Source organism: Procambarus clarkii, chromosome 25 (genome assembly GCF_040958095.1).
Source record: "Procambarus clarkii isolate CNS0578487 chromosome 25, FALCON_Pclarkii_2.0, whole genome shotgun sequence".
Classification (NCBI taxonomy): domain Eukaryota; kingdom Metazoa; phylum Arthropoda; class Malacostraca; order Decapoda; family Cambaridae; genus Procambarus; species Procambarus clarkii.
Window position 1 is genome coordinate 43540247 of NC_091174.1, and position 71834 is coordinate 43612080.

A 71834-nucleotide genomic window follows, 5' to 3' on the forward strand; every position below is an offset into this window, starting at 1 on the left:
GGGAGACCCACCCCTGGAAACACAAACCGAAACTGTCTCAATTTTCCGCTTGTTATAACTTGTAATAAAGTTGTTACATCTTGGCTTAACGTGTTTATGACGTATTAAAACGTTGTTACAACTTGTTATATTGGTTATCATAACTGGTTAGGAAGTGTTAAACCTTGTTCGAACGTTGTACCAACGTCGAAGTTTCGGTGTGTGTTTGGCGGGACTTGCCCCTTTTCCTTTTCTGCATGGCAGCTAAAGAGGTCACAAGCAGGTTGACCAGCGAACTCAACATCTGGTTCCTAGACGATGGCACCCTGGCAGGGACTCACAAGTCCCTGCGCTAGGGGATCTATAGCTAGTGAAATCTAAGGGAGAGGAGTTAGGACTCACCCTAACTCCATCAAAGTGCGAAATCATCTCATCTGGCCAACCAATCATAGATGCAGTACGAACCGTGTTGCGAGGAGCCCCAATGATCGCTCTCACCAACAGTGTGCTGCTCGGGGCACCTCTGGGCTCGAGTGCCATTGAAGTAATCCAGGACGAAAAGCTGAACGACCTGAGGAGGATGGAGGGAAGAATAGGAGCTTTGGATGCTCACGATGCTTTGTACCTCTTCACAGGGTGACTGGCTTTGTCCAGGTTTACCTATTTTCTAAGGTGTGCTCCTTCCTGCAGTCCAAAATTACTGAATTTGATGCACTCCTAAAATCAATAACCATGAAAGTGTTAAACTTCTTCCTGCAAGATGACCAATGGGACCAAGGAACACTCCCAGTTAGACTCTGAGGTATAGGTATTCGCATGGCGACACAGTTAACATTGCCGGCATTCTTATTGTCGTCCAGTGCTACCGGTGAATTAGTGAATGAGATACTACCAGAATACCTAAGAGACTACTGGGATTTATGATCCCAAATTCTTGGATGGAGCCGGTCAGTGGGACAATCTTGCCAACTCTCAACCTCGACCAACTTTTCCAAACGATTGCAAACAGGCCAATTGGGATAACTTTAAAATGGAGAAAATTGCCACAGTATTGCTGGAGACCCACTCTGGGACCTGACTGGAAGGCTGGCTGGCCGAGACCTGGCTTCTGGGAAGGACAAAGCCTGCCTCCTAGCTGTGCCAGCTACCCACCTGGACCATCGGGATCCAAGTATTGGTGCGTACCTCGCCATACCTAACCTATCTGCACTGAACACCGGTGTATCTGCGGCTATGCGTGGGCAGACCAATACAGCAGCCACGGTCTCATCTGTCATAAGTCCCAGGGAAAGATTGCCAGACATGAAGCAGTCAATGACATCACCAGGAGAAGTTTGGCTACAGCTGGGTGTCCCATAAGTGTACCTTCAGCAACGTCTTGACTAAACCTGGAGAGAAAGACGCCGGTGACCAAGTGCTATATACACTTCCTCACTGACTAACAAAATTACGTCAGTGAGGGACTGACGTAATTGTGTGAGACGTAATTTACGTTAAAGACTGACGTAAAGTCTAGAAAACTCTGGAACATGTAACGTTTGGAGAATTTTACCAACACTCTGTAATCTTGTATGACCCGAAGACCATCCAGATTGTCCGATTTTCAACCAGATCACCTTCGAGATCCACACTCACAGGGAACAGTCAGCCCAGCCGACACCTTCCTCGTCAGCGGCGGCACCAAAGTACCAACACTGAGACCAACGTCACCCCGACAGTGGCCAACAACCACTAGGCAAGACAACCAGCAATCTTCCAATGTAAACACCGTCCAGCAAATGTAGCAGCGGAGAGACCCCATAACCGTCCGACTCCGCTGCTGGTCGCCGCACTCCCTAAATACTGGCACTGAATTTTGTGTCTCAATTGCTACAACATTTTCATTAACCAAACCCAACTGAACAGTTTACGAATAGTGGTGACATATTTGACTAATTTGTGAAACGCTGAGGGAACGAATAAATATTAACTACCATAAAAATATAATTTGACGTTCGAACAGGCGTTAGAGAATTCCAGTAATCCACCTCGAGTGTTTACATGAGAGTGAGGTGACCAGCAGGGCGGAGCCAGGCGGCCCGGGACAGTCTCTCTGTGAGTACCTGCCATCAGTTGTTCCTCCCAACTGTTTTGTGTCTGATGAGCACATATTTAGGCACATGTGTTGTTGAAGATGTGTAGTCTCAGGTGTGTTAATTAGTGGGCGTGTGATAGTACGCGTGTTGCCTCAAGTATTCACCTAGTTGAGCTTGTTGTTTCGGCGCGCCTCTCGACTGTCAATCAATCATCTGTTACTAACTACTAAAAAAATTTTACACACACACTTCAGCACGGGTGGAACACGGGGACACAGGTGGAAACTTAATACCCAGATGAGCCACAGAGACGTTAGAAATATTTTTTTCAGTGTCAGTAGTTAATAAATGGAACGCACTAGGAAGTGATGTGGTGGAGGCTGACTGCATACACAGTTTCAAATATAGGTATGATAAGAGCCCAGTAGGCTCAGGAATTTATACACCAGTTGATTGATGGTTGAGAGGCGGGACCAAAGAGACAAAGCTCAATCCCTGCAAGCACAACTAGGTGAGTACACACACCCAGGAAGGAGCCCGTAGCAGATGTCTAACTCCCAGGTACATATTTACTGCTAGGTAACATGGACATCAGGGTGAAAGAAACTGCCCCATTTTGTTTCTCCCCGGCGCCGGGAATCGAACCCGGGTCCACAGGATTATTTGTCTAGCGTGCAGTCCATTTAGCCACCAGCGCCCATATGTGTAGGCTTCACCATTGTGATTCATCTAGAGTGTGTGTGTGTTGCCTCGGGTGCGTGGTCGGTGGTGAGTGAACGAGGCCCTTCAGTCTCCCATCACTGGACGAGGACCTCCTCCCTGTATACAAGTACCACACAAGACCCCTATCACCTCACTGTGTAAACCTCGCCCCCAACAGGTGGCCTGTATGTGTAAATATAAGCTGCCTGTATATTTATGTATTGTGTATGAAGATTAGACTACCATTTTAAAAACACTACAATCACCTTCTGTGGTTGACCAATAAATCCCTGAACTATGTCTTTAACAGATCTTTAACACACATGAAGGACACAAGATGATGTATATTTGTGGGTTAGGGTCGTAAATGTGTGGCCACGTCTGTGGTAGAATATAATAATAATAATACACAATTGAACACAATTTGTTCAACCACACACTGCTCTTTACACCACAATGCTCCTGCTCCACATTGTTCTTACCACACTGTTCCTTCCCTGCACGCTGTTCACGCCTCCACGCCCTCCCCCCCCACACACACTCACTCGACTGTTCCTTCTACCACAGTGTGAACATGGATGGAGACCGGAAGAGGACTTCAGTTGTTTAGCAGAAGATGGGGGGGGGGGCTGAAGGGAGGACAGTGTAATTTAAGAGAAAAATGAAAGATGACAATGAGAAGGAAAGGGAGAAATGTGTGGATATAGCATGGGAGGAAGTGAGGGGGGGGGGGAGAAGCAGATGGTTGATTAGGCAGTGTTGCCATAGTGATAATACTGGCATGGAGGGGGGGGGGGGTGACCTCGCGGCACATTAGAGGTGCCGCGCTCGCAAGAACAACAAATAAACTGGACTGTGTCACCCAAGCACTGTGTCGCCGCCATAGTCAGGGGAAGGCTGCAGGATAAGCAGCTCCTCGTGTAAGGATTGACTGGGCAAGTCCTCGAGCACCGAGGCTGTGAACACTGTGTAACACTCACGACTTTAACTCCAACTGTTACAAATTGTTTCATGTTGCACAAGGAGGAAGTGGTTGTGGGAGGCGGCAGTGAGGCTGAGGGACAGGTCGCTGCCTACATCTTCCCGCCCAACATGCTGCACTGGCGTTTTGGAGAGTAATTAGTCTCATTATAAAACATACTCATCATACTCTTCTGCTCCTAGTACTCCCTAACCTCTGTAATAGGTTCCTCCTGCATTTTATTCATATAAATTCATATAGTTATTCATATTAATAATCTTCTTATGCTTGGCAGTTAAGAGGATTAAGGTAGTGTGTAGCGATATACACCAATATAACACCACATAATTAGCAATATAACACCACGTAACACAATATAACACCAACCACATAATCTATATAAATAAAAATGGAAATGGTCGTTTGTTCAAAATCGCTAATCTCCGAAAGTTCTTCACCGATTGCTTTGAAATTTTCACACAACGTTCCATTCGCATCCTAACAAGTTTATATATACGTGTTGTACAGATGTCACGTCAGTGACGGGGAAAAACATGCTTTTTTGAAAAAACTGTTTTTTTTTCATGTGAAGGAAATCTTCGAAACCTCTTTACCGATTGCTTTGAAATTTTGTTACAACGTTGCATTCGAATAGGCGCGTCTTTTTATATATCTTCCTCTTGAGAATAGGTGCAGTTTGCATGAAGGGGTAACCCTCCCGATGACTGCACCAGGACAGATGTAAGGAGATGCGTTGATGGTAAAGAGGAGAAGAAAGTCAAAAGCGGTAGACGTGATGGGCCGTAGAGAGAGGAGTGGCGACGAAAACAGAGGCGAACGTCAGAGGGAGACTCCCCGCACTGGGGGGCGGGGCGTCATGGTCACGGTGGCAGCTGATCCAGGCACGGCGTAGCGGTGCGCGCAAGATGGGAACTAATATTTCTCTGGAAACTTACGGTACGGAAAGCGCAAGCGGTACGCTTCCCAAACCACCCACAGGTCGGCGGGCAGCCGGCCATCAGGCTGTACCCTCGGCTGAGACATCCTATCCGGCACCCTATAAACAAACTCCTTCTTTGACGACACCCAGATAGTTGACGAGCACCACGGGATCGGAAGCACCCGGGCATCCCGATAAGGGCCCAACTCCGGGCCCTCACAGGGCACGACCCCAGCAGACGGGACTAGGCAACCCCCAGACCGGGGCAAGGAAGGAGGGGGAACTGCAGGCGCGGCAGCGACCCCACCACAGGGCACAGGAGCCGAGGCTCCCTGGCGCACATCTTTCCGCAACTTCACGACGAGTTCCCGACCATCAGGGACAACCCCCCACTGCGGGGACCCAACAGCAGGAGACGCAGGAGGGGGGGGGGCACAGGGAGCAACGTCGGAGCCCCTCACAGCACCATCATCCTCGGCGGGGGACGCCAGCTGAGCACCATACTCCCCCACCTCCTCCCAAGGCACACCACAAAGGGGGGAGACACTCCGAGCCCGCCGCGAACGCTTCGAGACAGGCCGCACCACACCACTCCCAGCAGGCCCCGCCGCAGGCACAGCCTCCACCGTCATATCCACACAGGCCACACCCGCACCGTCCGAAGAGTCCACAGAGGCCACATCACCCACACTGTCTACATCATCCACGGAAACAGCCTCAGAACACCGACGCGCACGCTTCTGCAAAGGAACGGGAAGAGCAGAACTACAGGAGGCAACACACTCAGGCACGGCAGGCACCTCAAAACGCCGAAGCACCCCCTCCAAAACGGCAGAACCCGCGTCCCCGGGAGCCGGTACCACATCCACAGGCGGGGGCGGAACATGAACCTCCACCGGGACACCTTTCACAACACACAGCTCAGGCGACAGCCCGACACCCTCACACACCGGCGGAACAACCCCAGGAGCCACAGCTGGCACTAGACGTGTCGCACAGGCCGGAGAGCTCTCCTCAACAGGCGGAGCAGCAGACAGGCAGTCAGGCGCCTCAGGCACAGCACCCACACCGCCCGAACGCAACAGGGGCGGAAAATCCTCCGCACGAAGAACATGCACACGACCAGTCTCTCCCACGTCGCACGCTGCAGCCAGATGACCCTCGTGACCACACCGATAACAGGTGCGCGGTTGACCCCGGTACTGGCAGCGGAGCGTGTAACCCAACACGGACAACGACGACGGTACACTACCCTTCAGCGACATCGTCAAGGTGCGGGAGCCGTCAAGCATACCAACACAGTGCCCGGCAACGACCTTAATCCAACGAACACTCAACACTGTCCCAAACCGTTCGAAACAGGAGGTTAAAAAGTCGTCCTGAAATTCGAAGGGGGCACCATGCACCGTCACAGACGTCAAGGTGACACTAAGATTCACGACCTTAACGGAGCCAGCAGTATCAGGGAGAGGGTAAACACGCCCCTCACACCGCTCGAGAAACGCCTGAAAGGCAGCCTGGAGGCGGAACTTTACCACAGCACGGTGGCCCTGAAGCAGCTGGATGCCCACCAGGTCAGACAGCTGCACATGCAGCACGTCCACTAGGGCGACACCAACCAATGGATGGTCCACTGGCACCGTAAACGCCAGACCAGCTGACAGCGTCCTCTGCAATGGAGGGCGAAACGTCCCCATGGCGAAGCAAACGTCACCCCGTCAGTGGCAAACCACCACCAGCAGGGCAAACAAGCGATCACCCAACGTAAACACTAGCCAGTGCGGAGAGACCTCAGGAACGTCCGACCCCGGCGGTCACCACGCAACCTTTATATATCTACTATATACATGCCTCCCCTGTGACAGGAAAAAACATGCTTTTTTTTTTTTTTAACAGCGCCATCTGTTGCACATAATAGCAACATGCACGTTATTACTAAATATGTCACGAATTCCATTTCAATGTTTCCTATTGTATTGATCAATGTTATTTCCATACATTTCAATTTTTTATTTTTTATTGAACTATTTTGTGTGACATTGTGTTAATAAATCACTATCGGTAACTTTGGACAGGACTCGCGCCCATTATTTTTCTCCTGAGTCTTAACTTTGGACCGGACTTGTGTCCACTACAAAAAATATTTGTATAAAATTTATTTTTTATCCAATCGACCTCGGGATAATATCAAAATAAGCGCCTTTAGAATTCGCACAATTTGATACCAAAATGAAAGATGTAACATGAAACTTGATGTCCGAACACTAATATGATTATAAATAGGCTTTTGGGGCCAGATTCACGAAAGCACTTAGGCAAGTAATTACGAAAGTGTACATCTTTCCTCAATCTTTGACGGCTTTGGTTACATTTATTAAGCAGTTTACAAGCATGAAAACTTCCCAATCAACTGTTGTTATTGTTATAAACAGCCTCCTGGTGCTTCGGAGCTCATTAACTGTTTAATAATTGGATACTAAGTCGACAAAGACTGAGAAAAGATGTACAAGGTTCGTAAGTGTTTGCGTAAGTGCTTTCATGAATCTGGCTCTTGGTCAAAATTTTAAAATATTTGTTAAAATTCTATTTATTATGCTATTATGTTGGGAATAGTTTTAAAATGTGCGCCTTTACGTCGCGCGAACAATTTGATACTAAAATGAAAGATGTAACACAAAAATTTGTCAGAACACTGGAAAGATATAATTTTGTGATGCTGAGCGTCCAGAATTAAAATGTTAAAATTCCAGTTATTGCTCTATTATTATGGGACTAGTTTTAAAATACGCACCTTTTTTCATTGCGAACAATTTGATACCAAAATGAAAGACTTAACACGAAATTTGATGTTATGAAATTGAACGAGTATACACATTAGGTTGCAGTGTACAAATTGGTGCTCGTTCGCGGGTAACTTTAGGCTTTTCTGCGGGGAGGCACTCCAGGCTTTTGTACATTATATTCATACACATCTGTAGGGAATTTAATTGCGAACACAATGATACCAAAACGAGCGACGTAGCACGAGAATTAAGGTGAGAAAGCTGAAACGAGTATACACATTTAGGTGTCACCGCGCGCTTACCCGCACGCTGGGTGCATGACCCCTAAGTTGACCGCGCGCCTGTCCGGCGAGCGTTAGTGTTTATTGATTAAAAATGAGCTGTGTTTTTACCATACTGTCCATTTCGTTAGAATACGCATAGATGCCACATTTGTGACAGGTAAAACTATGTTTTTCTTGGAAAAACAGCGCATCTGTTGCATGTAAGAGCCTCACACATGCTATACTAAATGTGACAATTCCATTTCAATGTTTCTGATTGCATTGATAAATTGAATTTTCATAGATTTTGATTTATTTTAATTTTGATTTAATTATTTTGTGTGAATTGCGTTGGAATTGAGCTGTGTTGTTTACCAGACCGTTCATTTCATGAGTATAGTTTATTTTGTTATTTTTTCACATTTTCATTTCATTTTTTAGCTGCTTTTCTTATATTTCAGTGATGGGAACATCAGATCACTTGATGTTCTCAAATTTCTGATGGGAACATCAAACCATTTGGGAAGGCAGCGGACGAGGGAGTGGGGGATCGTGGGGATGACGAGGGGACGGAAGTGAGAGATAGTGGGGAGGACAAGGGGACGGGGGAGTTTGGGATGGTGGGGGATGAGGGGATGGGGGAATGGAAAATGCTGGAGAGGACAAAGGGACAGGAGTGCATGATGGGAAGGAAGACGGGATAGTGGAGTAGGGATTGGTTGGGAGGCAAAGGAGATGGGTGATTGGGGAATGGTGGGGAGGACTGGGAGACAGGGAAGGTTGCTGTGGCTCAACCAAAATTTTCTGCTGTTGCTGAGCCACAGCAACGCGTGGCCGGGTACTGCTAGTTAGCAATAATCTTGAGAATCAGTAACCCAGGACCGCGGGTGCTTCACAACACAACAATAATCATACAGACAAACACCAAGAGAGTGGACCAGACAACACCACCTCACCTGAGTACACTCCACCAGCTACAACACACACAGGCCTCCCCGAGACGTCTTACTGGCGTGGCAAGAATGCACAAATACCAATCTTATGTAACATCACAAATTACTATACCTTCTTGTGAATGAATTATAATAATAATAAAAATAATAATTATTATTGTTGTAGTTGGTAAACTACAACACAACACAACAGTTGGTTTTGTGCTTCCATCTCCTAAAACATTTTTTTTTTTTTTTTTTTTTTTTTTTTTTTTTTTTTTTTTTTTACTTAAAGAGTATCTTATTTTTTGTTTGTGATTTAAGTGCTAGTAAAGGCGGGCAAACTGAGGAAAACTGAGGTGAAGAGCAGTGTAACACCAGGGGGGGGGGGAGACTGAGAGCCGCTGAGGGTAATATTTCTACATATAGACCCGACAAAGCTAATTACATGGAGACTCTAACACGCGGAGAAACACTTGGAACCTTAATTCACACCAATTGTTAAGTTAGGTTTAGGTCTAACATCACTCGCACAGGCGGAAGGCATTTATAAAACTCCTACAGTCCAACCACTTGGGATGGACGGTAGAACGACGGTCTCGCGTCATGCAGGTCGGAGTTCAATCCCCGACCGTTTGCTCGTATCTTCCCCCCCTCCGTACACTTGTCTGCTAGTGTCCACCCCCCCCCTCCGTACACTTGTCTGCTCGTGTCCCCCCCTCTGTACACTTGTCTGCTAGTGTCCCCCCCTCCAGTACACTTGTCTGCTCGTGTCCCCCCCTCCGTACACTTGTCTGCTCGTGTCCCCCCCTCTGTACACTTGTCTGCTAGTGTCCCCCCCCTCTGTAAACTTGTCTGCTCGTGTCCCCCCCCCTCCGTACACTTGTCTGCTCGTGTCCCCCCCCCCTCCGTACACTTGTCTGCTCGTGTCCCCCCCCTCCGTACACTTGTCTGCTCGTGTCCCCCCCCCTCTGTACACTTGTCTGCTCGTGTCCCCCCCCCTCGGTACACTTGTCTGCTCGTGTCCCCCCCCCTCCGTACACTTGTCTGCTAGTGTCCCCCCCCCTCCGTACACTTGTCTGCTAGTGTCCCCCCCTCCGTACACTTGTCTGCTAGTGTCCCCCCCCTCCGTACACTTGTCTGCTCGTTTCCCCTCTCCGTACACTTGTCTGCTCGTGTCCCCCCCCCTCCGTACACTTGTCTGCTCGTGTCCCCCCCCCTCCGTACACTTGTCTGCTAGTGTCCCCCCCCCTCCGTACACTTGTCTGCTAAGTGTCCCCCCCCCCTCCGTACACTTGTCTGCTCGTGTCCCCCCCTCCGTACACTTATCTGCTCGTGTCCCCCCCTCCGTACACTTGTCTGCTAGTGTCCCCCCCCCCCTCCGTACACTTGTCTGCTAGTGTCCCCGTGAGTATCTCGCACACAGGGAGCCCCTCATTACTCAGCAGCGCCATCTTCAGAGGGATTTACCCTATCATCTGAGGTGTGGAAGCTCCCGACTATCGTGAACTTTGTGTTGCAGTTGTGGTTAATGTGGTGCGCGTGGCTGCTGTGGCGGGGAGCGCGAAGTTGGCCAGCTCTGTGGCTCACGGGAGAACCATCATTATGAACGGCTCGGCAAGGAACTTGTCCGTTTTGAGAATGGCGTTCCTTATTGTTGGGATGGTGGCGCGAACTGAAGCAGGGAGCGTCTTGCAAGGTGAGGCTCTCTCCTTGTTCAGGAAAGAAAGGTGAGTACAGGGAGGAGAATGTGAGGTGAGGTAGCAAATGTGAGATAAGTTAGTCGTCTTGATACCAACTCGAAAATATTTTTTGTAGTTAATATCTGAGCTTGGTTGGCTGTGGACTGTAGCACCTGCTACATGCACGAGATTAGTGAGCTGAATTATATGTGGCGGAAGTGTAGCCCTCAGACCTCGTGCCTGGTCTGGGGGGCGTGTCCCCCCCCCCCCACCTCGTGCCTGGTCTGGGGGGGTGCGTGTGTCCCCCCCCCCCCCGTGCCTGGTCTGGGGGGGCGTGTGTCCCCCCTCGTGCCCGGGTCTGGGGCTCTGCTCTGCACACATACTTTTAGAGAGATATATCGCGCACGAGTGAGAATCTGTTATTAGTTAATCACCCAGACATTGAACACCAGAAGTTTTGTTGTCTAACATTCATTAATCACTCGAACATTGCCCAAAATGTCATGGTTTATTGTAAGAAAATTCAACTTCAGTGATGTCTACCTAATCCTCAATTAAATACATGATAGAGGTCAACAGAGAAAATATGCATGTACATGGTTGGGACACTTGACATTATTAAGGAAGTATCACTAAGAGATGCTTTGTTGATAAACACTTTAAATCCTGTTGAAAGCTGATTCCTATTACACTGTGTGTGTGTGTGTGTGTGTGTGTGTGTGTGTGTGTGTGTGTGTGTGTGTGTGTGTGTGTGTGCGAGAGAGAGAGAGACTGGTGAGTGTGTGAGACAGGATTTGACCCAAGCACGCCACCCAGAATATTGATATAAACTGCAAACGCTGAACAGATTTCCACTTCACATTTGATTTAACTTGTTAGTTACCATAAAGTTTTATTCTTAACTAGCTGAACCCAGCCACAACAACCTTCCCCTGTCTCCCAGTCCTCCCCACCATTCCCCCTGTCTCGTCCCCTCATCCTCCGAACCATTCCTCACTCACCCGTCCCTTCTTCCTCCCAACAATTCCCCACTCCTCCTTCCACTCCTCCTTCCACTCGTCCTCCTCACTATTCCTCCCCCTCCCACGTCCCTTTGTCCTCCCCAACATCCCCCACTCCACCGTCCGCTCGTCTTCCTAACCATTCCCCACTCCACCTTCCTCTCCTCCTCCCCGCCATATCCCACTTCCCCATCCCCTCGTCCTCCCTCCCATTCCAACTGGCCCCGTCCCCTCGTTAGTAAGAAATGGTTGGAAGGACGAGGGGATGGGGGAGTGAGGAATTGTTGGGAGGACGAGGGAACGGAGGGGGAGGGGAGGGAATGGTGGGAAGGAATAGGAGACAGGGGGAAGGTGTCTGTGGCTGAGAAACAGCAACGCGTGGGCCGGGTACAGCTAGTTTTTAATAATGGTGATCAGCATTAAACTATTAATACTAAATTGTTCATTTGTAAACTAATATTGTATTTGAATTTTGTATAGTTTAAATCGATAATAAATGTTCACTGATTTTATGAATTATATTAATTTGAATAAAAGGCATGAATGACTTCAGATTTCCAATTTCAATTAAGGTTTAGTATGGGGAGAAATGCTGGTTAAATTTTGTCATAGATATATATTACTTTAGTTAACAAGTAACTGAAGTTCTCTTGCTGTGGTTACTGGCTTGATGACCGGCGCTGTCCCACCAGCAGGACCCCACACTCCCAGCGCTGTCCCACCAGCAGGACCAGACACTCCCAGCGCTGTCCCACCAGCAGGACCAGACTCTCCCAGCGCTGTCCCACCAGCAGGACCAGACTCTCCCAGCGCTGTCCCACCAGCAGGACCAGACTCTCCCAGCGCTGTCCCACCAGCAGGACCAGACTCTCCCAGCGCTGTCCCACCAGCAGGACCAGACTCTCCCAGCGCTGTCCCACCAGCAGGACCAGACTCTCCCAGCGCTGTCCCACCAGCAGGACCAGACTCTCCCAGCGCTGTCCCACCAGCAGGACCAGACTCTCCCAGCGCTGTCCCACCAGCAGGACCAGACTCTCCCAGCGCTGTCCCACCAGCAGGACCAGACTCTCCCAGCGCTGTCCCACCAGCAGGACCAGACTCTCCCAGCGCTGTCCCACCAGCAGGACCAGACTCTCCCAGCGCTGTCCCACCAGCAGGACCAGACTCTCCCAGCGCTGTCCCACCAGCAGGACCAGACTCTCCCAGCGCTGTCCCACCAGCAGGACCAGACTCTCCCAGCGCTGTCCCACCAGCAGGACCAGACTCTCCCAGCGCTGTCCCACCAGCAGGACCAGACTCTCCCAGCGCTGTCCCACCATCAGGACCAGACTCTCCCAGCGCTGTCCCACCAGCAGGACCAGACTCTATCAGCGCTGTCCCACCAGCAGGACCAGACTCTCCCAGCGCTGTCCCACCAGCAGGACCCCACACTCCCAGCGCTGTCCCACCAGCAGGACCCCACACTCCCGGCGCTGTCCCACCAGCAGGACCCCACACTCCCGGCGCTGTCCCACCAGCAGGACCAGACTCTCCCAGCGCTGTCCCACCAGCAGAAACCAGACTCTCCCAGCGCTGTCCCACCAGCAGGACCAGACTCTCCAGCGCTGTCCCACCAGCAGGACCAGACTCACCCAGCGCTGTCCCACCAGCAGGACCCAACTCTCCCAGCGCTGTCCCACCAGCAGGACCAGACTCACCAGCGCTGTCCCACCAGCAGGACCAGACTCTCCCAGCGCTGTTCCCACCAGCAGGACCCACACTCTCCCAGCGCTGTCCCACCAGCAGGACCAGACTCACCCAGCGCTGTCCCACCAGCAGGACCAGACTCACCCAGCGCTGTCCCACCAGCAGGACCCAACTCTCCAGCGGTTTCCCACCAGCAGGACCAGACTCTCCCAGCGTGTTCCCACCAGCAGGACCCAGACTCTCCCAGCGCTGTCCCACCAGCAGGACCAGACTCTCCCAGCGCTGTCCCACCAGCAGGACCAGACTCTCCCAGCGCTGTACCACCAGCAGGACCAGACTCTCCCAGCGCTATCCCACCAGCAGGACCCAGACTCTCCCAGCGCTGTACCACCAGCAGGACCAGACTCTCCCAGCGCTGTCCCACCAGCAGGACCAGACTCTCCCAGCGCTGTCCCACCAGCAGGACCAGACTCTCCCAGCGCTGTCCCACCAGCAGGACCAGACTCTCCCAGCGCTGTACCACCAGCAGGACCAGACTCTCCCAGCGCTATCCCACCAGCAGGACCAGACTCTCCCAGCGCTGTCCCACCAGCAGGACCCCACACTCCCAGCGCTGTCCCACCAGCAGGACCAGACTCTCCCAGCGCTGTCCCACCAGCAGGACCAGACTCTCCCAGCGCTGTCCCACCAGCAGGACCAGACTCTCCCAGCGCTGTCCCACCAGCAGGACCAGACTCTCCCAGCGCTGTCCCACCAGCAGGACCAGACTCTCCCAGCGCTATCCCACCAGCAGGACCCCACACTCCCAGCGCTGTCCCACCAGCAGGACCCCACACTCCCAGCGGTGTCCCACCAGCAGGACCCCACACTCCCAGCGCTGTCCCACCAGCAGGACCCCACACTCCTAGCGCTGTCCCACCAGCAGGACCCCACACTCCTAGCGCTGTCCCACCAGCAGGACCCCACACTCCCAGCGCTGTCCCACCAGCAGGACCAGACTCTCCCAGCGCTGTCCCACCAGCAGGACCCCACACTCCCAGCGCTGTCCCACCAGCAGGACCCCACACTCCCAGCGCTGTCCCACCAGCAGGACCCCACACTCCCAGCGCTGTCCCACCAGCAGGACCCCACACTCCCAGCGCTGTCCCACCAGCAGGACCAGACTCTCCCAGCGCTGTCCCACCAGCAGGACCAAACTCTCCCAGCGCTGTCCCACCAGCAGGACCCCACACTCCCAGCGCTGTCCCACCAGCAGGACCAGACTCTCCCAGCGCTGTACCACCAGCAGGACCAGACTCTCCCAGCGCTATCCCACCAGCAGGACCAGACTCTCCCAGCGCTGTCCCACCAGCAGGACCACACACTCCCAGCGCTGTCCCACCAGCAGGACCAGACTCTCCCAGCGCTGTCCCACCAGCAGGACCAGACTCTCCCAGCGCTGTCCCACCAGCAGGACCAGACTCTCCCAGCGCTGACCCACCAGCAGGACCAGACTCTCCCAGCGCTGTCCCACCAGCAGGACCCCACACTCCCAGCGCTGTCCCACCAGCAGGACCAGACTCTCCCAGCGCTGTCCCACCAGCAGGACCAGACTCTCCCAGCGCTGTCCCACCAGCAGGACCAGACTCTCCCAGCGCTGTCCCACCAGCAGGACCAGACTCTCCCAGCGCTGTCCCACCAGCAGGACCAGACTCTCCCAGCGCTGTCCCACCAGCAGGACCCCACACTCCCAGCGCTGTCCCACCAGCAGGACCCCACACTCCCAGCGCTGTCCCACCAGCAGGACCACTCTCTCCCAGCGCTGTCCCACCAGCAGGACCCCACACTCCCAGCGCTGTCCCTCCAGCAGGACCCGACTCTCCCAGCGCTGTCCCACCAGCAGGACCCCACTCTCCCAGCGCTGTCCCACCAGCAGGACCAGACTCTCCCAGCGCTGTCCCACCAGCAGGACCAGACTCTCCCAGCGCTGTCCCACCAGCAGGACCAGACTCTCCCAGCGCTGTCCCACCAGCAGGACCACACTCTCCCAGCGCTGTCCCACCAGCAGGACCACACACTCCCAGCGCTGTCCCACCAGCAGGACCAGACTCTCCCAGCGCTGTCCCACCAGCAGGACCCCACACTCCCAGCGCTGTCCCACCAGCAGGACCCCACACTCCCAGCGCTGTCCCACCAGCAGGACCAGACTCTCCCAGCGCTGTCCCACCAGCAGGACCAGACTCTCCCAGCGCTGTCCCACCAGCAGGACCCCACACTCCCAGCGCTGTCCCACCAGCAGGACCAGACTCTCCCAGCGCTGTCCCACCAGCAGGACCCCACACTCCCAGCGCTGTCCCACCAGCAGGACCCCACACTCCCAGCGCTGTCCCACCAGCAGGACCCCACACTCCCAGCGCTGCCCCACCAGCAGGACCACTCTCTCCCAGCGCTGTCCCACCAGCAGGACCACTCTCTCCCAGCGCTGTCCCACCAGCAGGACCCCACACTCCCAGCGCTGTCCCTCCAGCAGGACCCGACTCTCCCAGCGCTGTCCCACCAGCAGGACCCCACTCTCCCAGCGCTGTCCCACCAGCAGGACCAGACTCTCCCAGCGCTGTCCCACCAGCAGGACCAGACTCTCCCAGCGCTGTCCCACCAGCAGGACCAGACTCTCCCAGCGCTGTCCCACCAGCAGGACCAGACTCTCCAGCGCTGTCCCACCAGCAGGACCAGACTCCTCCCAGCGCTGTCCCACCAGCAGGACCAGACTCTCCCAGCGCTGTCCCACCAGCAGGACCAGAACTCTCCCACCGCTGTCCCACCAGCAGGACCAGACTCTCCCAGCGCTGTCCCACCAGCAGGACCAGACTCTCCCAGCGCTGTCCCACCAGCAGGACCAGACTCTCCCAGCGCTGTTCCCACCAGCATGACCAGACTCTCCCAGCGCTGTCCCACCAGCAGGACCAGACTCCTCCAGCGCTGTCCCACCAGCAGGACCAGACTCTCCCAGCGCTGTCCCACCAGCAGGACCAGACTCTCCCAGCGCTGTCCCACCAGCAGGACCAGACTCTCCCAGCGCTGTCCCACCAGCAGGACCAACTCTCCCAGCGCTGTCCCACCAGCAGGACCAGACTCTCCCAGCGCTGTCCCACCAGCAGGACCAGACTCTCCCAGCGCTGTCCCACCAGCAGGACCAGACTCTCCCAGCGCTGTCCCACTAGCAGGACCAGACTCTCCCAGCGCTGTCCCACCAGCAGGACCCCACCTCCCAGCGCTGTCCCACCAGCAGGACCAGACTCTCCAGCGCTGTCCCACCAGCAGGACCCAGACTCTCCCAGCGCTGTCCCACCAGCAGGACCAGACTCTCCCAGCGCTGTCCCCAGCAGGACCAGACTCTCCCAGCGCTGTCCCACCAGCAGGACCCCACACTCCCAGCGCTGTCCCACCAGCAGGACCAGACTCTCCCAGCGCTGTCCCACCAGCAGGACCCCACACTCCCAGCGCTGTCCCACCAGCAGGACCAGACTCTCCCAGCGCTGTCCCACCAGCAGGACCCCACACTCCCAGCGCTGTCCCACCAGCAGGACCAGACTCTCCCAGCGCTGTCCCACCAGCAGGACCAGACTCTCCCAGCGCTGTCCCACCAGCAGGACCAGACTCTCCCAGCGCTGTCCCACCAGCAGGACCAGACTCACCCAGCGCTGTCCCACCAGCAGGGACCAGACCTCACCCAGCGCTGTCCCACCAGCATGACCAGACTCTCCCAGCGTTGTCCCACCAGCAGGACCAGACTCTCCCAGCGGTTTCCCACCAGCAGGACCAGACTCTCCCAGCGCTCTCCCACCAGCAGGACCAGACTCTCCAGCGGTGTCCCACCAGCAGGACGCAGACTCTCCAGCGCTGTCCCACCAGCAGGACCAGACTCTCCCAGCGCTGTCCCACCAGCAGGACCAGACTCTCCCAGCGCTGTACACCAGCAGGACCAACTCTCCCAGCGCTATCCCACCAGCAGGACCCCACACTCCCAGCGCTGTACCACCAGCAGGACCAGACTCTCCCAGCGCTGTCCCACCAGCAGGACCAGACTCTCCCAGCGCTGTCCCACCAGCAGGACCAGACTCTCCCAGCGCTGTCCCACCAGCAGGACCAGACTCTCCCAGCGCTGTACCACCAGCAGGACCATACTCTCCCAGCGCTATCCCACCAGCAGGACCAGACTCTCCAGCGCTGTCCCACCAGCAGGACCACACACTCCCAGCGCTGTCCCACCAGCAGGACCAGACTCTCCCAGCGCTGTCCCACCAGCAGGACCAGACTCTCCCAGCGCTGTCCCACCAGCAGGACCAGACTCTCCCAGCGCTGTCCCACCAGCAGGACCAGACTCTCCCAGCGCTGTCCCACCAGCAGGACCAGACTCTCCCAGCGCTATCCCACCAGCAGGACCCCACACTCCCAGCGCTGTCCCACCAGCAGGACCCCACACTCCCAGCGGTGTCCCACCAGCAGGACCCCACACTCCCAGCGCTGTCCCACCAGCAGGACCCCACACTCCTCAGCGCTGTCCCACCAGCAGGACCCCACACTCCTAGCGCTGTCCCACCAGCAGGACCCCACACTCCCAGCGCTGTCCCACCAGCAGGACCAGACTCTCCCAGCGCTGTCCCACCAGCAGGACCCCACACTCCCAGCGCTGTCCCACCAGCAGGACCCACACTCCCAGCGCTGTCCCACCAGCAGGACCCCACACTCCCAGCGCTGTCCCACCAGCAGGACCCACACTCCCAGCGCTGTCCCACCAGCAGGACCAGACTCTCCCAGCGCTGTCCCACCAGCAGGACCAAACTCCCAGCGCTGTCCCACCAGCAGGACCCCACACTCCCAGCGCTGTCCCACCAGCAGGACCAGACTCTCCCAGCGCTGTACCACCAGCAGGACCAGACTCTCCCAGCGCTATCCCCACCAGCAGACCAGACTCTCCCAGCGCTGTCCCACCAGCAGGACCACACACTCCCAGCGCTGTCCCACCAGCAGGACCAGACTCTCCCAGCGCTGTCCCACCAGCAGGACCAGACTCTCCCAGCGCTGTCCCACCAGCAGGACCAGACTCTCCCAGCGCTGACCCACCAGCAGGACCAGACTCTCCCAGCGCTGTCCCACCAGCAGGACCCCACACTCCAGCGCTGTCCCACCAGCAGGACCAGACTCTCCCAGCGCTGTCCCACCAGCAGGACCAGACTCTCCCAGCGCTGTCCCACCAGCAGGACCAGACTCTCCCAGCGCTGTCCCACCAGCAGGACCAGACTCTCCCAGCGCTGTCCCACCAGCAGGACCAGACTCTCCCAGCGCTGTCCCACCAGCAGGACCCCACACTCCCAGCGCTGTCCCCAGCAGGACCCCACACTCCCAGCGCTGTCCACCAGCAGGACCACTCTCTCCCAGCGCTGTCCCACCAGCAGGACCCCACACTCCCAGCGCTGTCCCTCCAGCAGGACCCGACTCTCCCAGCGCTGTCCCACCAGCAGGACCCCACTCTCCCAGCGCTGTCCCACCAGCAGGACCAGACTCTCCCAGCGCTGTCCCACCAGCAGGACCAGACTCTCCCAGCGCTGTCCCACCAGCAGGACCAGACTCTCCCAGCGCTGTCCCACCAGCAGGACCAGACTCTCCCAGCGCTGTCCCACCAGCAGGACCACACACTCCCAGCGCTGTCCCACCAGCAGGACCAGACTCTCCCAGCGCTGTCCCACCAGCAGGACCCCACACTCCCAGCGCTATCCCACCAGCAGGACCCCACACTCCCAGCGCTGTCCCACCAGCAGGACCAGACTCTCCCAGCGCTGTCCCACCAGCAGGACCAGACTCTCCCAGCGCTGTCCCACCAGCAGGACCCCACTCCCAGCGCTGTCCCACCAGCAGGACCAGACTCTCCCAGCGCTGTCCCACCAGCAGGACCCCACACTCCCAGCGCTGTCCCACCAGCAGGACCCCACACTCCCAGCGCTGTCCCACCAGCAGGACCCCACTCCCAGCGCTGTCCCACCAGCAGGACCACCTCTCCCAGCGCTGTCCCACCAGCAGGACCACTCTCTCCCAGCGCTGTCCCACCAGCAGGACCACACTCCCAGCGCTGTCCCCCCAGCAGGACCCCGACTCTCCCAGCGCTGTCCCACCAGCAGGACCAGACTCTCCCAGCGCTGTCCCACAGCAGGACCAGACTCTCCCAGCGCTGTCCCCACCAGCAGGACCAGACTCTCCCAGCGCTGTCCCACCAGCAGGACCAGACTCTCCCAGCGCTGTCCCACCAGCAGGACCAGACTCTCCCAGCGCTGTCCCACCAGCAGGACCAGACTCTCCCAGCGCTGTCCCCACCAGCAGGACCAGACTCTCCCAGCGCTGTCCCACCAGCAGGACCAGACTCTCCCAGCGCTGTCCCACCAGCAGGACCAGACTCTCCCAGCGCTGTCCCACCAGCAGGACCAGACTCTCCCAGCGCTGTCCCACCAGCAGGACCAGACTCTCCCAGCGCTGTCCCACCAGCAGGACCAGACTCTCCCAGCGCTGTCCCACCAGCAGGACCAGACTCTCCCAGCGCTGTCCCACCAGCAGGACCAGACTCTCCCAGCGCTGTCCCACCAGCAGGACCAGCACTCTCCCAGCGCTGTCCCACCAGCAGGACCACGACTCTCCCAGCGCTGTCCCACCAGCAGGACCAGACTCTCCCAGCGCTGTCCCACCAGCAGGACCAGACTCTCCCAGCGCTGTCCCACCTAGCAGGATCTAGACTCCACCAGAACACCCTCCCACAGCGCTGTCCCACCAGCAGGACCCCACATCTCCCAGCGCTGTCCCACCAGCAGGACCAGACTCTCCCAGCGCTGTCCCACCAGCAGGACCAGACTCTCCCAGCGCTGTCCCACCAGCAGGACCAGACTCTCCCAGCGCTGTCCCCCAGCAGGACCAGACTCTCCCAGCGCTGTCCCACCCATCAGGACCCACACTCCCAGCGCTGTCCCACCAGCAGGACCAGACTCTCCCAGCGCTGTCCCACCAGCAGGACCAGACTCTCCCAGCGCTGTCCCACCAGCAGGACCAGACTCTCCCAGCGCTGTCCCACCAGCAGGACCCAGACACTCCCAGCGCTGTCCCACCAGCAGGACCAGACTCTCCCAGCGCTGTCCCACCAGCAGGACCCCACACTCCCAGCGCTGTCCCACCAGCAGGACCAGACTCTCCCAGCGCTGTCCCACCAGCAGGACCCCAGCACTCTCCCAGCGCTGTCCACCAGCAGGACCCCACACTCCCAGCGCTGTCCCACCAGCAGGACCAGACCTCTCCCAGCGCTGTCCCACCAGCAGGACCCCACACTCCCAGCGCTGTCCCACCAGCAGGACCCAGACTCTCCCAGCGCTGTCCCACCAGCAGGACCCCACTCTCCCAGCGCTGTCCCACCAGCAGGACCAGACTCTCCCAGCGCTGTCCCACCAGCAGGACCAGACTCTCCCAGCGCTGTCCCACCAGCAGGACCAGACTCTCCCAAGCGCTGTCCCACCAGCAGGACCAGACTCTCCCAGCGCTGTCCCACCAGCAGGACCCAGACTCTCCAGCGCTGTCCCCCACCAGCAGGACCCAGACTCTCCCAGCGCTGTCCCACCAGCAGGACCAGACTCTCCCAGCGCTGTCCCACCAGCAGGACCAGACTCTCCCAGCGCTGTCCCACCAGCAGGACCAGACCTCTCCCAGCGCTGTCCCACCAGCAGGACCCCACACTCCCAGCGCTGTCCCACCAGCAGGACCCCACACTCCCAGCGCTGTCCCACCAGCAGGACCAGACTCTTCCAGCGCTGTCCCCACCAGCAGGACCAGACTCTCCCAGCGCTGTCCCACCAGCAGGACCAGACTCTCCCAGCGCTGTCCCACCAGCAGGACCCCACACTCCCAGCGCTGTCCCACCAGCAGGACCAGACTCTCCCAGCGCTGTCCCACCAGCAGGACCCAGACTCTCCCAGCGCTGTCCCACCAGCAGGACCAGACTCTCCCAGCGCTGTCCCACCAGCAGGACCCCACACTCCCAGCGCTGTCCCACCAGCAGGACCAGACTCTCCCAGCGCTGTCCCACCAGCAGGACCCCACACTCCCAGCGCTGTCCCACCAGCAGGACCCACACTCCCAGCGCTGTCCACCAGCAGACCAGACTCTCCCAGCGCTGTCCCACCAGCAGGACCAGACTCTCCCAGCGCTGTCCCACCAGCAGGACCAGACTCTCCCAGCGCTGTCCCACCAGCAGGACCCCACACTCCCAGCGCTGTCCCACCAGCAGGACCCCACACTCCCAGCGCTGTCCCACCAGCAGGACCAGACTCTCCCAGCGCTGTCCCACCAGCAGGACCCAGACTCTCCCAGCGCTGTCCCCACCAGCAGGACCAGACTCTCCCAGCGCTGTCCCACCAGCAGGACCAGACTCTCCCAGCGCTGTCCCACCAGCAGGACCAGACTCTCCCAGCGCTGTCCCACCAGCAGGACCAGACTCTCCCAGCGCTGTCCCACCAGCAGGACCCCACACTCCCAGCGCTGTCCCACCAGCAGGACCCCACACTCCCAGCGCTGTCCCACCAGCAGGACCAGACTCTTCCAGCGCTGTCCCACCAGCAGGACCAGACTCTCCCAGCGCTGTCCCACCAGCAGGACCAGACTCTCCCAGCGCTGTCCCACCAGCAGGACCCCACACTCCCAGCGCTGTCCCACCAGCAGGACCAGACTCTCCCAGCGCTGTCCCACCAGCAGGACCAGACTCTCCCAGCGCTGTCCCACCAGCAGGACCAGACTCTCCCAGCGCTGTCCCACCAGCAGGACCCCACACTCCCAGCGCTGTCCCACCAGCAGGACCAGACTCTCCCAGCGCTGTCCCACCAGCAGGACCCCACACTCCCAGCGCTGTCCCACCAGCAGGACCCCACACTCCCAGCGCTGTCGCACCAGCAGGACCCCACACTCCCAGCGCTGTCCCACCAGCAGGACCAGACTCTCCCAGCTCTGTCCCACCAGCAGGACCAGACTCTCTCAGCGCTGTCCCACCAGCAGGACCCCACACTCCCAGCGCTGTCCCACCAGCAGGACCCCACACTCCCAGCGCTGTCCCACCAGCAGGACCAGACTCTCCCAGCGCTGTCCCACCAGCAGGACCCCACACTCCCAGCGCTGTCCCACCAGCAGGACCAGACTCTCCCAGCGCTGTCCCACCAGCAGGACCAGACTCTCCCAGCGCTGTCCCACCAGCAGGATCCAGACTCTCCCAGCGCTGTCCCACCAGCAGGACCACTCTCTCCCAGCGCTGTCCCACCAGCAGGACCCGACTCTCCCAGCGCTGTCCCACCAGCAGGACCAGACTCTCCCAGCGCTGTCCCACCAGCAGGACCAGACTCTCCCAGCGCTGTCCCACCAGCAGGACCAGACTACTCCCAGCGCTGTCCCACCAGCAGGACCAGACTCTCCCAGCGCTGTCCCACCAGCAGGACCAGACTCTCCCAGCGCTGTCCCACCAGCAGGACCAGACTCTCCCAGCGGTGTCCCACCAGCAGGACCAGACTCTCCCAGCGCTGTCCCACCAGCAGGACCAGACTCTCCCAGCGCTGTCCCACCAGCAGGACCAGACTCTCCCAGCGCTGTCCCACCAGCAGGACCACTCTCTCCCAGCGCTGTCCCACCAGCAGGACCCCACACTCCCAGCGCTATCCCACCAGCAGGACCACTCTCTCCCAGCGCTGTCCCACCAGCAGGACCCCACACTCCCAGCGCTGTCCCACCAGCAGGACCAGACACTCCCAGCGCTGTCCCACCAGCAGGACCAGACTCTCCCAGCGCTGTCCCACCAGCAGGACCAGACTCTCCCACCAGCAGGACCAGACTCTCCCAGCGCTGTCCCACCAGCAGGACCCCACACTCCCAGCGCTGTCCCACCAGCAGGACCCCACACTCCCAGCGCTGTCCCACCAGCAGGACCCCACACTCCCAGCGCTGTCCCACCAGCAGGACCAGACTCTCCCAGCGCTGTCCCACCAGCAGGACCCCACACTCCCAGCGCTGTCCCACCAGCAGGACCAGACTCTCCCAGCGCTGTCCCACCAGCAGGACCCCACACTCCCAGCGCTGTCCCACCAGCAGGACCCCACACTCCCAGCGCTCTCCCACCAGCAGGACCAGACTCTCCCAGCTCTGTCCCACCAGCAGGACCAGACTCTCCCAGCGCTGTCCCACCAGCAGGACCCCACACTCCCTGCGCTGTCCCACCAGCAGGACCCCACACTCCCAGCGCTGTCCCACCAGCAGGACCAGACTCTCCCAGCGCTGTCCCACCAGCAGGACCCCACACTCCCAGCGCTGTCCCACCAGCAGGACCCCACACTCCCTGCGCTGTCCCACCAGCAGGACCCCACACTCCCAGCGCTGTCCCACCAGCAGGACCAGACTCTCCCAGCGCTGTCCCACCAGCAGGACCCCACACTCCCAGCGCTGTCCCACCAGCAGAACCCCACACTCCCAGCGCTGTCCCACCAGCAGGACCCCACACTCCCAGCGCTGTCCCAGCAGCAGGACCCCACACTCCCAGCGCTGTCCCACCAGCAGGAACAGACTCTCCCAGCGCTGTCCCACCAGCAGGACCAGACTCTCCCAGCGCTGTCCCACCAGCAGGACCAGACTCTCCCAGCGCTGTACCACCAGCAGGACCACTCTCTCCCAGCGCTGTCCCACCAGCAGGACCCGACTCTCCCAGCGCTGTCCCACCAGCAGGACCAGACTCTCCCAGCGCTGTCCCACCAGCAGGACCAGACTCTCCCAGCGCTGTCCCACCAGCAGGACCAGACACTCCCAGCGCTGTCCCACCAGCAGGACCAGACTCTCCCAGCGCTGTCCCACCAGCAGGACCAGACTCTCCCAGGGCTGTCCCACCAGCAGGACCAGACTCTCCCAGCGCTGTCCCACCAGCAGGACCAGACTCTCCCAGCGCTGTCCCACCAGCAGGACCAGACTCTCCCAGCGCTGTCCCACCAGCAGGACCAGACTCTCCCAGCGCTGTCCCACCAGCAGGACCAGACTCTCCCAGCGCTGTCCCACCAGCAGGACCACTCTCTCCCAGCGCTGTCCCACCAGCAGGACCCCACACTCCCAGCGCTGTCCCACCAGCAGGACCACTCTCTCCCAGCGCTGTCCCACCAGCAGGACCCCACACTCCCAGCGCTGTCCCACCAGCAGGACCAGACACTCCCAGCGCTGTCCCACCAGCAGGACCAGACTCTCCCAGCGCTGTCCCACCAGCAGGACCAGACTCTCCCACCAGCAGGACCAGACTCTCCCAGCGCTGTCCCACCAGCAGGACCCCACACTCCCAGCGCTGTCCCACCAGCAGGACCCAACACTCCCAGCTCTGTCCCACCAGCAGGACCCCACACTCCCAGCGCTGTCCCACCAGCAGGACCCCACACTCCCAGCGCTGTCCCACCAGCAGGACCAGACTCTCCCAGCGCTGTCCCACCAGCAGGACCCCACACTCCCAGCGCTGTCCCACCAGCAGGACCAGACTCTCCCACCAGCAGGACCTGACTCTCCCAGCGCTGTCCCACCAGCAGGACCCCACACTCCCAGCGCTGTCCCACCAGCAGGACCCCACACTCCCAGCGCTGTCCCACCAGCAGGACCCCACACTCCCAGCGCTGTCCCACCAGCAGGACCCCACACTCCCAGCGCTGTCCCACCAGCAGGACCCCACACTCCCAGCGCTGTCCCACCAGCAGGACCCCACACTCCCAGCGCTGTCCCACCAGCAGGACCCCACACTCCCAGCGCTGTCCCACCAGCAGGACCACTCTCTCCCAGCGCTGTCCCACCAGCAGGACCCCACACTCCCAGCGCTGTCCCACCAGCAGGACCCCACACTCCCAGCGCTGTCCCACCAGCAGGACCCCACACTCCCAGCGCTGTCCCACCAGCAGGACCAGACTCTCCCAGCGCTGTCCCACCAGCAGGACCAGAGTCTCCCAGCGCTGTCCCACCAGCAGGACCAGACACTCCCAGCGCTGTCCCACCAGCAGGACCAGACACTCCCAGCGCTCGCCACCATAACTCTCTCCCCCTGATAAACACCCGAGTGGAGGAGGACCTTACCCATGGAGAGAGTGTGGACGACAGCCTCATCCCTCGGGTGCTGGTGGTGGGGGTCGAGGACCACCGGGGGGACGTGGATGACGTGACTTCCTCTGAGGAAGACACGAGCATCCGGAAGACACTAGGGACGGTGGCAGGGACGCGCCCCTGGCCTAATGCCACCGTCCCTTACCAACTCGTCGGCAAGAGAATCGTCCGTAAGTCCTCCACTTTCATGACGTTTGATATGCTTATTAATGTAACTCTTACAGGCTAATTATTATTAAACAATAATTTCATACATTTCATAATACAGAAAGGTTTCAAAATTATACTTGACACTCTTAAGATAATTTCCTTAATTATATAACACATAATAAGTTATCAAGTGCCAAGATTCTTCATTGATAAATAATTTCAGTAAAAGGTGTAATGTGGATTGGTACCTAGGTAAAGAGAATGAGTTCGGATTCCCCGGGTTGCATTCCCAGCTGAACTTGAAATTTATATTACGTTACCTAAGAATGTGTTGTGTTGTGTTCTTCAGAGCGGCGTGTGAAGGCGGTGATGGCTGACCTGGAGAGCAAAACCTGTCTGAGGTTTATGGTGAGTACACTCGCTCATTCACTCACTCACTCGCTAGCTCACTCGCTCACTCACTCACTCACTCACTCACTCACTCACTCACTCACTCACTCACTCACTCACTCACTCACTCACACAGAGGCTGGGTATGTTTCAGAGAGGAGGAAACCGACAAGAAAGATATTTAACTGAGGATGGCGGGCTAACTCGAGCATCTCTCCTCTAAGCACACATACGTAGCCACACTAATGCTGACACCAGCACCCGTGTCATCATTTGCAGTATCAAAAGCAACAATAATATAATGTTAATCATCACAATGCATATAAAAATCATGAAAAATTTAATAACATTAACAACCATAAAATAAAATGACAATTGTGATTATGGTGGAGCAACTACAGATAATTAGATGTACGAGAGTCGATGTTAAGGTATTGGTACCCTGGCAGGCCCGGAGCGAGGAGAAGCCATATCTCTTGGTCAACGTGGGTCGAGGTAACTGCTGGACCTCCTCCATAGGATACCCGCGTGAAAAGGTCAGTTTCAGGGTGTAAAAGAAGGTCCTTTTGTGCCAGGGATGTTTCCCCAAGTAGCAAGGTCATACCTTACTAAGGTGTGTATTCACTCCCCAAAGTCTGTTTTCGATGCAATCAAGCAATTTTGCCTTGTCGCAATTTCAAGACGGAGGCAGGAAGGTCAGCAGATATGACAGTACCTACCTGACAAGGTCAATTTCTAGGTCAGTCCTCAGTAATGTTAGTCCTAGGGGAGCAAGACCAGTATTGTGTAGCATCACAACCTCTCAACTTTATACCATTGTTTGGGGAGGGTGGGGAGGGTGGTGGGGGCTTGTTATGCCAGTCAACTGTCGTGTTTTTTTATCATTACAATGCTTACCTGTATTATGTATCGTTTTGTTATCACTTCACATTTTCCCTGGGGGTGAACACGTGTGTGGTGGGCGTCAGGTGACCATCAACCTGGGCCTGGGCTGCCGGCACCGGGCGCGCATCACCCACGATCTGCTGCACGCCCTGGGCTTCCTGCACGAACACTCCCGCCCCGACAGGGACCACTACGTCGCTGTCAACTGGGACAACATCATGAAAGGTGAGGCGTCCCAGGGAAGCTCCAGGAGGGACGCGAGGCAGGCAAGTGCCACAATAGGCAAGTATCGGGCGGGGTTCCAGGTAGAGAGATGAGGGGACAGGTCCAGGGAAGTATCAGAACAGTGGCCCTTGAAGGGAAGTGTCTGGGCGTCAATATTCATAGAGTTATCAGGAAAGTGTCATATTCATCCTTATACCAAATAATGATTCGAAATTGTGTGTGGCTCTCTAAAACCCAGACTGACCATGAATGTCTAACCTAATCACCGGACTCGATGCTGAGGCAAAGATCGTTAAACTCGTCGAGTGTCTGAATACTGACAACGCAAAAAAAAGTAACTGGCTGAATGAACGCGCAAGCTATAGATTACTAAGAACTCTAAATGACCCAACTAGGATTAGAACACATGCCGCTCAGGGTCACCCCTTCCCCTAAACGTACACAGTAATGTGAACAACTGACCAATGATAGTGTATAAGGATTGGTTAGTCCTTGTGTTTATTAACTTAGCTCAATGACTAATCAACCCCCGATTACACTCGTGATTCAATTTGGGTTCAGTTTTTCATAAAATTCTGGCATATGCATGGGCCGTGCTAGAATTCTTAGTGACGTATAGCTTGCGCGTTCATGTAGCCTTGGTCATATTTGTAGACACAGTGTGTGTCTGACACACACACTCTCACACTCTCACTCTCACACTCTCAGTCCAGTCCAGCCGCGGAGGGAGGGTCGCTGGGGTCACGCGCTACAATAATCGCCAATATTTTTGGGGTTAATTAAGGCTACAGTGACAGATCACAGATCTAGGGGTATTACAAAGCGTATAACCGCCGCGAATAGGAAAGACAAAATACAGTGCTATCACTAGAACTTTGTGTTAAACAGTGAATTCAACAGACAGGCCACGAGGGAGGGCCCACGACGCTTTGTTTACATATTGGGTCAAGTGATCAGTGGTACAGGGAATTGGTGAACTGTAACAAAACAGACACACCGATACAGTGACTGACTCCAGAGATTTGTGTTAGATAGAGAAGAACCGCCATCATCAATCTACTGGATTAGTGAATCACCACGTTGGAGGCGACGACGGAGCACTTCGTCATCCAGCATCGTAATTATTCGCCTGGTTGTGTGAGCGGGAGGCTGACAGGTAGGTACCCCTCTCTGGTCAATTCTTCAGGTGTACAGAGGTAAAATGTTACCAAATTCTTGTTCAGTATATCAGATACATTTAAAATATCAAAGTGGCTCATTTTGGGAAGGAAGCAGAGAGTTACATTGAGGGGTGAGACCTCAGAATGGTGTGAAGTCACCAGTGGAGTCCCACAGGGCTCTGTACTAGGACCTATCATGTTTCTGATATACGTAAATGATCTCCCAGAGGGTATAGACTCGTTCCTCTCAATGTTTGCTGACGACGCCAAACTTATGAGAAGGATTAAGACGGAGGACAGCAGCTTGAGGCTTCAAGAAAACCTGGACAAGCTGCAGGAATGGTCTAACAAATGGCTGTTAGTTTACCCCAAGCAAATGTAATGTAATGAAGATAGGGGTAAGAAGCAGGAGACAACATACAAGCTATCATTTGGGAGATGAAATCCTGCAAAAAGAGAGAGAGAGAGAGAGAGAGAGAGAGAGAGAGAGAGAGAGAGAGAGAGAGAGAGAGAGAGAGAGAGAGAGAGAGAGAGAGAGAGAGAGAGAGAGCAACAGAGAGAGAGAGAACAAGATAGCAAGAGAGAGAGCAACAGAGAGAGAGAGAGCAAGATAGCAAGAGAGAGAGCAACAGAGAGAGAGAGAGCAAGATAGCAAGAGAGAGCAAGATAGCAAGAGAGAGCAAGATAGCAAGAGAGAGCAAGATAGCAAGAGAGAGCAAGATAGCAAGAGAGAGCAAGATAGCAAGAGAGAGCAAGATAGCAAGAGAGAGCAAGATAGCAAGAGAGAGCAAGATAGCAAGAGAGAGCAAGATAGCAAGAGAGAGCAAGATAGCAAGAGAGAGCAAGATAGCAAGAGAGAGCAAGATAGCAAGAGAGAGCAAGATAGCAAGAGAGAGCAAGATAGCAAGAGAGAGCAAGATAGCAAGAGAGAGCAAGATAGCAAGAGAGAGCAAGATAGCAAGAGAGAGCAAGATAGCAAGAGAGAGAGAGAGAGAGCAAGAGAGAGAGAGAGAGCAAGAGAGAGAGAGAGCAAGAGCAAGAGAGAGAGCGAGAGCAAGAGAGAGAGAGAGAGAGAGAGAGCGAGAGCAAGAGAGAGCGAGAGAGAGAGAGAGCAAGAGAGAGAGAGAGAGAGAGCAAGAGAGAGGGAGTGAGAGAGAGAACGTATACTCACTTAGTTGTGTTTGCGGGGGTTGAGCTCTGGCTCTTTGGTCCCGCCTCTCAACCGTCAATCAACAGGTGTACAGATTCCTGAGCCTACTGGGCTCTATCATATCTACACTTGAAACTGTGTATGGAGTCAGCCTCCACCACATCACTTCCTAATGCATTCCATTTGTCAACCACTCTGACACTAAAAAAGTTCTTTCTAATATCTCTGTGGCTCATTTGGGCACTCAGTTTCCACCTATGTCCCCCTCCCCGCTCAGCTCGTTGTCGCCGTGTGGGGGCTTAGTGGGCGGCTGCCGGAGTGTGATGCTCCTTGGGACAGTCCTCTGTCCTTTTCTAGCCTTGTGCTCCTGCTGCCGTCCTCTCCAATTCTGCTGGGCATCTTTTCCTTTTCCTTCTGTTTCGTTTTTCTCCCCCCTCTTCTCCTATCTGCTTGCCGTTTCCTACCGACCTTTTGCTCGTTCTGGTTCTTCCCTTGGACTTCTTCTATTTTGACGCCCGGGTGCTTGAGGAGGCATACTCATGCACCCGTAGAACTGCAGTACGCGACGTCGTGAGCGAGGGGAACCTTTTATTGTCAATCCCCACTTCGTCACTGAACCAGATCTCGACGGACTGTCGGTTTCTTAAGGTGGCGTTTGTGGGGCGTATACTCGCGATGCACCCCTAGGAGGCCCCGACAAGATCGGCGATAGCTTCTTGTTGGGTGTCCTGCCTCTAATTGTGGCTCCATGGTGAGTGTGGGGGCACATTCGTGAGTGAATTCTTTCTTTCGTCAAGATGATTACCCCTGCTTCGGCTTCTTCTGGTTTACCTTCTCAGGCTCGTGGGGTGGGCGACCAAGCCCCCGAGTCGGTCCGTATTGGAAGACCGGGCTCTGCATGTAGCCTCCGCTGCATTGGGCCCCGACCTTGCTCCTCCTTTGGCCTCTCTGACTCCTTCCTCTGGCTCCCCTCCCTCCTCTGTGGTTGGGTCGAGCCCCAAGCCCCCAGTGGTGACTACCTCGTCCCCTGGCGCGGCTCCTTCTCTAGTTGTAACTACTGCGCCTTTTAACCCCTCTCTCTCTGGGGGTTCTCACCGCCGTCCTCGTCACGGCCGCCCTCGCTCGATTCCTTCCAGTTCTGCTACCTATCAAGCCTTGTTTGGTCCCGCTTCGTGGGCCAAATATTTTGATCTCCTCCCTCTTGATTCTGCGCCTCCTGACGATTTCTCCCTCCATCGACATCTCATTGATTCTGTGGATGCCTCCATTACTTTCAACCCCACTCGTCTCGGTACACGTGTCGTTGCTGCTCCTTCTCAGGATGCTGCTTCCCGCTTGGCTGCCTTATCCTGCCTTGGCGAGACCCCCGTTCGGGTCTCGAAGAACGTTCAGTTGAATGCCAGTGTTGGCACTATTTTGCTCCCGCCCCATGTTGCGACCGGTGTTCGGGACCTGCGCGACTGCCACGACGATATTCGACATATCCTCGCTGCCCAGGGCCATTCTATTCTCCAGGTGGACACGTTTACTCGTCCCCCTCGTGGTAGTCGCCGTCAACCCCTCCGGGTTGTGAAGATTACCTTTGATGGTAGGACCCTTCCACCCTCTGTCATTCTTGCTGGTGCCAGGTGCTCTGTCCAGGAGTACATTCCTTCTCCTCGGCTCTGCAACAAGTGCTGGAGGTTTGGGCATGGTGCCCTCCGCTGCTCCGGGACTGTCTCTCTCTGTCCTTTGTGTGGTGGCGAAGGTCACTCTAAGTCGGAGTGCGCTTCTCCCCAGGCTCGTTGCCTCAACTGCGGTGAGGCCCATCCTACCTTCTCCCGTGCGTGTGTCCATTACAAGCTTGAGGCAGCCATCCTCAACTTGAAGCACCGGGAGCGTTTATCTTTTCCTGAGGCGAGGCGCCAGGTTCGCCGGCTCCCGCCTTATGCTAATATCTCTTATGCTCGCGTGTTGCGCTCTTCCTCTCCTCGTCCTTCCCGCCTTCCTCAGACTCACAACCGTTTCCGGGCCTTGGACCCTGATGCGCCCACTGCCCCCTCCTCTGTCCCTTTGGGTTCTCTCCCGAAGGATCCTCCTCCTGGTCCTCTGTCTGGGGTTCCCCTTCCTTCTACCCGGTCTGTCGTGTCTTCTGTGTCTTCTTCCTCGTCCCCCTCCGATCCTCCTTCCCATCCTCTTCCTCCATCTATCGGCTCTCCCCGCCGCCTGTCGGTGCGGGCGGATGTCCATCGCTCTCCTAACGGCCGTTGTGTGTGCTCTCGTTCGGCTTCTCCTGTTGAGACACTGGAATCCGTTGCCCGGTACGTAGTTGCTGGGACACCGGTCTCTAAGTCAGAAGCGTAAGCCTGGCTCCTCTCCTTCCTCTTCCCCGGCGGGTATAGAAGGCTTCGCTTTCTTCCTCAGCTCCTCCTTCTGGCTCTGTTGCTCCTTCCCCTCCCGTTTCAGTGCTTGCGCCCCCTGTTCCTGCTATGGAGGTTTCTTTGGCCCCTGCTTCCCTTTCGGTTGCTGCTCTTGCTGGGGTGCACTCCTCTCTTTCTACTCCCCCTCTTCCTGCTGCTGTCCTTGACTGCTCCTCTCCGTTGTCTCCTCCTCCTCCTCCTCCTCCTCCGGACCCTGCCCGCCCACCTCTGATCTGTTCTCCCGTTTCCTTCCCTCCGTCTTTGCTCAGTTTACCCATGCCCCCTAACCCTGACTTTGCTGACCCTGATCCCGACCCTGATATTCTTTAACGTGCCCTGTTGGTCTTTCGCCTTTGTTTCTTCCTTGTTCTCTGTTTTTGTCCTTTCTCTTCTCGTCGTTGTCCATTCTTCAATGGAACGTTCGAGGTTATTACGCCAATTTCCTCGAACTCCAACTTCTGGTTTCGCGGTTTTCGCCCCTTTGTGTCTGTCTCCAGGAGCCAATGCTTGGTGCTCGTCCTGGTCGTTTTCGTGGCTATTCCTTTCTCTCCCCCCCCCCAGCCATTGCTGGGGCTTCTAATTCTTCTGCTCTCTTGATTCGGGCTGATGTTCCCTTTGTTCCTTTACTTTTTCCTTCGCCTCTCCATTGTTCTGCTGCTCGTATCTTTGTGGGGAAATGGTACACAGTTTGTTCCATTTATCTCCCCCCGAGTGTCCCGCTCTCTCTTCCTGATTTGAAACACCTCCTAGACTCCTTGCCGGAGCCTGTGCTCCTGCTGGGTGACTTCAATTGTCGTCATTCTCTTTGGGGTGACGTTCTGACGAATACCCGGGGTCGCCTCCTTGAGCCGTTTCTCCTCTCTTCTTCCCTGTCTCTTCTGAATTCTGGTGAGCCCACTCATTTGGACTCTCGAACTCGCACCCTTTCTTGTCTTGATCTTTCTCTCTGCTCTTCTTCTCTTTACTTAGATTTCACGTGGCAGGTTCTTGATGACCTCCATGGAAGTGATCATTTCCCCATCCTTGTTTCCTTTTTCTCTTTTCGCCCTTCCCTCTCTTTCCCTAGGTGGCAGTTTGCTAAGGCGGACTGGACCCTATTTTCCCTCAGTGCTACTCTCTCTGACCTCTCCCTTCTGCCCCTCTCTCGCGCTCTCCTCCTTTTTCATGACACTGTCTTCGACGCTGCCCTCCGCTCTATTCCTCGCTCTTCCTCTCGGGGTCCGCGGAAGTGCGTTCCGTGGTGGAATGCGGACTGTGCTCGGGCTGTCCGCTGTAAGCGTGCAGCCTGGAAGAAGCACCGCCGTAGGCAGACGACCGATTCTTTTCTTTTCTTTCGGAAAGCGAGTGCGGTGGCCCGTAGGGCCATCCGTACGGCTAAACGTGAATGTTGGGCATCTTATGTCTCGACAATTACGTCCGAAACCCCTCTGGCCCAGATCTGGAAGCGTATCCGCAAGATAGCGGGTAAGTTCGTTCCCGATGTTTCACCGGTCCTTCACCTCCATGATACTCTTGTGGCGGACCCGTTGCAGGTCGCTTCCGAACTGGGTTCCCACTTTTCTTCTGTTAGCTCTGGTCTTCATCTTCCCCAATCTTTCCTTCTTCGTAAACCTGTCCTTGAGTCTCGTCCTTTAGATTTCTGCACTCATCTTCAGCTTCCCTATAATGATCCCTTCTCTCTCTCTGAACTTCGTTCTGCCCTGGCCCTCTGCGATTCTACGGCGGCGGGCTCCGATGGTATTCATTATGAGATGCTTCGCCATCTCCCTCCGAGCACGTCTCAGTATTTACTGAGTCTGTATAATCGGATCTGGGAGTCGTCGTCAGTCCCTGAGGACTGGCTCGATGCCGTTGTCCTCCCTGTTCGCAAACCGGGGTCTCTGGGTACTTCCCCTAAGGACTTTCGCCCTATTGCTCTCACAAGTTGTGTCTGCAAACTCTTTGAACGTATGGTTAACGTTCGTCTGATGTGGTTCCTGGAACACCATCACCTCCTCTCCCCTTCTCAATTTGGTTTCCGCAAGTGCCGCAGCACGACAGATGTCCTGGTGAACTTGGAGGTCTATATTCGTACTGCTTTTGCTGCGAAGACCTCCGTTGTTGCCGTCCTTTTTGACCTAGAAAAGGCTTACGACACCACTTGGCGTTATCATATCCTATCTCAACTTCATTCTTTTGGCCTTCGTGGTCATCTCCCTCTCCTTCTCCGCAGCTTCCTCTCTCGTCGTTCCTTTCGGGTGCGCCTTGGTACCGCTCTCTCTCCCTCTTTTCAGCAATACGAAGGTGTGCCCCAGGGTAGTGTTCTGAGCACTACTCTTTTTCTGGTTGCCCTCAATGGTCTTCTATCCTCTCTTCCTTCTGGTGTCTTCTCCGCTCTCTATGTCGATGATCTTACCCTTTGTTGTCAGGGTGATGATTCGCCTCTCCTTCAACGCCGGCTTCAACTTGCAATTGATGCCGTGTCGTCTTGGGCCACAGGTCATGGCTTCAAGTTCTCTACTTCTAAGACTTGTGCCATGACTTTTACGCGGAAACGGGTTGTTCTTCGTCCCTCTTTGTCACTTTATGGTCATCCCCTTGAATACAAAGATTCCGCGAAGCTTTTGGGGTTATTCCTTGACACTCGTTTGTCTTGGTCTCCCCATATCTCTTACCTCCGTGTTGAGTGCTCTAAGGCCCTTACCCTCCTTCGGGTCTTGTCCCATACTTCTTGGGGGGCAGATAGGCGCACTCTCCTTGCTTTACATTCCTCTCTCGTCCTGTCTAAGCTCGATTATGGTTGCCCTGCTTACTCGTCTGCTTCTCCTTCTACTCTTCGCCGTCTTGATGCTTTGCACCATACTGGGTTGCGCCTCAGTTCATGTGCCTTTCGTTCGACTCCCGTCCTTAGCTTGTATGTTGACACTGGCTTCCTGTCTCTCCAGGACCGCCGTGATCGCTACTGTTTTCGCTATCTTGCGCGGTCCTTGCAACATCCTTCCTCTCGCCTCTGTCGTGCTTTAACTTTTACCCCTCCTGCGGTTCCTGTTCCTCTTCACCACCTCCCTCTTTCTGTCCGGTTATCTCGCCTACAGGATTCTCTTTCCGTTCGTATTTCTGATGTTTCTCCTCGTGTTGTTCCTTCTTTGCCCCCGTGGAGGGTCCCTCTTCCGCGGTTTTGTACATCCTTGACTCGTATCACTAAAGCTTTTACCCCTCCTACGGTTCTAAAACGCCTTTTCCTCGAGCACTTTTCTTCTCACTCCCGCTCCGTTTCTGTCTTCACCGATGGGTCTAAGTCAGCGGACGGTGTTGGCTACTCTGTTGTTTTTCCTGATCGCACTTATATGTGTCGCTTGCCTCCGGAGACTAGCATCTTTACAGCGGAACTTTATGCTATTCTCTATGCTCTTCGTCTCCTGCTTTCTCGTTGTCAGTCTTCCTTTGTGGTTGTTGTTGACTCTCGTAGTGCCCTCATGGCTCTCGGGTGCTTTAATCCAGTTCATCCAGTAGTTGTCGAGATCCAGCATTGGCTGTTTCTCGTTCACAGTAAATTTAAGTCGGTTGAGTTTTGTTGGGTTCCCAGCCATATTGGCGTGTCTTTAAATGAACGTGCGGATGCTGCCGCTAAGGAAGCTGTCCGCTCTTGTCCCATCTCTCGTAAAGGCATTCCGTATTCCGACTTTTACCCGGTTATCCATTCCTCAGTCCTTACCCGTTGGCAGGCTTCTTGGTTGTCTGTTGGTGGTAACAAGCTACGTACTCTTAAATGTTGTGTTTCCTCGTGGCCGTCCTCCTTCCACCGTAACCGGCGGTGGGAGACAGCTCTGGCGAGGTTGCGTATTGGCCATACTCGCTTAACCCATGGTCACTTGATGGAGCGCCGCCCTGCTCCTTATTGTCCTAGTTGCATTGTCCCTCTTACGGTCGTGCATGTCCTTCTTGAATGTCCTGACTTCCAGGACGAGCGTGTCTTGCTTTCCGACCGCCCCTCGCGGTCACCTGTCCCTCGATAGAATTCTTGGTGACTCGGATACTTTTGATATCGTTCGCCTTATGCGTTTTTGTTCTCGTATTGGCATCCTTGGTGATATTTAGCGCCCTCTGATTATTTTGCGTATTTGATGGTGCTACATAGCCTTCCCGGTTTGGTGCCTTCTTTTGATAATTACTTACTTACTTCCACCTATGTCCCCTTGTGTTAAATAGCCTGTCTTTATCTACCTGAAGCCCTGAAGCTCATATCAGGAGGATAACATCAGCGGCATATGCCAGGTTGGCTAACATAAGAGCGGGCTTTAGAAACTTGTGTAAGGAATCTTTCAGAACATTTTATACCACATATGTCAGACCAACTCTGGAGTATGCAGCTCCAGCATGGAGTTCATATCTAGTCAAGCATAATACTAAACTGGAAATGGTTCAAAGGTTTGCCACCAGACTAGTACCAGAACTGAGGGGTGTGAGCTACGAGGAGAGACTACGGGAATTGAACCTCACGTCACTGGGAGACAGAAGAGTTACAGGGGACATGATCACCACATAAAAGATTCTCAGAGGAATTGATAGGGTAGATAAAGACAGGCTTTTTAACACAAGAGGCACACGCACTAGGGGACACAGGTGGAAATTGAGTGTCCAAATGAGCCATAGAGACGTTAGAAAGAAATTTTTCAGTGCCAGAGTAATAGACAAATGGAATGCATTAGGAAGTGATGTGGTGGAGGCTGACTCCATACACAGCTTCAAGTGTAGATATGATAGAGCCCAATAGGCTCAGGAACCTGTACACCTGTTGAGAGGCGGGACCAAAGAGTCGGAGCTCAACCCCCGCAAGCACAATTAGGTAAATTAGGTAATTAGGTAAGTACACACACACACCACACACACACACACACACACACACACACACACACACACACACACACACACACGAAATGACATTGATATTTAAATCCGTATTTTCTTCTCAGGTACAAAACGTAATTTCGTGATCAGCCGGAAATATTCGACTCTGGAAGTGCACCATAGTGCACACATGCACTATGGAGACTACGCTTATGCTGTGGTAAGTATACCTAGTTTATAGTGGTGTTGTTAGTGATGGTGGTGGTTGTGGTGGGTGGTGGCGATACAATGAATAGTGGTAATGAAGTGGTGATCTTGTTAGTGAAGGATGATGTAGAGTTCTTAGAGAACTCTCCATTAATGATCCAGACTGACCTTCCGGTGATGAGAATGTTTATCAACCTTCCTTAACCCATGCAGCTTTTTCACCCTGTCAGAATGTCATTTTCCCGTTTTCAAAATCGTCGACTCAAAAGTTGCTTTTCCAAATTATTTGGCTGTAATATTGAAAATCTTGTATATTTTTCTCTATGTACATATACTTAAATGTTTTATAATAGTTTTACAAATTTAATCGAAACCAAAAAAGTTGATGGATTTTAAAACTTTAAAAACTATTTTATTAAAGTCATAAGTAATTCAATAAACAAAGTTAAATAAAATGCCAGGGTGTCGTAATTCAGTTTATTCATGTGAAGTTTACAGTCAATGAGAAATATGTGATTATCTTCACCGTTCTTGGCTACTCGGAAGAGGGCACAACGCAGATAATTTTCATCTTCCAATCAACTTCGTTGCTTCCTTGCAACACTTGCAACAAAGTTGAAAGCCTGACTGGCAAAGATATGCCGACACAAATGAAATCGAAGTTGGCGCTCTTGGTCAGGACTCGCTCATCAATGACCAAATGTTGTGACTGATTTCTCATCGAGCACATCGATGTCCTGGCTTTGTTGCTGTGGACTCTTCCCTTTCACAGTATATACTCAAATGCTCTAATCTTTCTAACAAACGTGACCAAACATAAGCTTACCCCTTCCATTTATCTTTCTTTCTCTTTCCTTTTCTTTCTTCTCCTTTTTTCTGTTCATTGTCTTCTCCTACGCTCCCTTGCTATCCTCTTCTTATTCCTATCTCCTTCCCATTCGGTGGTTATAATAGGAGCTGCCTCGTATGGGCCAATAGGCCTTCTGCAGCTCTTAGTATTATTACTATCCCCTCTACTACACCTTACTTTGCTCCTCAGCTCTCTCTTGCTTATTTATTGCCTGTCTCTACTTCCTCACAATCGACTTGAGAATGGTCCAGGACGGACCGAAAAGTCGTCGTCCCTTCACCTTCTAGTGTGTGGTCTGGTCAACATACTTTAGCCACGTTATTGTGATTCATCGCCTGCACATCGAGCACATCTTTTGCTCCCGAATTAATCTTCAGCTGAAATATTCAATCCGACTACACTGGTGGTGGTGTAGTCGTCCAGGTCCACCATCCAACCACTTGGGCTGGACGGTAGAGCGACGGTCTCGCTTCGTGCAGGTCGGCGTTCATTACCCGACCGTCCAAGTGGATGGTCACCATTCCTTTTCCCCGTCCCATCCCATTCCTTATCCTGACGCCTTCAGAGCGCTATATAGTCGCTCTCCTGATTAACATACATACATGCAGAAATTAATTTTCACAATCGAGAACTTTTTCTGATATTTTGAGTGGATTTCACACTAAATCCAACTCCTCATCAATGAGTTCAGAAAAAATATATATTAAATTAATTTTCTAGTGTTGTCAAATACTGCAAAATTTAATTCATTGTCAATTCTGGAAGCACTTTGTTATCCCTCAACCCGTCCTCTTCATAGCACGTCGCATTTTGACGTATACTTAGTGCCAAAAACTGTCGTCCTAGAAAATGGTAGTGGCTCGCGAAATTGACATACTGTCCCGTTTTCTGTTTTATGTCCGTTGGTAGGTTAGGATTAGGGCACTTCAGTACGACAGTTTCTTGACGTTGGGAAACCTTAGGAGGACGGGCTACATCACCACAGCAACAAGAACTGATGACGGTTTCTCAAACGTTGCAACATTTTTTTATCTTAAATTTTTTTGTCAGTCTTCCAGCTTGCTCATGAAAGCTTTCAGATAAATATTTAATTTTATGATAGTTGTATTCCTTGTGTCTGAAAAGTGTCTAATTGAGCTGCTCAAAAATATCAGTCAAATAAGCAAGGCGCATGATCCATTCCTTATCCTACCAGGCAAAAAAATACATTTTACCCTGAACTATAAAAAAAATAATTTGAGATCGTCTCCAAGCCCAGTTACATTTCCTTTTAAAAACCATTGAAGATCGTGTTGATAAGAAGCCATTGACGGCCAACATCCACGTCAGTACACAATTGCTTGAAAAGTCGTGATTTGAGAGCTCCTCCTTTGACAATATTCATGATGTGAATTCTTTAATTCAAAATCTTCTCCAGTATTTTTGGAAGGCAAGTGCTTGACGATAGATCATATATTGAATGCCTTTTAATTTTTGGAGCTCGTTAACTTGGAATCTCCAACATTTTTGGAGTTTCATTAACTTGAAATCCAGAATTTGTCCCTAGCACAGCTGGTGCTCCATCGGTACAGCGTCCACAGGTTTTGTTAAAATGCAACAACATTTTCCACATGATTTCTATTTACATATAAGTACGTCTGTCTGTCCTCCAAAAAAAATCTCCATTTTTTGACATAGTCATCCTTATTCATGATGACCACCGCGTTGAGTTTGTCAGCCTTGGTGGTAGTGTGAAGAGTTGCATCTCTCTTCTTTTTAACATTGTGCGGTCTCAATCTGTGGGCCTAGAGTTTTTTTGGACGAGCTGGGTATCCTGAGGTGGCGCTCGTGCTGTGTAAAATGCTTCGGGTATCTGTGATAAACGTTTGTGGCATTGAATTGGTGACTGCGTGCAGGGCAATTGTCAAGTTTATAGCGGAGGCGGCGTACCGGACGTTTTTACGTCGTCACGAGAGACGGACCTTACCCCTGTGACTTTGACTATCTCGGATTGGAGTGGTGCCATCATGTATGTTAGCATTCATGGGGCGCCTTTGGAGTTTTCGGAGGGACTGCTGCGGTGTTATTTCGGCCAGTTTGGAGCTGTTGTCAGTGTGTAGTTGTACGTGCTCTCCTCGGGAATGCTCAAGGGTATGCGGACTAACATTCGCACCCTGGGAATGCGGCTGCGGTCGGACATTTCATCCTCGGTGAAGCTCCTGGGTTATTACGTTCGGGTGTATTACGCCCGCCAGCCTCGACATGTTATCGTTGAGGTCTCTTGGGCCATCAGGCTGCTGGGTGCTTTGCGCCTGCTGTCACGCTCCTGAACGTCTTCCATGAGGAGGATTTCCCGCCGCTCCCTGTGGAGGAGGATTCCGTAAGGGAGGATGTGGATGTCCCGTGTGCTGATGCGGCTCCCCCTGTATCGCCCGGCGTGCCTCCTGATGTTGCAGCCCTTCCTCCGGGAGTTGCGGTGCCGTCAGGTGGCCCTCTTGCTCCGGTCGCTGTCCCTTCTGCTCTCGTGGGTCTTCCGGGTGGTCTCTGTGCTCCATCGACGTCGTCGTCTTCATCTCCTGCTGCTGCGCCTGGCCCTGCGCCCTCGCCTTGTCACAGCTGTGATAGATGCTGGGGTTGCTGCGGGGCCTCCTGCTGTGTGTGGCCCGGTTCCCCCTGCAGTTGAAGCTGCTGCCATTCTGCGTCTGTGCGCCCAGCCCGTGTTGCCCGTGTTTCTGGCTCTGCCTTTGGCTCTGATGGTGTGCAGCCGGTGCCTAAGCGTTCTCGTTGTTCCTCTTATGCCTGGACGGATGTGTGGGATTTCAGCGACTGTGCGTCTTCCGATGTCGACGGGGAGATTCCGGATGCGTCGCTCTCTCCTGCAACGGTGGTGGGAGAGGTCCATGTGCCTCCGGCGGCAGATGACTGTGGCTCACGTTTCAATTCTGTTCTTTCTCCTGCTGAGGATTTTCCGCAGTAGGGGGTGGTTGATCCTCCTGCTACTGGTGCTGGTGCTGGCCGTGGCATCGTCATGGTGGTAAAGAAGGATCTCCGCCGTGGGGGTCCCCAGCAGGTGCGTCATCCCGTGGTTAGCGAGGAGGACTATGCGGCGCCCGAGGTAGGGCTTAGTGTGCACGCTGGTGTGCAGCCCCTGTGCGCCCCCTGATGTGCAGCCCTGTGCACCTCCTGGTGTGCCTCAGAGTGCGTCGTCCTGTGCCCGGCCCCCCTAGAAGGAGGCCCAGTCCTTTCGTCTTGGCCTCCGGGAAAGTGTGTCGCATCTACCACGGTGAGGTTTGATATTATAGATAGCGTGCTACCTGTTCTGTGGAGCCCTACTTACATTTGGGTTCCGCGGGCACGGTTTTTTATGGATGGTGTGCCGGATTCCATGCCTCGGCCGCATGTGCCTCCCGGTGGTCAGGTTTCGGAGCACTCCTAGTTGCTTTGGAAGGTGTATTGTTTGCGATTACCGGCACATGCATTTCCGGATAAGTATGAGTAATCCGTGTGGTTGGTTTATGTTTTGTCTGTCTGTTTGGGTGTGTGTGGCTCGTTTTCCGGGTGCCTGAGTGTGCACGGGGGGTGTCATTGTGCACGCGTGTGTGTGTGTGTGTGTGTGTACTCACCTAGTTGTACTCACCTAGTTGTGTTTGCGGGGGTTGAGCTCTGGCTCTTTGGTCCCGCCTCTCAACCGTCAATCAACAGGTGTACAGATTCCTGAGCCTATCGGGCTCTGTCATATCTACACTTGAAACTGTGTATGGAGTCAGCCTCCACCACATCACTTCCTAATGCATTCCATTTGTCAACCACTCTGACACTAAAAAAGTTCTTTCTAATATCTCTGTGGCTCATTTGGGCACTCAGTTTCCACCTGTGTCCCCTAGTACGTGTGCCCCTTGTGTTAAATAGACTGTCTTTATCTACCCTATCAATCCCCTTCAGAATCTTGAATGTGGTGATCATGTCCCCCCTAACTCTTCTGTCTTCCAGCGAAGTGAGGTTTAATTCCCGTAGTCTCTCCTCGTAGCTCATACCTCTCAGCTCGGGTACTAGTCTGGTGGCAAACCTTTGAACCTTTTCCAGTTTAGTCTTATCCTTGACTAGATATGGACTCCATGCTGGGGCTGCATACTCCAGGATTGGCCTGACATATGTGGTATACAAAGTTCTGAATGATTCTTTACACAAGTTTCTGAATGCCGTTCGTATGTTGGCCAGCCTGGCATATGCCGCTGATGTTATCCGCTTGATATGTGCTGCAGGAGACAGGTCTGGCGTGATATCAACCCCCAAGTCTTTTTCCTTCTCTGACTCCTGAAGAATTTCCTCTCCCAGATGATACCTTGTATCTGGCCTCCTGCTCCCTACACCTATCTTCATTACATTACATTTGGTTGGGTTAAACTCTAACAACCATTTGTTCGACCATTCCTTCAGCTTGTCTAGGTCTTCTTGAAGCCTCAAACAGTCCTCTTCTGTTTTAATCCTTCTCATAATTTTAGCATCGTCCGTAAACATTGAGAGAAATGAATCGATACCCTCCGGGAGATCATTTACATATATCAGAAACAAGATAGGACCGAGTACAGAGCCCTGTGGGACTCCACTGGTGACTTCACGCCAATCGGAGGTCTCACCCCTCACCGTAACTCTCTGCTTCCTATTGCTTAGATACTCCCTTATCCACTGGAGCACCTTACCAGCTACACCTGCCTGTCTCTCCAGCTTATGTACCAGCCTCTTATGCGGTACTGTGTCAAAGGCTTTCCGACAATCCAAGAAAATGCAGTCCGCCCAGCCCTCTCTTTCTTGCTTAATCTGTGTCACCTGATCGTAGAATTCTATCAAGCCTGTAAGGCAAGATTTACCCTCCCTGAATCCATGTTGGCGATTTGTCACGAAGTCCCTTCTCTCCAGATGTGTTACCAGGTTTTTTCTCACGATCTTCTCCATCACCTTGCATGGTATACAAGTCAAGGACACTGGCCTGTAGTTCAGTGCCTCTTGTCTGTCGCCCTTTTTGTATATTGGGACCACATTCGCCGTCTTCCATATTTCTGGTAGGTCTCCCGTCTCTAGTGACTTACTATACACTATGGAGAGTGGCAGGCAAAGTGCCTCTGCACACTCTTTCAGTACCCATGGTGAGATCCCATCTGGACCAACAGCCTTTCTAACATCCAGATCCAGCAGGTGTCTCTTGACCTCCTCTCTCGTAATTTCGAACTCCTCCAAGGCCGCCTGGTTTACCTCCCTTTCTCCTAGCACAGTGACCTCACCCTGTTCTATTGTGAAGACCTCCTGGAACCTCTTGTTGAGTTCCTCACACACCTCTCTGTCATTCTCTGTATACCTGTCCTCACCTGTTCTAAGTTTCAATACCTGTTCTTTCACTGTTGTTTTCCTTCTGATGTGACTGTGGAGTAGCTTTGGTTCGGTCTTGGCTTTGTTTGCTATATCATTTTCAAAATTTTTCTCTGCTTCTCTTCTCACCCTGACGTACTCATTCCTGGTTCTCTGGTATCTCTCTCTGCTTTCTGGTGTTCTGTTATTCCGGAAGTTCCTCCACGCCTTTTTGTTCAGTTTCTTCGCTTCCATACATGCCCTATTATACCATGGATTCTTCTGTTGCTTCTCGGATTTTTCCCTTTGGGCCGGGATGAACCTGTTTACTGCCTCCTGACACTTTTGGGTAACATAGTCCATCATACCCTGTACAGACTTGTCTCTGAGGTCTGTGTCCCAAGGTATTTCACTTAGCAAACTTCTCATCTGTTCATAATTCCCCTTTCGGTATGCCAGCCTTTTGATTCCTAGTTCTTTTTGGGGGGAGATAAGTCCTAGCTCTACCAGGTACTCAAAGTTCAATACACTGTGGTCACTCATTCCCAAGGGCGCTTCCATCTTAACTTCCCTTATATCCCATTCATTTAGGGTAAATATCAAATCAAGCATTGCTGGTTCATCTTCTCCTCTCATTCTTGTTGGTTCTTTGGTGTGCTGGCTTAGAAAGTTTCTTGTTGCCACGTCCAGCAGCTTAGCTCTCCATGTTTCTGGTCCTCCATGCGGGTCTCTGTTCTTCCAATCTATCTTCCCATGGTTGAAGTCTCCCATAATTAGTAGTCCAGATCCATTCCTGCTAGCAACAGAAGCTGCTCTTTCTATTATGTTAATGGTGGCCATGTTGTTTCTATCATATTCCTGTCTAGGTCTTCTGTCATTTGGTGGTGGATTATATATGACTGCGACTATAATTTTTTTCCCTCCATTTGTTACAGTACCTGCTATGTAGTCACTAAAACCTTCACAGCCCTGAATATCCATCTCCTCAAAATCCCAGCCTTGTCTTACCAGCAGAGCTACACCACCCCCACCTCTTCCTTCCCTCTCTTTCCTCATAACATAATAGTCCTGTGGGAACACTGCATTTGGTATCGTTTTCGTGATCTTTGTTTCTGTGAGGGCTATTATGTCTGGGTTTTCCTCTAGTACCAGTTCTCCAAGCTCATTTGCTTTATTTGTAATTCCATCTATGTTTGTGTACATCGCTTTGAGGCTCACTTTCTTCTGTCCCTTCTCAAATCGCCTCCTAGGTGAGTGTTCTGCTGGTGGGGGAGGCTGTTCCATGGGTGTGAGGACCTGTGAGGTGGATAACAGGGTCTCAGAGGATACTGGGATGAGGTGCGGGGGATCCAGTGAAGGGGGAGGGACAGGGAGGGTATGGGGTGAAAGGGGAGGGAGGACGGGAAGGAAAGGGGGGGAGGGAGGACTCGGGAGGAGGGGAGGGGTAGAAGGGTGGGGATTGGGTGTGGGGGGAGGGAGATTTTGCTGAACATTTGAGTGGGGGCAGGGAGGGTTTGGGGTAGGGGGGTTTTCTATGCAGAGGAGGGAGGCGGGGTTGTCCTCCCTTCTGGCGTTACTGGGTAGCTGGTTGTGGGTTCCCCCCTCGCCTCTGGGGGTGTTGGGTTGGGAGCTGTGACTTCCTGGTTTTCCCCTCTCGCCCTGCGCCTCTTCCTTGCTTCTGCCGCCACGGCTCTCTCCTCCCTTGTCATGTCTCTTTGGAGGAATACATTTTTTAATTTTCCCACGTTTTTCAGGGAGCTCTTCCTTGATAGGATCTTCTCCTTTGTGTTCTCGTTTGCAAACACTATCTTTATCATTCGGTCTCGGTCTTTGTTGTACCGGCCTAACCTGAAAACCTTCTCAATGCTATGCTCAGCCCCTTCCATGTCTAGTGCCTTTAGTACTTCATTCACTGCTGCTTTGTCCTTGTCACTCCACTCTGTCGTATTAGATCCTTCCTGTTCCTTAATACCCACAGCAACCACTGATCTGTTCCTTTCCAGCAGTTGGCTAGTGGAGAGTGCCGCCTCCTGCGAGGTGGCTGCTTTCATGGCCACCTCCATCACTGCAGTCATTACTTCAGAGTTATTTTTTTTAGTATTTCCGCAAATGTTGCTTTTATTGTGGCATTCTCATCCAGAAAACTATTACCACCTTCTCCCTGGGTGGTTTTCTGATTCTCAGCCTCGATACCATTTTCTTTGAGGGCTCTAATCTCCTCCTTTGCTGCTGTCAGCTCTCTTTTCAGGTTGCTTATTTCGTTCTTCATTTCCTGCATCATTTCTTGCATCTCACTCTTGATGTCCTCCAGAAACTGGGCGAACATTTCCTTCATCTCGTCACCTTGGCTCTTTCCTGTTCCCCTGGGACCTCTGGCTGCCATGCTTGACCCTGTTGGGATGGGGGAGGGAGAGAGAGAGAGAGAGGAAGAGAGAGAGAAAGAGAGAGAGAGAAAGGGAGTGATAAAGGGAGAGATAAATGGGTGGGTGGGGGGGGATCCGACCCTTCCACTGAAGTGAGAAGAAAGTAGAAGGGGAGGGGGGGGGGGAGGAGATGGAGAGAGAGGCGGGAGGGAGAGAGAGGAGAGGGAGAAAGTGGGTGAGGGAGAGAGTGGGTGAGGGAGAGAGCGGGTGAGGGAGAGAGCGGGTGAGGGAGAGAGGGGGGGGAGGTGTGTGTGTGTGTGTGTGTGTGTGTGGGCAGAGAGGGAGGGGGAAGGAAAGAGAGGGAGGGAGAGGGGAGGGAGGGGGAAGGAAAGAGAGGGAGGGGGAAGGAAGGAGAGGGAGGGAGAGGGGGAGGGAGGGAGGGAGAGAGAGAGAGAGAGAGAGAGAGAGAGAGAGAGAGAGAGAGAGAGAGAGAGAGAGAGAGAGAGAGAGAGAGAGAGAGAGAGAGAGAGAGAGAGAGAGAGAGAGAGCAGGAGAGAGAGAGCAGGAGAGAGATAGTGGGAGAGGGAGAGAGGGAGTAGGAGAGAGGGAGAGTGGGGAGGGGAAGAGTGTGTGTATGGGCGATGCGGGGGACTGGGGGTGGGGGGAGGGCGGAGATGGCGACTAAGTCAGGTCAGGTCCGATGGGGGGGGGGATAGTAAGGTCCTATCCCAAGTGTTAATGCCTTTTCCCCTGACTGGACAATTGTGTGTGTGTGTGTGTGTGTGCCCGTGTGTGTGTGTGTCTGTTTTAGCGTGTGCACACTTGTGTGCGTGTATGTGTCAAGATATCCCTTATGCGTTACCTCTGCCTAAATGAGCCACTCTGAGATTTTTAAATATATATGATATCCTGGACGAGACTTTGATAATCTTTTACCTCAATCTGTACACCTGATTAATTGACCAGAGAGGGGTACATACCAGTCTGCCTCCCGCTCACACAACCAGATGAGCGATGTATGATGAGATGGTTATCCGTCGTTGTCTCCCACTAAGTGATTCACTAAGTGCTGGTAGATTGATGAGGTCGTTCTTCTCTTTCAACACAAAACTCTGGAGTCAGTCACTGTATCGTTATGTGACAGTTCACTAATTCACTGTACCACTGATCACAGTCACCACTCAACAGCACAATCAGGTAGCTCCACGGCGGGTCGTCCCACCCGGTCAGGTCACACACTTACATGCACCGGTGATGCCCTAGCTCCACTTTTGGTTTCTTCGCCAAATCTTCGCACTATCACTAGCGATATGACTATGCTATGTTGCATCCTGCTAGCTACACACTGCGAGAGGCCAAATACTATGATCTAGCCTCTATACTCCTTCAATGTCCCGAGAAAATGACGAATTTCCGCGGACCTCACTAATCGCGTGTGTCTCCTACCGACTCCTGCGTGTGTGTGTGTGTGTGTGTGTGCGCGCGTGTGTGTGTGCGCGCGCGCCGCGCGTGTGGGTGTTCCTCATGGCTCCTGTAATGGGCCTGATCCGGTTTTTACATGTGCATGTGTTATTTGTGCACTTGTTTGTATTTTGCTGTGTGCCCTTCGGGATGTTTTATTGCCTGTGGCTGTATTGTTATTTTCTATTTGTGTCCTGTGTTTCTTTTATGTATTTTTTATGTATTCCATTTGCGTGTGTATTTGTTTAATTCTGTTATGTAATTTGCCTTGTTTATTATGTTGTCTTGCGGTGTGGTGGTACTTGGTGTGTGTTGTCCTGCGGTGTGGCGGTACTTGGTGTGTGTTGTCTTGCGGTGTGGTGGTACTTGGTGTGTGTTGTCCTGCGGTGTGGCGGTACTTGGTGTGTGTTGTCTTGCGGTGTGGTGGTACTTGGTGTGTGTTGTCCTGCGGTGTGGCGGTACTTGGTGTGTGTTGTCCTGCGGTGTGGTGGTACTTGGTGTGTGTTGTCCTGCGGTGTGGCGGTACTTGGTGTGTGTTGTCCTGCGGTGTGGTGGTACTTGGTGTGTGTTGTCCTGCGGTGTGGTGGTACTTGGTGTGTGTTGTCCTGCGGTGTGGCGGTACTGGGTGTGTGTTGTCCTGCGGTGTGGCGGTACTTGGTGTGTGTTGTCCTGCGGTGTGGTGGTACTTGGTGTGTGTTGTCCTGCGGTGTGGTGGTACTTGGTGTGTGTTGTCCTGCGGTGTGGCGGTACTTGGTGTGTGTTGTCCTGCGGTGTGGTGGTACTTGGTGTGTGTTGTCCTGCGGTGTGGTGGTACTTGGTGTGTGTTGTCCTGCGGTGTGGCGGTACTTGGTGTGTGTTGTCCTGCGGTGTGGCGGTACTTGGTGTGTGTTGTCCTGCGGTGTGGCGGTACTTGGTGTGTGTTGTCCTGCGGTGTGGCGGTACTTGGTGTTGTCCTGCGGTGTGGCGGTACTTGGTGTGTGTTGTCCTGCGGTGTGGCGGTACTTGGTGTGTGTTGTCCTGCGGTGTGGCGGTACTTGGTGTGTGTTGTCCTGCGGTGTGGCGGTACTTGGTGTGTGTTGTCCTGCGGTGTGGTGGTACTTGGTGTGTGTTGTCCTGCGGTGTGGCGGTACTTGGTGTGTGTTGTCCTGCGGTGTGGCGGTACTTGGTGTGTGTTGTCCTGCGGTGTGGCGGTACTTGGTGTGTGTTGTCCTGCGGTGTGGCGGTACTTGGTGTGTGTTGTCCTGCGGTGTGGTGGTACTTGGTGTGTGTTGTCCTGCGGTGTGGCGGTACTTGGTGTGTGTTGTCCTGCGGTGTGGCGGTACTTGGTGTTGTCCTGCGGTGTGGCGGTACTTGGTGTGTGTTGTCCTGCGGTGTGGCGGTACTTGGTGTGTGTTGTCCTGCGGTGTGGTGGTACTTGGTGTGTGTTGTCCTGCGGTGTGGTGGTACTTGGTGTGTGTTGTCCTGCGGTGTGGCGGTACTTGGTGTGTGTTGTCCTGCGGTGTGGTGGTACTTGGTGTGTGTTGTCCTGCGGTGTGGTGGTACTTGGTGTGTGTTGTCCTGCGGTGTGGCGGTACTTGGTGTGTGTTGTCCTGCGGTGTGGTGGTACTTGGTGTGTGTTGTCCTGCGGTGTGGTGGTACTTGGTGTGTGTTGTCCTGCGGTGTGGCGGTACTTGGTGTGTGTTGTCCTGCGGTGTGGTGGTACTTGGTGTGTGTTGTCCTGCGGTGTGGTGGTACTTGGTGTGTGTTGTCCTGCGGTGTGGTGGTACTTGGTGTGTGTTGTCCTGCGGTGTGGTGGTACTTGGTGTGTGTTGTCCTGCGATGTGGTGGTACTTGGTGTGTGTTGTCCTGCGGTGTGGCGGTACTTGGTGTGTGTTGTCCTGCGGTGTGGCGGTACTTGGTGTGTGTTGTCCTGCGGTGTGGTGGTACTTGGTGTGTGTTGTCCTGCGGTGTGGCGGTACTTGGTGTGTGTTGTCCTGCGGTGTGGCGGTACTTGGTGTGTGTTGTCGGCCCTTCAGGCCGGTCGTGATGTGTTCTACTTATTTTGTTTTCCTTCTTTTGTATTGTTTTATTGTATTTATCAGCATGCTCTGCATGTAAATATATAAATATAAAAAAATATAAAAAAAACTACCACTATATAAAATAAAATTTTCTGATATCTGTTCGGCACATTTGTTTCCTTGGCTTGAATCTATATCCTCGTTAGTTTGTTTTATTTTTTTATATTTTTGTTTATTTATTTAGTATAGTCTTGGTTACAGCAGTTGATTTATTGGCAATGTATTTACTATTTGTAACTGCAGAATCTAGATATTAGCTCTTGGAAACCACCTTTCTAACCAATTTATTTTTCTTCTGTCAACTACATACATTTCTCTCTACCCCCCCCCCCCCCCCCCCCGCCAACACACGCACACATCACCAGGAAGTGGCCCATAACAGCGGCCCAACTACCAGGCACCTATTTATTGCTAGATGAAGAGGAGCATCAGGGAGAAAGAAATTGCCCATTTGCCAGGGATCGAACCCGGGCCCTTTAAGACTACAACCCCAGAGTGCTGTCCACTCTGCCCGCGAGGCCCCCTTTCCCCGTGTACTCACCTAGTTGTATTCACCTAGTTGTGCTTGCGGGGGTTGAGCTCTGGCTCTTTGGTCCCGCCTCTCAACCGTCAATCAACAGGTGTACAGGTTCCCGAGCCTACTGGGCTCTATCATATCTACACTTGAAACTGTGTATGGAGTCAGCCTCCACCACATCACTTCCTAATGCATTCCATTTGTCAACCACTCTGACACTAAAAAAGTTCTAATATCTCTGTGGCTCATTTTGGCACTCAGTTCCCACCTGTGTCCCCTTGTGCGTGTGCCCCTTGTGTTAAATAGCCTGTCTTTATCAACCCTGTCGATTCCCTTGAGAATCTTGAATGTGGTGATCATGTCCCCCCTAACTCTTGTCTTCCAACGAAGTGAGGTTTAATTCCCGTAGTCTCTCCTCGTAGCTCATACCTCTCAGCTCGGGTACTAGTCTGGTGGCAAACCTTTGAACCTTTTCCAGTTTAGTCTTATCCTTGACTAGATATGGACTCCATGCTGGAGTCGCATACTCCAGGATTGGTCTGACATATGTGGTATATAATGTTCTGAAAGATTCCTTACACAAGTTTCTAAAGGCCGTTCTTATGTTAGCCAACCTGGCATATGCCGCTGATGTTCTTCTCTTGATATGAGCTTCAGGGGACAGGTCTGGCGTGATATCAACCCCCAGGTCTTTCTCTGTCTTTCTGACTCTTGAAGTATTTCATCGCCCAAATGATACCTTGTATCTGGTCTCCTGCTTCCTACCCCTATCTTCATTACATTACATTTGCTTGGATTAAACTCTAACAGCTATTTGTTCGACCATTCCTGCAGCTTGTCCAGGTCTTCTTGAAGCCTCAAGCTGTCCTCCTCTAGCTTAATCCTTCTCATAATTTTGGCGTCGTCAGCAAACATTGAGAGGAATGAGCCTATACCCTCTGGGAGATCATTTACGTATATCAGAAACATGATAGGTCCGAGTACAGAGCCCTGTGGGACTCCACTGGTGACTTCACGCCATTCTGAGGTCTCACTACTCACTGTAACTCTCTGCTTCCTATTGCTTAGTTACTCCCTTAACCACTGGAGCGCCCTACCAGTTACTCCTGCCTGTTTCTCCAGCTTATGCATCAGCCTTTTATGGGGTACTGTGTCAAAGGCTTTCCGACAGTCCAAAAAAAAAAAAAAATGCAGTCCGCCCATCCTTCTCATTCTTGCTTAATCTTTGTCACCTGACAAAGTGTGTGTCTGTGTGTATTTTGCGCATATGTAACGTTGCTTTAATATTGCACATAATCACAATTCAAAGGGTATATGTGTACCACTTAGACTGTGTGTATCCCGCAGAATCGCAGCCAACCTACCTTGGTGAGGAAGCAAGGTGGGCCCGGGAGGATGGGGGGCACCCACCTCACTCACCTGGACATTCTCAGGATCAATACTTTCTACCGCTGCCACCTGTCGCCCCCGCCGTCCTCCTTACCTACCTGGACCAGCTAACGACTTCTCAGATCTGCCAAACACCTGTCATGGATTGTAAACAACCATGCAGGCGTCCAACACTCGGTTTGGACTGTAAAACGACCATTTATGCTTGTACTTAATAGTTATGCTCTTGTATCACCCATTAGAACTTGGGTTTCTTAACTCCTACTCTTCCTAATAACAAGTGTTCCAATATGTCTTGCATATTTACAGTTTTTTAACTTAGTGTTTGTTACATATGGCATCGTTGAAATACATCAACATCTGTTCCGACACGTTAACTTCTTTCATGACCAGCTGGGATGATCTTGATAGTGACTCTGGAAATAGATACTTTAATCAGCTGTTGATATCTCTAATGCAGGAGGCCTCCGACAACAGCTGTACCTTACTGGTCGTTGGTTTACCACAGGTGACCTCTATTAAACCTCTGACACAACGTTCCATTCGAATATGCACGTGTCTTTATATACCTACTATATAGATGCCACACCTGTGGCAGGTAAAAACATTTTTTTTTTTAAATAGCGCCATCTATTGCACGTAATAATAGTACAAACCTTATCTGTCCCTGCAGATAAGGTTCTTAGCATTGGGGGCATGAAATGAAGGCTTGTACCGCATTGGGGCTTATAACTGTAACAAGAAACGGCCTGTCCTGGTACAGTTCACTAAAGAAGAGGCAGTGGATTACATACTGCAACACAAACACTTACTCAGAGGTAGCAAAAACTATTACAACGTGTATATTGACAGACACATGACAAAAGATGAACAGATAGCCAACAGGGCGAGCCGACCTCCACGACACACCTCTTCCCATTTGGGCTGGGTCTGTATAATCGGATCTGGGAGTCGTCGTCGGTCCCTGAGGACTGGCTCGATGCCGTTGTCCTCCCTGTTCACAAGCCAGGGTCTCTGGGAACATCCCCTAAGGACTTTCGCCCTATTGCCCTTACAAGTTGTGCCTGCAAACTCTTCGAACATATGGTTAACGTTCGTCTGATGTGGTTCCTGGAACACCATCACCTCCTCTCCTCCTCCTCAATTTGGTTTCCGCAAGTGCCGCAGCACAACAGATGTCCTGGTGAACTTTGAGGTCTATATTCGTACTGCTTTTGCTGCGAAGACCTCCGTTGTTGCCGTCCTTTTTGACCTGGAAAAGGCTTACGACACCACTTGGCGATATCATATTCTATCCCAGCTTCATTCTTTTGGCCTTCGAGGTCGTCTCCCTCTCTTTCTCCGCAGCTTCCTCTCTCGTCGTTCCTTTTGGGCCAGGCTTGGTACTGCGCTCTCTGCCTCTTTTCAGTAATATGAAGGTGTGCCCCAGGGTAGTGTTCTGAGTACTACTCTTTTTCTGGTTACCCTCAATGGTCTTCTTTCCTCTCTTCCTTCAGGCGTCTTCTCTGCTCTCTGTCGATGATCTTACCCTTTGCTGTCAGGGTAATGATTCGCCTCTCCTTCAACGCCGGCTTCAACTTGCGATTGATGCCGTGTCGTCTTGGGCCACCGATCATGGCTTCAAGTTCTCTACTACTAAGACTTGTGCCTTGACTTTTACTCGGAAACGGGTCGTTCTTCGTCCCTCTTTGTCACTTTATAGTCGTCCCATTGAGTACAAAGATTCCGCGAAGCTTTCGGGGTTATTCTTTGACACTCGTTTGTCTTGGTCTCCCCATATCTCTTACCTCCGTGTTGAGTGCCCTAAGGCCCTTACCCTCCTTCGGGTATTGTCCCATACTTCTTGGGGAGCGAATATGCGCACTCTCCTTGCTTTACATTCCTCTCTTGTCCTGTCTAAGCTCGATTATGGTTGCCCTGCTTACTCGTCTGCTTCTCCTTCTACTCTTTGCCGTCTTGATGCTTTGCACCATATTGGGTTGCGCCTCAGTTCTGGTGCCTTTCGTTTGACTCCCGTCCTCAGCTTGTATGTTGACACTGGCTTCCTATCCCTCCAGGACCGCCGTGATCGCTACTGTCTTCACTATCTTGCGTGGTCCTTGCAACATCCTTCCTCTCGCCTCTGTCGTGCTTTAACTCTTACCCCTCCTGCGGTTCCTGTTCCTCTTCACCACCTCCCTCTTTCTGTCTCGTTATCTCGCTTACAGGATTCTCTTTCAGTTCGTATTTCTAATATTTCTCCTCGTGTTGTTCCTTCTTTGCCCCCATGGAGAGTCCCCTTCTGCAGTTTTGTACGTCCTTGACCCGCATCCCCTAAGGCTTTTACCCTTCCTACGGTTCTAAAATGCCTTTTCCTTGAGCGCTTTTCTTCTCACTCCCACTCCGTTTCCGTCTTCACCGATGGGTCTAAGTCTGCGGACTGTGTTGGCTACTCTGTTGTTTTTCCTGATTGCACTTATGTGTCGCTTACCTCTGGAGACTAGCATTTTCACAGCGGAGCTTTATGCTATTCTCTATGCTCTTCGTCTCCTGCTCTCTCGTTGTCAACCTTCCTTTGTAGTTGTTGTTGACTCTCGTAGTGCCCTCATGGCTGTCGGGTCCTTTAATCCAGTTCATCCAGTGGTTGTCGAGATCCAGCATTGGCTGTTTCTTTTTCACAGTAAATTCAAGTTGGTCGAGTTTTGTTGGGTTCCCAGCCATATTGGTGTCTCTTTAAATGAGCGTGCGGATGCTGCCGCTAGGGAAGCTGTCCGCTCTTGTCCCATCTCTCATAAAGGTATTCCTTATTCTGACTTTTACCCGGTTATCCATTCCTCCATCCTTACCCGTTGGCAGGCTTGTTGGTCGTCTGTTGCTGGTAACGAACTACGTTCTCTTAAAAGTTGTGTCCTCGTGGCCGTCCTCCTGCCACCATAACCGGCGATGGGAAACGGCTCTGGCGAAGTTGCGTATTGGCCATACTCGCTTAACTTGTGGTCACTTGATGGAGCGCCGCCCTGCTCCTTATTGTCCTAATTGCATTGTCCCTCTTACGGTCGTGCATATCCTTGTTGAATGTTCTGTCTTCCGGGACGAGCGTATGTCTTGTTTTCCAACCGTCCCCCGCGGTCGCTTGTCTCTCGATAGTATTCTTGACGACTCGGATACTTTTAATATCGTTCGCCTTATGCGTTTCTGTTCTCGTATGGGCATCCTTGGTGATATTAGCGCCCTCTGATTATCCCGCACATTTGATGGTGCTACATAGCCGTCCCGGTTTGGTGCCTTCGTTTGATAATTACTTACTTACTTCCCATTTGGGCGTAGTTACCCACCCCGTGCTAACGAGCCCATACCTGCTTCCCAGGTCACACCCTCTCCAAATCAGCACTCCCTCCCCCTGCTTATCTCTCCAACAATTAACCTGACCCTTCTGACCCCATTGCATTTAAATCCATCTGCTTCATCCCACATTCCAAGTTCCAAGGACTCCTTCATCCCCTCAACCCCCAAACCCGCCCAGCCCTCACCCCTCCTCAGCCCCTCTCCTTCCATGTGACCCCCCTACCCTTGCGAGGGGGTCACATGGACCCCCCGTGGGGGACGGGGGGGCCCCCCACCTCTTCCTCCATTTCCATCTTTTCCCCCTTCTGTTCCAATGCCCAAACCTACCCCGGAGTTCCCCCTGACTAATACAACCTCTCTCCCACTCTCACTATCCATGTTCCATCTGCCCCTCTTTCCCCCACCTCCTCTATCCTTCTCCTCCCCTGCCTCTCAACCTCTGACTCTCGACCTCACGCTACCTCTTAATTCCCCTATGCCTCTCAGACCTTTTCTAATCTTCAGACCCAGTATGGCCTTCCTACTCCAGACCTACCTACCCAGACCCTACCCTAGGCCTTCCTACCTACCTTCCTAGATGCCCAGCCCCCATTTGCCCTCCAAGCACCCCTCCAGACCCCATTCACCCCCAGATCCCCCCAACCCCCATTCACCCACAGATCCCCCCAGACCCCCATTCACCCCCCAGACTTCCCCCCCCCTGATCCCCCCAACCCCCATTCACCCACAGATCCCCCCAGACCCCCAGAGAAAGGGCGAACTTTGGTACCAGAGTTTCCATGAAGAATCTCACGATTTGGCACATCAATGCTGATGGGGTATCTGATAAAGCAGAAGAGAATAAAGAAAGAGTTAGTGAAGATGATCCAGACATGGTTGCAACAGTGGAAACTAAAATAAATGACATGATCTCGGATGCAATCTTTCCAGAGGGCTACCAGGTGATGAGAAAAGAGAGGACAGAGACAGGGAGGGGGAGTGGCACTCCTAATAAAGCGGAAATAGAAGTTTGAAGACCTGTGAAATCGGGCTACCAATGAGAGCACAAGAGCACAACATACGTGGAACTCTGACAGCAGATGGGAGGAAGATTGTGTTCTTGGTAATCTACAATCCCCCACCAAACGGTAGAAGACCCAGGCAGGAGTATGACAACAACAAGGCATGCATAGATGAACTGCAAAAGGCAGCGATATTAACTCTCAGAATGAGAGCGAAGCTGCTGGTCATGGGGACCTAAGTCATGGAGAGATAAATTGGGAATGAAGGAATCCCCATGGAGGGGACGAAATGTGGGGAGCAAAGTTAGTAGATGTTACAGACAGGAATTTCCTAACACAACATGTTAAGGAAGACACAAGGGAAAGAAGAAGAGATGCATTAAGCCTATTAGACCTGATTCTCACCCAGAACGTAGAAGACATCGAGAATTTGGAACACGAAATACCTCTAAGGGCCAGCGACCATTTAGTCCTAGTCTTGGACTACATGATGGAATTCAAACTTGTGACCATGGGACAAGAGGCCTGAGAAAGGAGAGTTGACTACAGGAAAGGGGACTATAGGAGGATAAGGGACTCTCTGGGAGAAGTGCAGTGGGAGGAAGAAATTAGAGGAAAAACAGTCCAAGATATGATGGACCTAGTCATATAGAGATGCCAGGAGGCCGAAGAGAGATATATACCAACAGTAAAGGGAAAAAATAAGAGGGAATATAATAAAACATGGTTAAATAGATAGTGTCAGGAAGCAAAAATGGCCAGCAGGTAGGAGTGGAGGAAGTACAGAAGACAAAGGACAGAGGACAACAGGATCAGATGCAACAGAGCTAGGAACAATTACATTAACATAAGACGAACATCGGAAAGGAACTATGAGAACGATATTGCGATCAAAGCGAAAAAGCAACCAAAATTACTACACAGCCATATAAGAAGAAAAATGTCGATGAACGACCAAGTGACAAGACTAAGGAAAACAGAGGGGGCATATACTGAAAGTTACAAGGAAATCTGCGAGGCATTGAATGCCAGTTTCCGTGGAATGTTCACAACCGAGCCTGAGCAGCTCCCATTGTAAGAAGAGATTACCCTAGATGAAAGACTATCAGATATAGAGGTGACAGCAGAGGAGGTAATGAAACAGTTGACAACACTGGATGCAATTAAAGCGGTTGGACCAGACAAAGTACCACTGTGGATACTAAAAGAAGCGGCGCAGGTCCTCAGCATGCCTCTGGCAAGGATCTTTAATGAATCACCTATGTCGGGAGAATTGCCCAGTTGCTGGGCAAATGTTGTACCGATATTCAAGAAAGGGGACAGGGAGGAGGCACTTAACTATAGACCTGTATCACTGAGAAGCATCCCCCTGTAAAATACTTGTAAAAATAATTAGGCTATGACTGGTTGCACACCTGGAGAACGTTAGGTTTGTGAACAAACATCAACATGGTTTCTGGAAAGGGAAATCGTGCCTAACAAACCTTTTGGAATTCTATGATAAAATAACGAGGATAATACAGGACAGAGAAGGTTGGGCAGACAGCATATTTCTGGACTGTCAAAAAGCCTTTGATACAGTACCGCACATGAGACTGCTGTTCAAACTCGAAAGGCAGGCGGGGGTGGGAGGAAAGGCCCTAGCATGGATAAGGAACTACCTAACAGGAAGGAGCCAAAGAGTTAGGGTAAGGGGCAAGTAGTCGGACTGGCGAACAGTAACGAGTGGAGTACCTCAAGGATCGGTGCTGGGACCAATTCTATTTCTAATATATGTTAACGACATGTTTACTGGAGTGGACATAGTCCTACATGTTGACCAGACCACACACTAGAAGGTGAAGGGACGACGACGTTTCGGTCCGTCCTGGACCATTCTCACAATCGACTTGAGAATGGTCCAGGACGGACCGAAACGTTGTCGTCCCTTCACCTTCTAGTGTGTGGTTTGGTCAACATACATTAGCCACGTTATTGTGACTCATCGCCTGTATAGTCCTACTGATGTTCGCGATTGACGCAAAGTTGATGAAGAGTTGTGACAGATGAGGATTGCAGGATCCTCCAAGAGGACCTGAACAGGTTGCAGAGATGGTCAGAGAAATGGCTACTGGAGTTCAACACGAGCAAATGTAAAGTTATGGAAATGGGACTAGGTGATAGGAGACCAAAGGGACAGTACACAATGAAGGGGAACTGCCTACCTGTGACGACGTGAGAAAGAGACCTGGGCGTGGACGTAAAACCTAATCTATCTCTTGAGGCACATATAAATAGGGTAACGACAGCAGCATACTCGACAATGGCAAAGGTTTAAACATCATTCAGAAACCATCACGCAGCAATGCACTGCTACAGTCCTCTTCAGCAGACACAGTATCTGGAGGTGGGGAAGGCCGTGGCAGCGGAAAAACACCATGCACCACATCCCCGAGGCCCCCCCCCCTATGTTCCACCAGGGAAGCAGCAGGCGCCGGCCCAACACCCAACACACTCCACAACCCAGAGCAGCCTGATGGTCAACAAGCCACACCGGAAACAGGTCCGCTGCTGACCTGCATAAAAACTCCGGATATAATATCCCATCAGGAGCACTGAAGATGGGACGGCAGACATAAATTTCACCGTGAGGGTCCGGATCCTATTGGGCTCACCCTTCAGTCGGCCAGATGAAATGACATTCATCTGAATGTTCCACACCCGGCCAAACTCCCCAAAATATCGGCGTAGCAAGGCATCAGGGAACTCGAAAGGTGCACCAAGGACACTCACATAAGTTGTAGCGCCACTGCGGTCCACAACGACCACAGTCCCAGCACCCTTGGGCAACGTAAGCGATCGCCCAGTAAAACGGCCTACAAAGGCCGCGAACACATCCGCTGTAGTAAACTTAACGATCGCCTGATGGGCAAAGATGATCTGGACGTGCCCGATGGAAGCCACATCAACTTGCAGGATGTCCGACACTACCACCTCCACTGTAGAATAAGTCACCGCGCCGGAGAATTCCAACCCAGCCGTCAACAACACACCAGGCTCAACACACCAGGCTCAACACACCAGGCTCAACACACCAGGCACAACACACCAGGCACAACACACCAGGCACAACACACCAGGCTCAACACACCAGGCACAACACACCAGGCTCAACACACCAGGCTCAACACACCAGGCTCAACACACCAGGCACAACACACCAGGCACAACACACCAGGCTCAACACACCAGGCACAACACACCAGGCACAACACACCAGGCACAACACACCAGGCACAACACACCAGGCACAACACACCAGGCACAACACACCAGGCTCAACACACCAGGCACAACACACCAGGCTCAACACACCAGGCTCAACACACCCGGCTCAACACACCAGGCTCAACACACCAGGCTCAACACACCAGGCTCAACACACCAGGCACAACACACCAGGCTCAACACACCAGGGTCAACACACCAGGCTCAACACACCAGGCTCAACACACCAGGCTCAACACACCAGGCTCAACACACCAGGCACAACACACCAGGCACAACACACCAGGCTCAACACACCAGGGTCAACACACCAGGCTCAACACACCAGGCTCAACACACCAGGCTCAACACACCAGGCTCAACACACCAGGCTCAACACGCCAGGGTCAACACGCCAGGGTCAACACGCCAGGGTCAACACGCCAGGGTCAACACGCCAGGGTCAACACGCCAGGGTCAACACGCCAGGGTCAACACGCCAGGGTCAACACGCCAGGGTCAACACGCCAGGGTCAACACGCCAGGGTCAACACGCCAGGGTCAACACACCAGGCTCAACACACCAGGCTCAACACACCAGGGTCAACACGCCAGGGTCAACACGCCAGGGTCAACACGCCAGGGTCAACACGCCAGGGTCAACACGCCAGGCTCAACACGCCAGGCTCAACACGCCAGGGTCAACACGCCAGGGTCAACACGCCAGGGTCAACACGCCAGGCTCAACACGCCAGGGTCAACACGCCAGGGTCAACACGCCAGGGTCAACACGCCAGGCTCAACACACCAGGCTCAACACGCCAGGCTCAACACACCAGGCTCAACACACCAGGCACAACACACCAGGCACAACACACCAGGCTCAACACACCAGGCTCAACACACCAGGCACAACACACCAGGCTCAACACACCAGGCTCAACACACCAGGCTCAACACACCAGGCTCAACACACTTCTTAAGGCTCCCAAACACACAATAGACATGACTGTTTATTTCAGCGAATTATTCCGCTCACAAAATACATGTCAAAGATTTATTTTTCAGTAAGGCTTTTAATAATTATTTTAATTCTTAATTATTCAACAGAAATTACAGTCAAGTAGTTTTTTTCTTATTATGACATTGAGGAGCCAGGTACATTTTTCTTGTAACAAGTTTGTGTGAGAGAAAAGCAACCGCGGAGCAGATGATAAAGTTACCTTTTTACCTGCCCAGAATCAGAATCAGAATAATACAGGAGAAGATGCCCATAGGGGCGAGCTTGGAAGTGGGGACAGAAGAAGATAAGGGGGGGTGAGAGGAAGAAGATTTGTAAGAGAAAAAGTGCCAGGGCTAAACCCAGCTGCGTGTCGTTAGGTTGCGGCTTTCGAGGCAGGAACTCAGTCGGGTGTTTTCAGTGACAACATCGGGACATTACAAACTCACAACATCACAGTGATTGGCTCAAGAGCGTCAGGGCTGAACTTTTTTACGGATTGTTTGTGCTGGTTGTTGAGAGCTGAATATGTAATGATAGTGGATGCTGGGTGTTGAGAGCTAAAGTTTAACGAAATACAGAGTTAGGAAGAGGATCATGGATGGTAGAGAAGAGGTCATGATTGTTTCGTGGTAGTCTGAGAGTGTGTAGGAGAAAATCAATGTGTTGTTCATGATGAGTGAGTAGTCTATCGATTTGTTTGTCTGATAGAGTTTTCCAGTAGGTATTTAGGGCAGGAATGTTAGTACTTTCATGGAGACTTTGACTGGTATTTAACTCTTGCCATCGGGTGTTGAGTACCCATCTTAGTGCTCTATTCTGTATTCTTTGAAGTTTTATTTTGTTAGTACGTGCAGATAGAGAAAGAGCTAGTGGAGCGTATGTTAGGAGAGGTCTAATAAGTGCTTTGTAAAGGTGCATTTTTGTGTCAGGTTTTGCAAATCTAAGTCTGTATAGTTTCTTCATGGCTTGAAGAGCTATTGCATGTTTCTGTGTTATGTGTGTGTGAAAGAGTAGTTGTCGATCAAATGTGAGTCCCAGGACTGTGGAGGAGGGAGATACAGAGATATAAGTAGGATTTTGAGTGTATGAATAGAGTTTGAGAGGAATTGGGCGAATAGTTCTTTTACAGAAAAAGTAGGTGATTTTAGATTTGCTGGAGTTGGTTTTTATACGCCATTTGTACTCCCACTCAGTGACAACATCAAGTTCTGTTTGTGCTCTGTTTGTTAGTGTATCAATGGTGTTGCTGGTGACAAGGTGAGAGACATCATCAGCATAACATATGGTTAATGAAGTGTGATGAACAGGGTCAAGAATGTCGTTTATGTATAGGATGTAGAGTGTTGGGGCAAGAACAGAACCTTGGGGAACACCGGCGTGTAAGTTGAAGTAGTCAGAGTGTTGTTGGAGGAACTTAATTCTCATTGTCCTATTGTCTAAGTAGTTCGAAAGAAGTTTGGTGGTGATAAGAGGAAGATTAAAGTTGTTGCATAGTTTGAATTTTAAGCCGTCATGCCAAACAGTGTCAAAGGCCTTCTCAACGTCCTTAGTGATGAGTGCAGTCTTAAGTCTTTGGTGCTGATTGATACTGAGGTAGTTAGTCATGATGTTTAAGGCGTCGTGAGTGGACCGGTGAGGCCGAAATCCAAACTGTTTGTTAGTGAGTAAGTCATTGTGTTCAAGGTGGGTTCTAAGTCTCTGGTTGATCAGCCTTTCAAAGACTTTGCCAAGTGTCTCTAGAAGGCTGATGGGTCTATAGTTCTTTGGGTCAGTGTGGGGTTTCCCAGGTTTTGGAATAAGAACGGCTGTGGCAGACTTAAAGTTGAGTGGAAAGTATCCAGAGGCAAGGGAGGCGTTGAATAGGTTAGTGATAGCAGTAATGATAGAAGCAGGGAGTTGTCTAAGAAGGATATGTCCAATGCCAGACGCACCAGGGGCTCTACGACGAGTGCCCATGAGAGCTGTCTTGACATCAGCTAGAGTTAAGGGAGTCTGTAGTTCAGTGTTTGAATTGAGATTTTCAAGGTGAATGAGGTCGTCTGGAGTAGTTGCTTGTCTATTTTGGTGTATCCAGTCTTCGACTATTTCAATGTTGGGGCGTGCAAATGGTTCAGGAGGATGATGGTGAAAGATTTGTTCCCAGTGGTGTTTAAAAATGTTGAGAACTGCTTCAGGATCAGTGATTTTGTTGTTATTATGTAGAAGGTATTTAAACAGTGTGTGAGTTGATCCTTGTAATCGTTTGATTCGTTTCCAGAATTCTTGAGGTGTCAGTTTTCTGTATTGTTCTGCTTGTTCTATAAGGTGTTTCCAATGTTTTGTGTGATCTTCATCTAGGCTGTTAAGGATATGGTTTTTTAATGTTGTTAGGTCCCATAGTATTTGTCCATGACGATGTATGTTTTGTAAGAATCTAGTGTGATAGCAAGCTAAGAGGCGTTTGGAGCGAATGGAGGGGGTGAAAGTGAAATGTGGTTTGTGTGCTGTTTTAGGAATGGAGATGTTTGCTGCATGAATGATGGTGTCTTGTATGTTGCGTGCTTGTGTGTCGATGTCAGTGTGATGTTTGTCATTGTATTCATAAGTGAGATCAGTGTCATCAATGTGTTGTTTGAACATGTCCCAGTTTGCCCTATGGTATGAGAATTGAGGAGTGCTGGGGATGAGAATAGGATTTGTGGAGACTGTGAGAATTAAGGGAATATGATCAGAGCCCGTAATGGGCCCTGGTGAAATGAAGTGTTGCAAGTTGCTGCCGTGTCTGTTGGTGAATATGAGATCAGGCCGGCCAGAACCTGTATGTGTGAAACAAGTGGGGAAATCAGGGCCAAGAAAGAATAGATGTTTTTGGGTGTATATTTGGTGAAGCTGTCTGCCATGCTGATTTGTGGTATTGTGGTGGAATGTAGGGTGTTGTGCATTGAGGTCTGCAAGCAGAAAAACAGGCAAGTGAGAGTTGTTGAAGAGAGTTATGAAATCTTGCATGGGAATGTCGGTGTTAGGACGGGTGTAGGTTGTGCAGATGATGAGAGACCCCATTTGTGTATGAACTTTAATGGCTAGGAAATGTTTGTGAAGCCAATGAGTGTGTAGGAGTTCGTGTTTGTATGAAGAACGGATGAGTATTGCAACTCCTTCATGTGCTTCATCTGGTGACTGGTAAGAGGAGTAGCCATAATGTTTGATTTTATGTGAGTTCGTAATGTATGTGCTATTTAATAATAGCACATCAGGTCTCTCGATCTCAATAAAATCTGACACCATGTGTCTAATGTTGAAATATGCCCTCACATTAAACTGTATGATCTTTATGAATTTTTAGGTTTTGATGGGGTGCTGGTGGGGTTTTGTGCATGTACAAGAGCATGAGGGTTGCGTGATTCAATGAGTTGGGCAGTTATTGAGGAGGGTGCATCTTGGAGGATGGTGGTAGGAATTGTAGGGTATTTACAGCGGGAGGTGGGAGTAAGACAACGGGTTGCTGAACGGGCTCGGGACGAGACAAGATGAGTTACAGAAGAAATGACTGAAGTTGTTGGGGGATGGAGGGAGACAGAAGGCTTGTTGACAGGGACCGGGTGAGAGGTATCAGAGGTTGTAGTGTTAGTAGTCAGATTGGAAGTGGAGAGGACAATGTTGGGAGAAGAGGTTGAAAGTGCCTTTGACATGGATGCTTCAGTTTGGGATAGTCCAGGATGTGCTGTTTGGTCAGTGGCACCGTTTTCTGTAGCAGTCAGGAGTGGGTTGGTAGGAGATTGTGGGGGAACTGTAGTATTTTCTTCAGCTGAAGTCATAGTGTTTTGTGGAGTGAGGACTGTAGGCGAGAATGGAGCAGAGCGCAATAGTTGAGTAGGAGGAACAGAGATACTAGGAAGGCCGTTATGAGTGAGAAAGATTGGAAGATAGTCAGCAAAGTCACGGCCATCGTCCTTGGCCTTCAAGTAAGCAGCTTGTACACAGGCAGTGACTCGTTCATATGCAAGGTTCTGAAGAGGAGAATAAGGTGGAGGTGGTGGGTGAGGGAAGAGAGGTGGAGAGGACTGAGTTTGTTGTGCAGTATTATGATGATGTTGCTGGTGAGGTGAAGCATTAAGGACACTGGCATAGGACATTGAGGTGGCTGATGCTGTTTGGTGATGAGATAGGTTATGGGAGGTTGAAGAAGAGGAATGAGGGTGAGCTTGAGTGCGAGGTTGGTTATTGCGAAGAGATTTTAGGGTTTGCTTTCTCAAAGGGCAAGATTTGTCAACTGCTGAATGACCTCCTTGGCAATTGATGCATTTTAAAGTGTTGGCAGAGCACTGAGTGTAAAAATGGCCTTCTGCAGAACATTTTGAACAAATTTGTGGGCTTTTACATTTCCGGGTTTCATGACTGTATTTGTAGCATTTAAAGCATTGCAGCAAAGGAAGATAGTCAACTGGACTAATGAGATAGGGAGGAGTGCTGGTGTTGAGGATTTTTATCCCATGATGCAAGAGTTTTTGAGCTTCTGTAGGGGAGGAACACTGGATCTTAAGGTGTTTTGTGTTGGGCACTGGGTATATTTCCATGACAGTAATAGCATTCCTGTGTGAGATGTCTTGGGAGAGATTGATAGTGTTAGGTGCTGATAGGACAGAGCTGTCGACATTTCTTACAAGGATGGAGCATTTAGTTTTTTGTTCAATTGTGAGGACAGGAGTCAGTGAAGCTTGTGTGAGTTTTGATAAAGCAGGTTCCCTGAAACAGGCAAAAAGGTCGTCTTCTGAGGCAATGAGAAATTTGATGGTGTTTGTGTTGGCATGTTTTATATGGTTAGTGGCTGGTGTGCCAGTGGCATTGTAAAATGTAGTGATGCAGTCAACTGTGTCTATGGGTGTATTCCCAGTGTAGGTCATCCGTAGACAGTGAGCCATTGTGACTCACTGTCTACTGACAGTCCCGTGTCTTGTGCCAATCACTGCGATTCCATTAGCTCAGTGGGGGGGTCAGTGTGCTCGTGAGCTGTGGGTTGGAGCTCGGTTGTCAGAGGCGTAATTCCGGGTTCCTAGCAGGCTAATTGAACCCGGTTCGGCACAAATACAAAGTATTCGTGAGTCCTGAAGGTGTTACTCAAGGGCAACCCCCACTGCTAGTTGACTCGCACTATCACGAGGTTCTAGCAGTGGATCGGCATAGCAAACAAGCCAGGCAGGGAGACACAGGGTGCAAGCACGTGCTGTGACCCGATGCCACGCAACTGGTATGTACAAGACGCCTTAATCCACTTGACCATCACGACCGGACAAAATGAGGTGATAGCCGAGGCTATTTGAACCACCCCACCGCCGGCACTCGGATAGTAATCTTGGGCATAGCATTTTACCAAATCACCTCATTCTTTGGGGCACACGTGAGGAACACAAATGCGAACAAGCCTGAATGGTCCCCAGGACAATATGCAACTGAAAACTCACACCCCAGAAGTGACTCGAACCCATACTCCCACATGCCACGCAACTGGTATGTACAAGACGCCTTAATCCACTTGACCATCACGACCGGACAAAATGAGGTGATAGTCGAGGCTATTTGAACCACCCCACCGCCGGCACTCGGATAGTAATCTTGGGCATAGCATTTTACCAAATCACCTCATTCTTTGGGGCACACGTGAGGAACACAAATGCGAACAAGCCCGAATGGTCCCCAGGACAATATGCAACTGAAAACTCACACCCCAGAAGTGACTCGAACCCATACTCCCAGATGCCACGCAACTGGTATGTACAAGACGCCTTAATCCACTTGACCATCACGACCGGACAAAATGAGGTGATAGCCGAGGCTATTTGAACCACCCCACCGCCGGCACTCGGATAGTAATCTTGGGCATAGCATTTTACCAAATCACCTCATTCTTTGGGGCACACGTGAGGAACACAAATGCGAACAAGCCTGAATGGTCCCCAGGACAATATTTTGTCCGGTCGTGATGGTCAAGTGGATTAAGGCGTCTTGTACATACCAGTTGCGTGGCATCTGGGAGTATGGGTTCGAGTCACTTCTGGGGTGTGAGTTTTCAGTTGCATATTGCCGGCGGTGGGGTGGTTCAAATAGCCTCGGCTATCACCTCATTATGTCCAGTCGTGATGGTCAAGTGGATTAAGGCGTCTTGTACATACCAGTTGCGTTGCTCCTGGGAGTATGGGTTCGAGTCACTTCTGGGGTGTGAGTTTTCAGTTGCATATTGTCCTGGGGACCATTCAGGCTTGATCGCATTAGTGTTCCTCACGTGTGCCCCAAAGAATGAGGTGATTTGGTAAAATGCTATGCCCAAGATTACTATCCGAGTGCCGGCGGTGGGGTGGTTCAAATAGCCTCGGCTATCACCTCATTATGTCCGGTCGTGATGGTCAAGTGGATTAAGGCGTCTTGTACATACCAGTTGCATTGCTCCTGGGAGTATGGGTTCGAGTCACTTCTGGGGTGTGAGTTTTCAGTTATATATATATATATATATATATATATATATATATATATATATATATATATATATATATATATATTCATATTCATATTCATATTATATGTTCCTTAATGGAGCCCTGTTGCTTATGCATTGTTAATCGCCTGGAAAGAGATATTGTTGTCCTTACCTATATACCGAGTTCTTTGGGGCTTACAGTCCCCAAGTGCGTATTTGAAGGCATAGACGACGTTGGTCTCCTTTAAGGCGTTCTGCTTGGTGTCTGGAGAGTTTTTCATGAGTTGATTGGCCGTTTTTTTGGTTATATAGTAAATCGTCAATTGTATCTTCCGATTTTTGTCTGTAGGGATAACGTTCCTATTAACAATATCTTTCAGGACCCTTTCCTCCATTTTATGAGCTGTGGAAAAGAAGTTCCTGTAAAATAGTCTAATAGGGGGTACAGTTGTTGTGTTAGTTGACTCTTCAGAGGTTGCATGGCATTTCACCTTTCTTTTTATGATGTCTTCAACGAACCAATGGAGAAGCCGTTGTTGACTAGGACCTGCCTTACCCTATAGAGTTCTTCATCGACTTGCTTCCATCCTGAGCTGTGGCTGAGAGCACGTTCGACATAAGCGTTGACAACACTCCTCTTGTACCTGTCTGGGCAGTCACTGTTGGCATTGAGGCACATTCCTATGTTTGTTTCCCTAGTGTAGACTGCAGTGTGGAAACCTCTGCTCCTTTCCATGACTGTTACATCTAGAAAGGGCAGCTTCCCATCCTTCTCCATCTCGTAAGTGAAACTCAACACAGAATTCCGCTCGAATGCCTCCTTCAGTTCCTGCAGACGTCTGACATCAGGTACCTGTGTAAAAATGTCAACATACCTGCACAACTATATTCCACCCACTTTAAGACTCCGTACCAATATAGAAGCATCAAGAGGAAGTATGGGCCAGTAGGCCCTTTGCAGTTACTTCCATTCTCCCCTCTCATTTATCCAATTAATACCCATTGTTCCGTGTTCTGTCTTGTGTTGGTCAAAAGTTTGTTCACCTCATCTAAAACTGTTACAACATATCACCTCACCCAAGTGCGAGTATATAAGACAAGCTGTTTAATTATTAGCATAAGTAAAACTCTGTTTAGTGTTTTCAGGTTACAGTTGTGTGTGTGTAAACTAAAGTCTTTGAAAATGTAATAAGTTATTACGAAACGCGTTCAAGCGTCGCGTCAGACTAGAAATAAAAATGAATTTTGGAGAATTGATTTTTCAATTACCATCGACAGTAAAAAGAAACATAAGAAATATTGAGAAAATTCGTGCTAGAAGTATTAATCTTACTTTTTCGGTCATATTTAACAACATATGTTTACAAGAAAGACTGCTACCAAAATATACTAATATTTATATACATGCATGTATATGTACATACGCTGACGTCTCATGGTACTGATAGCGCTCACAAATTAGTTTCATGTTGTGCTCGAGGATAATACCGCGCGGAGGGATCTCCCTCGCACGCTATTTCTCATTTAACATTTTTTCTACATCATGCTGAGTCATATTTGATGCAAAACTATTTCAGTTTTTTTTTTTTTATATTCTTCCCATTACGTTTCCAAGAAAAGATATAGATCCTGGAATCGCACACGCACAAAAAAGGAGATTCTTCCCAGGGGTTCGAATCGTCTTTTTGTTTTATAGGATCTGCCTTTTGTTTTGTTTTAATTTTTCGTTTTTACATAACATTTACTAATCGGAGTTTCTTCCTCGGGTGCTTGTTTTCGCGTTGTTTCATTCACGTATTTCATTTATTCAGCTCAGGTGTAAGTACTCCTTCCAATCACTGACACTGAAATAAATAAAGAAGTACAGGTACACCTAGAACTCCAGGGGATGAAATGTCCAGTTTTAGAGTGAGATGGTATTCTGGCTGTCTAATTGCGGTCGAGAGGGGCAAGACCCTTCCAATTGTCGCTTATTCAACTGGAATTGTTGAATAGATAATTGAATTGTTGAATGTTGAATAAAGATAATTAAAACTGCAGATGAAGAATGAGGTAGAAAAAGAGAAAACCAGAATAAGAGAGCTGGAGTTAGATAATCCTGGAAGAATCTGAAAGTGTTCAGGGTAGTGAACCTCTAGATGTAGAGAGGAGGTTCTTATTGACTACTTGTAGAGAGTTGGTAGAGTGCTTGATTATCACTGGTGTGCAAGACGCAGTGGAAGGTGGGTGACTGGTTATTTATTTTGTATCAAGGAATATTTATACTGATGTTTATAGAGTTACAGTCATAGACTGAGTTACCTGTATGTATTTATACGCTTTCTAGGGCTGATAGTGCCATAGTGTGTTACAAGATTCAACCCACTTGGTGCGGTTGGTGGAATAAGTGGCGAGCCAGGGGTTGGGCTACCACTTGATATAAACGGTTGATAGAGTTTGACGGTATTGGATAGCAGCCTGGTTATAATAGCATAGAGTGTGAAGGCAATATTATTATCTTGTATGTGTCTTGTATATGTTCTCTGTCTATTAAATGTATATCAACTGTAGGTGTTTGTCCTTGTCCTAGTGAGGCTTCCCAGAAAGTAGAAAAGAGAGAGAGAGAGAGAGAGAGAGAGAGAGAGAGAGAGAGAGAGAGAGAGAGAGAGAGAGAGAGAGAGAGAGAGAGAGAGAGAACCACAGCTGTGGACAGGGTGGTACAGAATTATAATATGGTATTATTATATGGTATCTGTGCATGGGGGTCTACCACTGCAAACCACCTTAAGCCCATCATCACCCAGCAAAGATCTGCTATCAGAATAATAACAAACTCTGCTTTCAGACAACACTCAGCTCCCTTCTTTAAATCCCTAAACTTGCTAAATACTAACTCCCTCCACACATTCTCTTGTGTCAACTACATTTACAAAACCCTGTTCTTAAATGCAAACCATGCACTGAAACTCTCCCTGGACAGATATAATAGGACCCATTATCACCACACCAGAAATAAATATCTCTTTGATATCCTCAGGGCAAACTTAATCTGTGTAAACACTCTATGCAAATTAAGGGACCTAGTCTATAGAACTCACTCTCTAGTGAATTGAAAAGCTGTCAAACTTTTGCCTCAAATAAAAACAAAAACAAAAAGTACCTAATTTTATCTTCGTAGTTTCCTACACCGAGCTTTAAATTTGCTCTGTATCTAGTGTTACCCAATCTTCCAATTTTTATGTACTTAACCCAAACAACCTTATCATTGTGTTCATTGCTGTCTTCTTTTATGTGCCCCATCCAGTGGGCAGCGGTGGATAGGTTACAATTACTCAGTTACTACCTACAGTTAGCAAACTGGGGATATTTGGCTAAAATTTTGGTAGCAGATCATTTTGAATGAAATATTTACAAATGTTCCAGCGATGTGTAAATATTTCATTCAAAATGATCTGCTACCAGAAATTTTAGCCAAATATCCCCAGTTTGCTAACTGTAGGTAGTAACTGAGTAATTGTAACCTATCCACCGCTGCCCACTGGATGGGGGGCGGTGTAGCAGGACAAACATATAAATTTTGACACTAGCTCTCCACATATGTCAGTTGCTTAATTTAGAACCTGTACTTGACGTCGATCTCGAACCCATTGTTGATGTGATGAGCTAGTTACAAAATTCAATATAAGTCATCAAGATTGTAACTTGCTTAGCTAAATGAATTGTGGGGTTCAGTCCCTGAGCCCATTATGTGCCTCTGTAACCCTTTCCACTACCGCCCACAAGATGGGTATGGGGTGCATAATAAATGAACTAAACTAACTAAAACTTTTATGTGTTAGCCATATGCTGTATTGTGCCTACTAACTTTTGTCAACTACCATTCAAGCTGTCATTGCAATCAATCTGAGCTACCTATGTGCTTTAATAAGGTACCTTACCTCAAGGTAAGGTACCTTATTAAAGGTACCTTACCTCAAGGTAAGGTACCTTATTAAAGATACCTTACCTCAAGGTAAGGTACCTACAATTTTCTCTCATCTTTTATTTTTTTCTTGCTTTGTAACTGTTATCATTTTTTATAATTTTGCAAGTATTTACCTACTTAAAATTTTCTTAGATTAAGGACCTGCCTGAAACGCTGTGCGTACTAGTGGCTTTACAAGATTGTAATTACTATACTATGTATCCTCACAATCCCAATGTACCTTCTTGTATATAAATAAATAAATAAAAATAAATAATTCAAGAAAGGGGGATTGAGATCATGCCAACCATGGAGAGAATGGGGAGTCACAGCGGCTCGAATTGGGTGCATGCATGTGACAATGAGGCCAGTGTTGGTGCCGCACCCCACTAAATGTGTGACTCTGAGCCCATCTCCAAGAGCAGGAAGCGAACAGGGTGATCTCCTGATCAAAGTACAAGCACTCTACGGGTTTTGGTTGGTTGTCCGTAAGGGGCGGACGACCACATAATAATATTTGGGGGCGTGTCCGGGATAGTGAACTGACACACCCACACCCTGTCCGAGATTGGATTAGAGACAGTTTGACTGCAGGTGTATATTCTCTCTCTCTTGGGAAGACTCATCAGGACAGGATGGAGAAGGTGCAAACGTATGTGGAGTCAGGCAAGCCTGAGAACTTGGAAAGTTGCACCAGGGAACAGTTGAAACAGATAGCAGAGAAATGTGGCAGAGCAGAGTGAAGGCATCTAAAGTGGCTGGGATGAAGGGTGAAATCCTGAGGCAGTTGAGAGCCAAGAGTGAAGTGGCAGAACAGGGAGCCCAGGAAGGAGCTGAAAGTGGAAAGGAGGATGATGGGCAGGATGAAGTAAGACCCCAGGGATCGAGGAGTAGTAGGAGTAGCCACAGTAGTAGAGGTAGCAGGAACAGGAGCTTGGAACGATTGCAGATAGAGCTCCAGATGAAGTGTGAGGAAAGGCAATTCCAGCTGGAAAGTTGAAATTAAAACTGGAGATGAAGAATAAGGTATAAAAATAGAAAACAAAACTGGAGGTAGAAAAAAGAGAAACCCAGAATAAGAGAGCTGGAGTTAGAACAGGAGAATGAAAAGAGAAAGCCAGACTAGAGGAGGAGAAAGAAAAAGAGAAAGCCAGACTAGAGGAGGAGAAAGAAAAAGAGAAGACCAAACAAATGCAGATAGAAACAAACAGAACCTTGGCTGAGCAAAGGATCGAACATGGGTTGCCAGAGAGCACTACCCATGTAGCACACCCACATGATAGTAAAGTCAGAGAAAAGGACATTCCCCTATTTGTGCCCGAAGAGGCAGAGAGCTTCTTTGAACACTTCGAAAAGGTGGCTAGCATCAAGGAGTGGCCACAGGAGGAATGGGCTCAATTGGTTCAGTTAAGATTGACTGGTGCCACCAGAGAGGCATACACTCAACTGACATAGGAGGAATGCCAGGATTATGCAACATTAAAGAGCAGCATGCTGTGCTCATTTCAGTTGATCCCGGAAGCTTATAGCAAGCGCTTCAGAGAGATGGTGAAGGTTGGAGCAAGCACGTTTGCTGACACGGCAAGGGATCTGGAAAGGCGATTGCAGAGATGGATTGAGGCTGCCGGAGTTGGATCTTATGCTGACCTAAAGCAATTAATAGTCAGGGAAAAGTTCTTGGAAATGATGCACCCCGAGACAAAGTTCAAGATCCAAGAGGCAGGGGTAAAGGATGTAAGAGATACCACAGATAGGGCAGACATAATTACAGAAGCATACAAGAGCTTAAGGGAGAACAGAGTGAGAAGCCAGGCAAGACGCAGCAATGGCAGACCCAGTGGAGTCTGGGGAGAAAGAAGTTTTGGTGGACAGCCTAGCAGACCAGCTAGTTTTAAGCCCCAGGAGGGAAAGTTGCCGAGTCCGCCTGCTGGAAGCAAGCAGGAAACTAAGTACGTGCCGAGAAGTCAAGAGTCCAGTCAAGCCCCACAGAGTACGAGTAGTGCACCTGACCCAAGGAACTCCAATACGAGAGGGCAGAGTCAGAGCCACTCGGGAACGTACAGAAGAGACTTCTTCCAGATAAGATGTTACAAGTGTAACAGATCGGGTCACATGATGCGAGATTGTCGGCAGGGCAAGAGAGTTGTGACCCAGACCATGTGTGATCCCCGGAAGAAGTGTATTGATGTACTACAGGACAAACCACAGAAAGCAAACTTAATGAACGATCGGTATATCAGTAAAGGTTGGGTCAGCATAGAAGGACAACCTGAGGGGGAGGTTAGTATCCTTAGGGATACTGGAGCTAATCAGTTTGATTCTGAGAGGCCTAATTGGAGATGATCGAC

The 71834-nt window shown here is 51.4% G+C and overlaps 1 protein-coding gene across 1 annotated transcript; it reads left to right on the forward strand.

The window, feature by feature from the left end:
- Positions 1-1703: 1703 nt before the first annotated feature.
- On the forward strand, positions 1704-51877 carry LOC138349525 (astacin-like metalloprotease toxin 2). Its single transcript, XM_069331401.1, has 7 exons — positions 1704-2073; positions 10158-10334; positions 25666-25724; positions 26156-26242; positions 26675-26816; positions 36478-36572; positions 50480-51877. The coding sequence occupies exons 2-7, from the start codon at positions 10241-10243 to the stop codon at positions 50630-50632; spliced, it is 630 nt and encodes a 209-aa protein (XP_069187502.1). The 5' UTR covers positions 1704-2073; positions 10158-10240; the 3' UTR covers positions 50633-51877.
- The last annotated feature ends 19957 nt before the right edge of the window (positions 51878-71834 follow it).

Coding starts and splice junctions, on each gene's coding strand:
- LOC138349525 (XM_069331401.1), top strand. CDS start 10,241: ATGAACGGCTCGGCAAGGAACTTGTCCGTTTTGAGAATGGCGTTCCTT. Junction 26,243..26,674: donor TAGGATACCCGCGTGAAAAG/GTCAGTTTCAGG, acceptor GGTGGGCGTCAG/GTGACCATCAACCTGGGCCT. Junction 36,573..50,479: donor GAGACTACGCTTATGCTGTG/GTAAGTATACCT, acceptor TGTATCCCGCAG/AATCGCAGCCAACCTACCTT.